Source organism: Stylophora pistillata, chromosome 2 (assembly GCF_964205215.1).
Source record: "Stylophora pistillata chromosome 2, jaStyPist1.2, whole genome shotgun sequence".
Taxonomy (NCBI): Eukaryota; Metazoa; Cnidaria; class Anthozoa; order Scleractinia; family Pocilloporidae; genus Stylophora; species Stylophora pistillata.
Window position 1 is genome coordinate 37242305 of NC_142520.1, and position 59878 is coordinate 37302182.

The 59878-nt window shown below is 37.8% G+C and overlaps 2 protein-coding genes and 1 pseudogene across 5 annotated transcripts; all 3 read left to right on the forward strand.

Annotated features, from left to right (window-relative positions):
* Positions 1-7417: 7417 nt before the first annotated feature.
* Positions 7418-10954, forward strand: LOC148739340 (uncharacterized; annotated as a pseudogene).
* Positions 10955-18752: 7798 nt separating this feature from the next.
* On the forward strand, positions 18753-25784 carry LOC148739341 (uncharacterized). 2 transcript variants are annotated; one of them, XM_088751220.1, is made up of 5 exons: positions 18805-19190; positions 19299-19448; positions 19604-19726; positions 20065-20187; positions 22029-25784. In XM_088751220.1, exons 1-5 carry the CDS (start codon positions 18878-18880, stop codon positions 22397-22399), a joined length of 1080 nt encoding a protein of 359 aa, XP_088607346.1. In that variant the 5' UTR covers positions 18805-18877; the 3' UTR covers positions 22400-25784. The 2 variants fall into 2 exon arrangements, with proteins under 2 accessions (XP_088607345.1, XP_088607346.1); XM_088751219.1 differs by lacking the exon at positions 19604-19726 and having other exon boundaries at positions 18753-19190.
* Positions 25785-40518: 14734 nt separating this feature from the next.
* Positions 40519-57371, forward strand: LOC148739342 (uromodulin-like). Of its 3 annotated transcripts, XM_088751204.1 has the most exons (7): positions 40519-40831; positions 40987-41136; positions 41519-41641; positions 42028-42150; positions 42392-42511; positions 46908-46986; positions 56102-57371. In XM_088751204.1, the coding sequence occupies exons 1-7, from the start codon at positions 40519-40521 to the stop codon at positions 56394-56396; spliced, it is 1203 nt and encodes a 400-aa protein (XP_088607330.1). In that variant the 3' UTR covers positions 56397-57371. The 3 variants fall into 3 exon arrangements, with proteins under 3 accessions (XP_088607330.1, XP_088607331.1, XP_088607329.1); XM_088751205.1 differs by lacking the exon at positions 42028-42150; XM_088751203.1 differs by lacking the exon at positions 46908-46986 and having other exon boundaries at positions 56026-57370.
* Positions 57372-59878: the final 2507 nt, after the last annotated feature.

Sequence of the window (59878 nt, forward strand, 5' to 3'; positions counted from 1 at the left end):
AGTTGGCCCACGAGGGACATCAGGGTATTGTTAAAACAAAATGTAGACTGCGCAGTAAAGTATGGTGGCCCAAGATGGATGCTGATGCAGAGAAGCTGTGCAGGAGTTGCCATGGTTGTCAAGTGGTCAGTGAATATGCTCCCCCAGAACCTATGGCACGAGCTCTTCCTCCCAGTGGCCCTTAGGAAGATTGTGCAGCTGACATTCTTGGTCCCTTACCTTCAGGGGAAAGTTTACTGGTGGTGGTAGACTATTTTAGTAGATATTTTGAAGTGGTTATTTTGAGGTCAACTTCTAGCACAAGACTCATTGAAGCTCTAAAACCAATATTTGCCCGGTTTGGAGTGCCGCATACACTCAAGACTGACAATGGGCCTCAACTGGTATCTGAAGAATTCGAAGCCTTCCTTGCAGAAAATGGGATAGAACACCGCACAACAACTCCCCTGTGGCCGCAGGCCAATGGGGAAGTAGAGCGTCAGAATCGCACATTGATGAAGTCAGTCCAGATAGCTCACATTGAGGGGAAAGATTGGCGTCAAGAGTTACAGACGTTCCTAACCGCATATAGGTCAACTCCTCAGATGACAACTGGGGCAACACCCTTCTACCTGATGTTTGGAAGGGAAATGCGGTCAAAGTTGCCAGACTTGCGCAGGGAGGCACCTATCACTAATGAGGAAGTCCGCGATCGAGACTGGTCAAGGAAGTTATCACAGAAAGAGTATGTTGATGCAAAGAGAATTGCTGTTGCAAGTGAAGTGGAGGTTGGAGATAAAGTACTCCTGAAGAACTCGAAGACTAACAAATTGTCTCCAAACTATGACCCAAATCCTTGCGAAGTAATAGACAGGAAAGGAGGAGAGGTAACAATTAGAAGTACAGCCGGTGCCGAATTTAAAAGAAATGTCTCATTTGTGAAAAAGTATCAAGAGAAACCCTTGGAGGCGAAAGTCGATATTACTCCCGTCCATCGAGAGCAAGAAGGAACAAACCAAACAGAGGTAGCAAAAGGGGAGGATGAACTCCCAAGGCCAGGGCCAACTGGATCATCGATGTCTGTTCAGCAGGCCACTGCCACTATCCGAAGTCCACTTAACCAGATAGTTTGTCCTAGGCCAGCTCGGAATGTCAGACCGCCTAAACGATTTGACGACTACGAACTTTCTAAGGGATAATTGAATGTTATTTGTTGTAGGCTCATTGATATTATGTTAGGAATCCGACTGGACTTTGTTTATGAACAGTAGGCCCGGGCCTGCATTTATATGCAAGACATTGTAAGAGTTGTGTTATTTATGTTTGGGTTTTCGCTCTAAATTAAGGAAAAACAGGGAGGGATGTAGTGTATTGTACCGGAAGTGCGAAAAGGTTGTGTTTGTAGGCATCCCGTGATGCCTAGGGAAAGTTGTTGTTGTGATACTCGTTGGCTGCCATGTGAGTAGTGTGTTGATTAAAATATTCAAATCAAAGGACATCGAGGGTTTTTATCGCTGTATATCCGAATATCACACTGCCTGGCATTTTTAACTCTTGCTGCCTGGCATTTTTAACTCTTGCTGCTTGGCATTTTTAACTCTTGCTGCTTGGCATTTTTAACTCTTGCTGCCTGGCATTTTTAACTCTTGCTGCTTGGCATTTTTAACTCTTGCTGCTTGGCATTTTTAACTCTTGCTGCCTGGCATTTTTAACTCTTGCTGCTTGGCATTTTTAACTCTTGCTGCTTGGCATTTTTAACTCTTGCTGCTTGGCATTTTTAACTCTTGCTGCCTGGCATTTTTAACTCTTGCTGCCTGGCATTTTTAACTCTTGCTGCCTGGCATTTTTAACTCTTACTGCCTGGCATTTTTAACTCTTGCTGCCTGGCATTTTTAACTCTTGCTGCCTGGCATTTTTAACTCTTGCTGCCTGGCATTTTTAACTCTTACTGCCTGGCATTTTTAACTCTTGCTGCTTGGCATTTTTAACTCTTGCTGCTTGGCATTTTTAACTCTTGCTGCTTGGCATTTTTAACTCTTGCTGCCTGGCATTTTTAACTCTTGCTGCTTGGCATTTTTAACTCTTGCTGCTTGGCATTTTTAACTCTTGCTGCTTGGCATTTTTAACTCTTGCTGCTTGGCATTTTTAACTCTTGCTGCTTGGCATTTTTAACTCTTGCTGCTTGGCATTTTTAACTCTTGCTGCTTGGCATTTTTAACTCTTGCTGCCTGGCATTTTTAACTCTTGCTGCTTGGCATTTTTAACTCTAGCTGCTTGGCATTTTTAACTCTTGCTGCTTGGCATTTTTAACTCTTGCTGCCTGGCATTTTTAACTCTTGCTTGCTTGGCACTTTTAACTCTTGCTGCCTGGCATTTTTAACTCTTGCTGCCTGGCACTTTTAACTCTTGCTGCCTGGCATTTTTAACTCTTGCTGCCTGGCATTTTTAACTCTTGCTGCCTGGCATTTTTAACTCTTGCTGCCTGGCATTTTTAACTCTTGCTGCCTGGCATTTTTAACTCTTGCTGCCTGGCATTTTTAACTCTTACTGCCTGGCATTTTTAACTCTTGCTGCTTGGCATTTTTAACTCTTGCTGCTTGGCATTTTTAACTCTTGCTACTTGGCATTTTTAACTCTTAGGTTATTTCGGGCAGTCAGCGCCCCTATCATTGTCTGTACTATTATTATAAATTTTTTTTTTTGTATATTTTGGGGTGAAAAAAACAAAGTTTTTGTTGTTTTTGTTGTCGTTGTTGACCTACTAACTCATTTTTAAAAATAATCTTTATTACATCTCGAACTTAGCGTTTGCATTGCAGCATAATAGAGGTGAGTGGCATTACTATTATACTGCGCGTGCGTGAAATTAAATTCTGGCCCTGTAATAGACGTGAGAGTGGCATTACTATTATACACTGATAACAGGAAACCTCTCAATTTCCAAATTTTTTAACAGAGCCGGAATAAACTAATCACTAAAAACTCTTACCCCTGGCTACCTTACCACTATCACAAAATAAGACGACTCACCAAAACAAACCAATCCACTAAGAGATCTACAATCTACTACCGCAGCAAATACAACAAGCATGCACGAACAGACAAAATAGTACGCCACATCCTACACAAATACCACAACATGCATATCCCCAACTCACCAAAGCATACAGCAACACCACCAAACTGCACACCATGCTACTCACCAAAAAGCTCTTACACTCAAAAATTAGCAAATAATAATAAATTTTAATGGCATTAATTTTTTTTTCTTTTTTTTAGTATTTCAAGTTTTACAGTTTATGGATTCCAACATGATCATTACATTCTTAATAACTTTTCCTTTTACTGACCTTCTAAATCTTCCTACAATTTACTTTTTGACGCAAAATTTTGTCAGTAAAACTTTTGTTTCTTTAATGTAACCTGGGTGTAAGTTCTTGATATAATTTATTTATTTAATCACTTTCACCAGAGTATTGTGAGGGTCGCACAACAGAGCGAGGCTCCAAACTAGGTGCGCCCAATATCCCACCCATCCCACCCCAGGGGAGGACATCCATCACACAGTAATCTCGTGTGTGGGAAATTAACGTCTCCTACCCTAACCCTGCAGGAGACGGCACCTCCATTTATTCGTTCCTATCCGAGAAGACTAGAATATCTAACCATTTCTTGATGTTATAGAAAGGCAGCAAATTCTTCTCAATTATTTTAAGACCCTGAGTGTTGGTCCGGCCGGGGCTCGAACCCTCGACCTCCCGCACAACAGTCCAGCGCTCTATCCATTGAGCTAACCGGGAGGCGGTTAAAGCTAATCGGGAGGCGGTTAAAGTTATTGGATAAAAAGAAAGACAAGTGAACATAATTTTAGTAAACTCGTATAGCCATAGCATTTAGAAAAGGAACGAAAACTGATGACAGCTTAAATCAGCGTCAAAACGCCCATGTGGCGCGCCGTTTTCTATCATTTCGCTGGTTCAAAATCATCATTCTGAAATGTTTGAGGTAGTCGTTTTTGAACAAAGGTTCGATATCCTTCAGGCTTAACAGTTTCTGAGAGGTGATAATCGAGTCTCTGGGATGTTCGTTGATGCAGTGATCCTAAACAATAACTACGTGTTTATTCTTCGTCATTCCTTCGCAGCATAAATGAAGTTTCTTCATCATTAGAGCCAAGAGAAGCTACGGAATACAACGGCAAACTCTAACGTACTTTCTCTGTGCGGCCTGGCCCATACACGTAGTTGGAAAAAAATAACAAGTAGTGATATAACAATCGCTTCAAAGGTTTTGTCAGTCCTCTTTCAGGATGTAGCTTTAAACTGATTGAGGAATGAGAGTGCATAGAAGAGGTAAAGATAATATGTAAAGGGTTATGAATAAAATTCCAACATTACTATCTTTTCTTTCTTGAATGGAACTGAGTAGCAAAAACGAACATAAACAATTAAAGGCAAATTACGACCAAACAATAAAGTATTGACGATATAATCTTAGAAAGTTGCGTAAATGGTACAGAAGTTCATGTAAAGGATTCTCATTTGTACAACGTTAAAAAACAAAATCAAGACCAAAGATTTCCGTAATTCAACTAATTCTGCTTCAAATACAAAATCTCATTTTATCAGTGGATTCACAATGTCTGTTCCACATCATATCTTCTCTCTTAAAGAAATAATTCTAATGAAAATGCACAATAATGCACGTTTCAAGATTTTTTCGGATGCCACACGTTAAACTGTGATTCATGCAGCATCATTTCCCAGGAATAAACTTCACTGTCCGCGATTTGCTCTATGAAGCTGTGAAGTAAGAAGTCAAGAGTTGCCTAAACTCTTCCTTGGCTTTAGAAACTAAACAAGGGTTAAAAGACTGTTAGGCAAAGCTCGTTCGTGTATAAGAACAAAAGTATGTTTATAAAGTTAGAAATTTCAAAAAATTAAACCACCTGCCCTTGGAGATAAAAATCATCACAATTTGAGGTAGACGTTTGGACCATGCTGTGAATTTTTCCTCGATTTATCAATTTCAAGTAACACATTTTTTAAAATAGCTAAGGTATTGTTCAGCTGCTAGCCACCCTTTATCAAAACGTAAATGAAACTTATCAAGGGCAATTTGAAAATTCTAAACTTCTTCTACGGAAGAAAGAGTAACCCGGAAAAAGTGAGAACGATCCTCTATTATTACCAACATATCGTGTTCAAGAGAGAGTGATTAATGCCTTCTAGTACCTGTCATCTTAAAACGAACCGGAAGGGAATTTCAATTTGTTATTCATTCTTTTTAGAATACGCAAAACTCATGTTCATAAACATCTACAGGCGCGAAGCCTGTAAAGCTTCTCATCTTAAACTAATAGGTCAGAGGATATAATCATCTTAATGGCTACCGCTTCTCTAGAAGCTGTAGCCACAAAAACACTTTCTCGTCTCGTGAATTTAATATATAGATTTGGCCAAGGCTAAAAGCGGAGCTCCTAATAAGTAGAAATTCTGCAATAAAATTTATTTACATATATTAAAATTTTTTTAGCCAAAAATTAATTCAGTATGATAGATTAAAGCCACTGACACTTACGAGTAACACGTGCCTGTGAAAAGTCAAAATTTTGGAGAAACCAGGAAAGCAAACACAATGCGCAGTAAATTTTTAAAAATCATCTTTTCCAAAAACCAAGCTCCAGTGAAAGAAGACTAATTAAAGAACTTATTTCTGACGAAAAAAGCGATGGGTGCATATTACGTTTTAACTCAAAAATCAAGATGAAAGATAATAATCGCTAAATATTTTCGCATGTGTGCAAAATGAGCATGTGGATCATATTTCAAAATGAAATATGTGAATTTGTCCGTGAATGAAGAGATCTCAAGTTCCATGGAATCTGTCAATAGGAAGCAAGACTAAAATGGCCAAGAAATATTTCGGAATGACAGATTTATTCAAAACAATTTTTGATTCGCTGTTATAAGCGAAAAACTTACGAATTTCTTACTTGTACAAAGCCCACGCGGTAAAATTCATCATGCTTAGATCCTTGTTTACTTGCCTTCAAGGCCAGAAATTGCGCTGCGTTATATTGAAAATTCTGAGAAAACTTCGATTTGACGCAAAATCTTCGATTAAACAATACTTTTTGGACACATTGTTACTCGAACATAATATTTACCGGGCCATCGTATCGTCAAATTGTTGCTAGGCCCTGCTTGAAGTCCGAAAGTTCGGTTTTCAATTTACGTCTATAATTCGCATCGCCTCAGAGAATCGTAGTGTCATTGACTCGAGAGCTTATTCTGTCACCTTTAAGACCTTGATATCCATTCTTTTCCAGTCAGAGTATTCTACAACATTGTTACTTTACATTCTGAGTTCCACAAGGTCTAACTCGATCGAAACTGAACGAAAAATCCGACCTGAAAATTTTGAGGGTCGACCGCGCAGACACTATATTTTCAAATTTGATCATAAAGTATTTTCGTGATAGCATACATGCCTGAGGGCGCGTACGTACGTAGGTATGCTCGGTCAGTCACGTGACAACCAAACGAATAAAGGTTGACCATATTCCATGGGTATGGGGCTCTGCCCCACGCGCGCGAAGCGCACGTGGGAGCCGCGCTATTAGAGAATCACCTGAAATATTTTATTCGTAATTTTAACAAATTACGAATGACATAAATTGCAAACAATGTTGTGTGTTAATCAGACATGGTTTAAAACAGGACAGCTTAAATTCCATAGCAATATAATTATAAAAAAAATAAAAACATAACTTTTCAGGAAATTTTGGATGGCAAAATTCACTTTTATATTTCAGCGTTATTACTGCCATAAGAATACTGCACTGCCAGTAGCTAGTTGGTGTCAAGCTTGGACCGATGCAACAATACAAATTCCTATATCATTTGATTTGATTCAGCTTTCATTGCCTTTCCTTACATTTGCATGTCCTCATCCTAAACTTGAATTCGTATTGTAGCAAAGAAACCAAGAGTTGTTCAAATATTTTCTCTCGGACATAGGATACAACAGCAAACAAATTAGAATTGAACTGGCGTGACATTGCTCAAGTAAATTGAATTTTTCGTTGCCAACGACGTTCTTTAGTTATCAATTCTTTTAAGCGCTGATAATCTATTTTAAGCGCACGATTGAGTTTCCTTGGTTAAACACTGCATCATTGAAAAGCTTAAGAAATGTCTTTTTTTGGATTGAAACCAACTGTTAGCATCGTTGTCATAGTAATAATACTTGGACAAAAGAGAGCATTGTTGACTCGGCAGCATTTAGGCGCTTTAGAACTTTGCATCGTGATAACATACAAAAATAGTTATACCCTGCCAGGAAAATATTGTTCACCGCAAGCTAAGCTCGGTTTTATTTTTCCTTTCTAAGTAGGCAGGAACACAGCAGCCAATTTCTGATTCAGCACAAGTAAAGAGGCATGTATTGGATATTTTACAACTTAGGATTCCTCCTCCTCGCTTCCACCATGAAGTCTGTCACAGCCAATGATCAATGCAGGACAGAAGTAAACATTCAAGGAATGACTCTCAAGCACTCAGTCTTTAAAAGATGGTCCGTGGCGGCTCCTCACCTCTGCGATGTCAAATGTGGACGGGAGATCACTTGCCAAAGCTATAACTACAATCGAAAATACCAAATGTGTGAACTAAATAACCGCACCAAGGAGGCGAGACCAGAGAATTTCCTCTCAGCACCAGGATGGTTTTACATTCAGCGACTGAACGGCAGAGGTAAGACGTAACAAAGCTGCAATGTACATATACATATCTATGTAATTAGTATTCTTTTGGAAACTTATGACAGGAACTTTTAAACGAAAAGAAATGTCTTTGCCGCAGCTCCTTTGGGTTCTATCCCAGAATTACCAGCGTTGTCTTGTCACGAAGCAAAGGCGAGTGAAGGTAGAAACACCATCAGCGGCAAGTATTGGCTGGATCCAAGTGGCACTGGGAAGGCAGTGTTGATTTACTGCGATATGATTAACATGGGTAGGTCTTACCAGCCACTTTATGGTTAAGTTATCCTTACCGTGATTATTATTGAATGGGATGTTATTTTCTTTATCGTTGGTTGGTATCAGTTCTAGCGCGGACACGTTTTTTCCATTGTTCTAACTTAGCCAGTTTTTCCTGCTAAATTCTAAATGTGAATGAATGTAAAGACTACATCAATGAGTGCGACGTGAGTGTTAACTGTACGAACACGTATGATTCTTACAAATGCATATGTCGGCGGGATATACTGGCAATAGGCACTCATTTTTAGGTAAACTTAATGTCTTTCAGCTAAAATGACCTCAAAAATGTTTTCTTTTTTATTATTTTGACTTAGTTCTTGTTACTCACATCATCATGATGAGTGCAGCAATAGAAAAGTATTGAGCATCAGTGCTTACCAAATAGAGTCGCGAGTAATATTGTGTTATGCGTGTGTTTTTTTAAAGTGCAGTGATAAAAAGATATTTTTGACACTGATTAATACAACATTAGTCTACATACATATAGTGCAATCATCATTGCAATCAACACTATTTTCGTTATTTTATGTCACCATCAGCACTGTTGTTCTAATTGACATCATAATTGTTTGGGTTTTCCTATTAAGATATCGACGAATGTAGCCATGGCAGCCATTTGTGCGATGCAAATGCGAACTGTGCCAACACCGTTGGCTCTTACAACTGCACTTGCAAGGAAGGATACATTGGAGACGGAAGGTCATGCCAAGGTACATTAGAGTAAACTTTAATCAGTGTCAAAATACATTTGACACTGATTAATACAACATTAGTCCATATATATATAGTGCAATCATCATTGAAATTTCACTGTGGTCCAGCTACTTCTCTTCATTCAATTTATCCAGTAAACCTAGATCAATATTCGCCAGCTATTTCGACTCTTTGTGGTCAGAAAACTAATTTTAAAATGTCCGCCATTTTTTGTTTTTTTGTACGTTCAATCCAATTCGTCGCTTGCACGATGAGAGAAAACCTGTCTTACTGGTTTTCTCGAGTACAAATACCGCGTGATATTTGCGCTCGTCTTAGGCGTTATTTGTACTCTACGGATTACAGTTGGATAATAATGGCTACTATTTATCCTGCAGTCACGAGTGCAGTAAAATCCGGAGCCAAATTATTGAAATATGTCTATGTTTAATGATAACCAATCACGTCAACTTCAAGAAATTTCTTTTAGCCTCGATTAGAGCTAAAATCGGGCTAAAGAGAACCTTTCTTGTTCGAGAATCTTGTTACAGTCTTGATTATCGGGTTGTCCTTTATCATATCCAAGAAAACATGTGTGTCAAAAGTTGTGGTAGTTCTCCTCCCCAAAGTTAAAGGGAATCAAACAAAAACGTCACCTACATGCACAACTGTTTCCATTTCCAGTATATCCGGGGTGACAAGTACAAACATGAGATCCGTTGGTGTTCGTGCAGTTAGCGTTTACGTGACAAAAGTGATTTCCTTTGCATTCGTCAATATCTGAGAAACCAGAAATAATTCTGCTCTTGATTATTTTTGTCACCAAAAATAGGCTCAGTGACTCTTTGTAGTGTAACTGCGCTAGATATATTTCAAAAAATAAAATGAAAGGGTTTTCACTTATGCTTAACACGAACGCACGTCTCTGTCGGGGAATATTTGTAATACGAGTTTTAGTTCATAACTAATGTTAATATGACTCATAAGTAATTAATTCAATTTAATGTCCTGATAAATATTAATTGTTACTAAAGTCCGTAGACAAAGTCCGTAGTTGTTTTTAGTTTTTTGTTGTTGTTTTTGTGGTTTTTTTTTCATAAGAACGTATTTCCGATGTCTAGTTTCTTTCCCAAATTTTGGTAATATGATTAAGTGGAGCGCAATTCGATCTGTAATCATACTCTTGGCTTACACATCGGACTCCCGCTTCGAGGTGCTCTGATTTTGTTTTAAAATCATTCGAATCATTCATTACAGACCAAACTGGACTCCACCCAGTCCTATTTCCATTATTAATCTTACTCGTTACTAACGAAAAAGACTCGTGCTTCGCAGCCGTTCGATTTTGTCAATCGCTCGTATGAATGCGGATCGAATTAGACCAAAACGTACTCTGAGATGGAAATTGAACAAGAAGAACCATTGATTCGAGTTTTGATGCTGTTTGAAAGCAAGATGTAATAAAGACTACTTAAAATGAAAATAATGGAAATACAATATTTGCAGAGATTGCGATTACGTCTTACTGTCCCAAGGTACCTTGACGATACTATTACAATTGTCGAGGGACAAAGTCTCACAGCAAACTATTCGTTTGTTGAAATGCAGTCTGCCAAAAAGTCCTTTCTTTTAAATGAGAGGAACGATGGCATGGAAAGTTCAGTCCATAATAATAATGAAAACGACTCACTTCAGCCTTTGTTTTTTTTTTTTTTTTGGGGGGGGGGGGGGGGGGGTCTCAGTAGTCGACCTCAGTGAGACCAGGCTCCAGTAAGGCTTCAATCTCCTTCATCATAAGGATTGCATCTAAGTTACGAACTGAACAATGATGATTTTATTTAATTCAAGTTTATTATTTGACCCTCAGTTGACCCATGTTATTATTACAATAATCTGAGTGATGCCGACAGGAAGAACAGCTACGCAACACCCAATTATCCCGTGCTGTGTGACAATGGACTCGCTCAGGGATGGTATCGCTTTGTGGGAGCTGCAGGAACAAAAATGCCAACAACGCGTGTGCCAGCATTCAGATGTGGTGCAAGCTGGTCAGGCTGGTTGGATGGTGCCCATCCTACAGTGGAAGATGATAAAGTCCAAAGGAAGGTCTGCTTTAGTGATCGCTCTACTGGTTGCAAATACGTAAGCAGAGTTTTTGTCAAAAACTGTGAATCCTTCTTTATCTACCGACTTCATCCCCTATCTAATTGTGACTCGCGCTACTGTGGTGCAGACTGAGTATAAAGCAAATAGCTCCATAAAAATAAAAGTATTATTAGCTGATCTGAGGGTACAGTTACTTTCAGGGAATTAAAGTAGTTTACTTGTTTTTTATAAATCTCAAACCAAATTCCAGAGACATTAATTTTAGATTACATAGTTCAATCCGATTTAAACCGGTCCCAAATGTCTCAAAACCCAATAAGATATGTCAACATATATCGCCCCCATGCAAGATAGATTACATATCTGAACTGTGGGCATTGAGTGGAGATGATCCACAGGTGTCCCAAAACAGCTTATTTATATGATGGACTCGTGATTCTTGCTACATACTTCAGGCACCTTCTAGCGCGGGCACAATCTGAAATGCCATGTTGTTGTTTTAGTCAAATAGAGAAAAGAGAAAGCTTGAATGAGTTAAAGAGTTTGCAACTATTCTAGTTTAAGTGGAAGGAAATTGTAAAATACAATTTTGACCAATAACAAAAATCATTGAGAATTTTCACTGCAATGAGAGTTTTGATGCCAAACTTTACTTGGCTATGTTTATAACAATAATCCTTTAAAACTTACGGGTAGAAAGGCATATAATAGACCATTTCCGAATTACGTTTGGCCTCTTTTTCAAAACGAGGCCTGGTGCTCAACCATAGGTATGAAAATGAGTTTAATTTGCATGTGAATGAAAAGTTTTTACCATACGAAAGGATAAGCATTAGGACTCGCTTTGAAAAAGAGGCTAAAGGCAATTTCGAAATGGGCTATTTACACTGGAGAAGCTGTAAAAAGAACATTTGAAATTATCACTTTGACAAAAGCCAACTGGGCTGGCGTACGAAAAAACCCTTAAAGGCCATTGCTGAATGTCTTAAGGTGGAAATAATTCTATTTTACGATTTATTTCATAAACTTTGCCATCTCGTTTTGGAGACAAGACTTCGAGCAGAAACACCGGTAGGGTAAGCAAAATGTCGAGAAATCGTGAGTGGTCTGTCAAAGGAAAAAATGATATGAGCTGGGTCGTTTGTGGCTGAGCTTTTCGAGTGGTTTAGAATGATGAGCATCGTGCATCTGATACAATTATTTATTATAAATTGAACAGCTCTGAAACAAAACATTGATCTTGTATGGACCGTTTTAACTGGGTCTTTTAAGGTGGACACTAAATTAAATGGAACAGCCATTCAACTAACAGACTGACACAAAACATAAACAGAAGGGAGAGTTTAGGAAAAATCATAAACCCAGAGCTGAGTGCAAAGAAAACAGATCAATCAACTCATACTGTTTTTAATTTTACGTTTTCTTTTCAACAAGAGTAGGCACCTTCGACACTCGACTAAAAAAGACTCTAAAAGTTAATTAAGTAAAATATTGTTTACATTGCAACTGTTTACTTTATGTCGAAATTCATTTCATTTTGTAAGAAAGCACTCGCAGCTAATACTACGGATTGCTTATAATAAATGACTTACTGATTAAAGATAAAATAAATATATACTTGTAAAAAGTATCTATTATAATCTACGAAAGATGATCGTTACAAAAGAGCGTATCCAACAGTGGACCGGGCAGGCGGCGATGATGCTCAAAGTCACCGATTTGGCTCAAACTTGGCTCAAACTTGGCTCAAGTACTAAGTACCATGAGTTAACAAATGTGTGAGAATTACAGGTCAAGATACAGATGTGGAACAGATTGGTCAGGCTGGTTGAGTGATGCTCATCCTATAGTGGAAGATGGTGAAGTTGCCGGGAAGGTCTGCTTTAGTGATCTTTCTACCGGATGCAAATACTCAAACACGATTTCTCTAAAGAACTGTGGATCCTACCTGATCTCCGATCTTAAAATGGCACCTGGTTGTAACTCACGCTACTGTGGTACAGCCTGAATATGAAACTAAGAGTTCCACGACAATTGACTTTTCATTAGTTGACTTGTAGGTGCAGGTACTTTAGGGAAGAACTGTATATATCAAATTAGGCAAAGAGTCCCAAAGGGCCATTGGCTGTATTTCAATACTTTATGACTAGTCTTCGATTCATTTGATGTTCATTTGTCTCACATTTACAAGCAGATACCTGAAACACAGCAAATAGGTCATAACAAAGGCAATTTGTTAACAACGAATTAAGCTATCGAAAAATCGTCGGTGGTCTTTGCAAAGAAAAGTGATATGAGGTGGCTGGGCCTCTTGGGTGGTGCTAATAGAAGCACATCGTATAAATAATCTCATTATTTGACACCTAAGTAATTCAGTGTAAATACATTACCTTACATGGACCAGTTTCAGTTGAGTGTTACTGCGACAAATCCAGAATTAAACATTAAAAAATAAATGTAACATTGAAAATAGAAAATGAAGTAACAAATTGGAATAATATTGTTTGTTTTTTTCATGAGAGCGGAACAAAACATGGGACAAACAATAACTCAGCCTGTTTTTCAACTCCCCAGCAATTCCACGCTAAATACCTCGCTACGTTAACAAATCAGAATGCGAGGTTTTTGTAAAATCCTCTCAATACTTCATGCTTTTGATTTTGATAATAACCCACTTTGAAAGGAGACTAGATTCAGCAACTTGGCTAATCAATCAGCATCTCTGGAATTTCCGTAAAAATGGTTACACTTCCGTTCTAACTTGCGCACTTGTTCAATTAGTAGTGAATGGAAGTTAAGAGCCACTGACTGTCAATATCGAGAATCCGACACTGATCACAGTTGCAAAATTTCGTAATTCATTTATTTTTTCTGAAGGACCCTTTTAATGAACCTTTTTCGAAGATTATTTCAAAAAGTTCCGTCGCGCTTTTTTTTTCGAAAATTCGAAAAGATCGGAGAAGAAAAGGTTTATTAAAAGAGATCTTAGCAAAGAATAAAATGAATTACGAAATTTTCCAACTGTCAGTGGATTCTCGGAATTCTCGGTCAGTGGCTCTTAATTAGTTCTGTTCTCCAAAAAGCCCAGCTCAGATCTCTCCAAAACAAAAATACAATTAATATTTTGAAAAGGCATTTCGCAGTAATCGTGAATAATTTTTTAGCGAAAGTAGTATGTTATGGAAATTAGCGATGGACCTCCTGTGCTTGTTATCATTTTTAATACAATTTTTTTTTCTTTTCCGTCTTTGAATACTTCGTCAAAGACAAGCAAATTACGACAAAAGATTGACATTAATCGTTGGAAACCAGGTCAACGCGACCTTACTTGAAGCCTTTAATAATCTCATAAAATAATGCAACACAATTAACTAATCGCCAAACATAAAAATTTGTATTTTCTCAAAATTAACCAGCGCGCTAAAGAGAATAATCGAAAGCTACCGGAAACAGATGAAATAACATTTGATAATATCTCGAACTGTGAACAGGACCCTGAGGGCGACGCAAAATGAGTTTTCTTGAAACTTCGAGTCTCTTGACTGAGGCAAAAGTCATGTCCAAAACGGTTTTATCGAATTTACTTCACAATTTTCATATTGAACGTTTTGCCGAATTTGCATTGTTTTTAACGGTAGAACTGACAAAACAACAATATGATTGCTGGTGCATGAGAACTAAAGTTTGTCGGGGAGGTTGAAAGATATTAAACGCCGAAACGTCTCTTCTTACTTTAGTAAAGAATAGAACAGATTCGAGGCACTTCTAGTATTACATAGATAGGTAAAAACAAAGGATATAATATCCCGACGTTTCGGCACAATTGACCCGCCGAAACGTCGTGTTATTATATCGTTCGCTTTTACCTGTCTATGTATTACTAAATCTTTGTTAATACGACTTCTAGTATTGTAGTTATGTTTTTTATTGACTTGAGTGAAAAACGTATCAAACACAGATGGTAGACGTCTATTGAGAAATTTATACATAAAGGCTGCAGTATTAAGACAAGGTCAGGCAGTTTGACAATATTTAAGCGCTTAGGAGCGACTTTCTGTAAATACCACGGATAGGTGTGCAAGATCGAAAATCAAATTCTCCCAAACTCTCCCATATTAAAGCCCTTACAAAACTATTTTAGAAGATACGAGATTCAGTTTCTTGTGATTGATATTTTCCGAAAAAATAATTTTTTTTGAATTTTCACCTCCGACAGGCTCTTTTAGAGCATCAGGAGTACGATCTTTAACACTGAACATGTTTTTAATTTTAAAAGAAGTGAAAACTAGTTTGATATTTAGGTCCGATTTACAAAAGCGCTTAGTGAGTTGTCTGAGTTTGAGGTTCGCTATTTTAGAATAATAGCCGACAAAAGGGAGTTTAAAGTAACGTGTATCATTGTCATCCATGTTCCGGCTATACAAGTATTTAAGTTCTCTCGCTCCACTTTTACCTAACAAGTATTCGGTCACAGATTCATTCTCTTTTGTTGAAGAGCTCAGGAGTTTCGATCTTAACAATAAGTTTCTCATTTCCTTTGATGTTGAAAGTCTTTTTACCAATTTCTGTTGATCTTATTTTCAAGCATAACCCTAAATTCTCGATAAAAAAATGCGACCTTAAGAAACTGTTTTCATTCGCTACAGCTGAGACTCATTTTGTTTTTAATGGTAAATTTTATGATCAAGGTGATGGGGTAGCGATGGGTTCTCCAATAGCACCCATCCTAGCTAATCTTTTTCTTGGTTTCCACAAGGAAACATGGCTAAATAATTTTAACCATTCGACTCGCCTTCTATTTTATAGGCGTTATGTTAACCACACCTTCTGTGTCTTCCACAATGAACAGATGCTATGTCATTTTTTTGTTGCATTAATTCACGGCACCCCAACAAAAAATTCTCTTTAATTCGAAAAAGAGAATGATGATAAACTCTCTTTTCTTGATATATTTATCGACAACTCTTCGAATGATTGTGTTTTTACAGTTTTTCATAATAAAACCTACACTGGTCTCCTAACAAATTTCTTTAGTTTTATTCCATCATGCTACAAAATTGGCCTTATCCGAACTCTTATTGACCGTATCTACAAAATCAACAACACCTCTTCCGGCCTTTAAAACGATCTTAAGAAACTTTCCGACACTTTAAATCGTAATTCTTTTCCTTTGCATATTATTGAAAGAACTTTCAAGCGGTATCTTGACGGGTCCTCCTCTCAAAATAGTCATCAACAGTATCTCAAACTCTTCCTAAAGGATAGAAAATGATACAACGTTCCTCGAGGATAAATAGACTTTACCGCAGCCAAAGAGCATCTTTCTTTCTTAGTTTTATCTTTAATAATCTATTTTCAGTAAACGAGTTTCCTTGGTTATCCAGCGGACTATGAAAAGATTTCAGGAATAACTTATTTAAAATCCTCTAAAAGCCAATTTAGACCATCTAGTTGAAATGTACGTCATTTGAATAATTTGGAATCGTGATACCAAATAAGTAGTGTTTCATTTTAAAGGAACCCAAACAAGATCAAGGAAATTTTTGTGTATTTAACAACTATTCACCAAAGTGGAGGTGGTTAGTGGTGGATATTTACCGAGCCGCCAAGCGGCGAGGTAAATATCCACCGCTAACCACCGACACTGAGGTGAATAGTTGTTTTAGTATATACTAAAACAGTGAGATAATATACACCACCCTCAAATCACTCAAATTAACGAATTTGAGTGATTTCTTCGCTTGTCACGGGACGCCATTTTTTCCCGAGTTGCTCGGAGGTAAACAGCAAAGGATATTCGGAGTTTGACTAGCCAATCAGAGCGCGCCTTCAACGCTATCCACTGTTTTAGTATATACTGATAACTATTATTTGACTTTGAAGCCAACTGGTACCGTACCCATAAGAACGAGACTGCGATAAAAAGATAAAACAAATCGTCATTAACTCGGTAGCAGCTAGTTGCTTAAAATTTAATGAATTTTTGACGACAAAGCAGTTTTTAAAAAGACCACATAGATTTAATACTCTCTTTCTGAGTGATACGTTATTAAAAATAAAATGAGGCCTCCAAGATAAGATATCTTACACCATTAACATCAAAAAGATTTACATCGGTGAAACAGGCAGAAGACTGGGTGACCGATTCCGAGAACACCTTCGCGACGTGGAGAGGAATGACAAGGACACATCGAAACCAGTCGCTAGACATTTTAATTTACCTAATCATTCTAAGCAACATATGGCAATCTGCGGTCTTTCCTTACACTTAGGTAGCACGGAAAGTCGCAAAACTCTTGAACAAAGGCTCATCTTTCAAACCGGCAGTCTAAATCCCACAGGTATCAACGAACGCTTTTCATTCCACTAATTTATTCTTGTTTTTCTCGTTGCCATGTTCCCACCAATAACGTAGCGCCATTTTTTGCCTTTAAAAGCACACACAACCCAAAATTCCTCTATTCGCTCCGACAAGGGGCTAACGCTCGAAACGACAACTTTTATAACCGTAAGGTGGCCAATTTACCATTTCAACTTTATTGATATATTCAGATAAAAGAAATAACTCTAATTAAAATGCACAAAAATGCACGTTTCAAGAATTTTCGGACGTTAAACTGTGATTCATGCAGCATCATTTCCCTGGAATAAACTTCACTGTCCGCGATTTGCTCTATGAAGCTGTGAAGTAAGAAGTTAAGAGTTGTCTAAACTCTTCCTTGGTTTTAGAAACTAATCAAGGGTTAAAAGACTGTTAGGCAAAGCTCGTTCGTGTATGAGAACAAAATTATGTTGGTAAAGTGAGAAATTAAAAAAAAATTAAACCACCTGCCCTTGGAGATAAAAATCATCACAATTTGAGGTAGACGTTTGGACCATGCTGTGAATTTTTCTTCGATTTATCAATTTCAAATAACACATTTTTTCAAAATAGCTAGGTATTGTTCAGCTGCAAGTCACCCTTTATCAAAACAAAAACTTCTCAAGGGCAATTTGAACATTTTAAACTTCTTCTACGGAAGAACTGAGTAACCCGGAAAAAGTGCGACGATCCTCTATTATTACCAACGTATAGAGTTCAAGGGAAAGTGAATAATGCCTTCTAGTACCTGTCATCTTAAAAGAGAACCGGTGGGGAATTTCAATTTGTTATTCATTCTGTTCAGAATGCGCAAAAATCATGTTAATAAACACCTACCGGCGCGAAGAGTGTAAAGTTTCTCATCTTAAACTAATAGGTCAGAGGATGTAATCATCTTAATGGCTACCACTTTTCTAGAAGCTGTAGCCACAAAAACACTTTCTCGTCTCGTGAATTTATTAGAGAATCAATCACTTGTGGCGATGAAGCCGTTGGTAGAAATACGAAATATTTTAACGAATTACGAATGAAATAAATTGCAAACAATTCTGTGCGTAAATCTGACATGTTTTAAAACAGGATGGCATAAATTCAATAACGCAATAATTAATAATTGAAAAAAACGTTTAAGGAGATTTCGAATGGCGAATTTTACTTTCATATTTACATCTGTCTTTTAGTTTCATGCAACTAAGTCTTTATATTATTTTTGCATGTTGGAGACTTGCTTGCATTCAAAAAAACCAAGAGAAGTTCAATTATTTTCTCGAGGAAATAGAATACAACAGCGAACAAATTAGAATTGAACTGTCGTGACATTGCTCGAGGCTAAATTGAATTTTTCGTTTCCATTAACGTTCTTTGGTTATTCTTTTAACCATTGATAATCTATTTTAAGCGCACGGTTGAGCTTCCTTGGTTAAACACTGCATCATTGAAAGGCCTAAGAAATATCTTTTTTTAGATTGAAACCAACTGTTAGTATCGTTGTCATAGTAACAATATTTGATAAAAGAGAGCATTGTTGACTCGGCAGCAGTTAGGCGCTTTAGAACTTTGTATCGCGATAAGACACGTAGTTATACACTGCCAGGAAAATATTATTGACAGCAAACTAAGCTCGGTTTTCTTTTTCCTTTCTAAGTAGGCAGGAACACATTAGCCAATTTCTGATTCAGCACAAGCAAAGAGGCATGTATTGGATATTTTACAATTTAGGATTCCTACTCCTCGCTTCTACCATGAAGTCTGTCACAGCCAATGATCAATGCAGGACAGATGTAAACATAGAAGGTATGGCTCTTAAGCGCTCTGTCTTTAAAAGATGGTCAGTGGCGGCTCCTCACCTCTGCGATGTCAAATGTGGACAGGAGATCACGTGCCAAAGCTATAACTACAATCGAAAATACCAAATATGTGAGCTAAATAACCGCACCAAGGAGGCGGGACCAGAGAATTTCCTCTCAGCACCTGGATGGTTTTACATTGGGCGATTGAACGGCAGAGGTAAGACGTAACAAAGCTGCAATGTACCTCCACGTATCTATGTAATTAGTATTCTTTTGGAAAATTATGACAGGAACTTTTAAGCGAAAAGAAATGTCTTTGCCGCAGCTCCCTTGGGTTCTATCCCAGAATTACCAGCGTTGTCTTGTCACGAAGCAAAGGCGAGTGAAGGTAGAAACACCATCAGCGGCAAGTATTGGCTGGATCCAAGTGGCACTGGGAAGGCAGTGTTGATTTACTGCGATATGATTAACATGGGTAGGTCTTACCAGCCTCTTTATGGTTAAGTTTTCCTTACCATGATTATTATTGAATGGGATGTTATTTTCTTCATCGTGGGTTGGTATCAGTTCTAGCGCGGACACGTTTTTTCCATTGTTCTAACCTAGCCAGTTTTTCCTGCTAAATTCTAAATATGAATGAATGTAAAGACTACATCAATGAGTGCGACGTTAATGTTAACTGTACGAACATGTATGATTCTTACAAATGCATATGTCGAGCGGGATATACTGGCAATGGGCACTCATGTTTAGGTAAACGTAATGTCCTTCAGCTAAAATGACCTTAAAAATGTTTTCTTTTTTATTATTTTGACTTAGTTCTTGTTACTCACATCATGATGATGAGTGCATCAATAGAAAAGTATTACGCACTAGTGCGTACCTAATAGACTCGCGAGTAATAATTTGTTATGCGTGAATTTTTTTTAAGTGCAGTGGTAAAAACATATTTTGAAACTGATTAATACAACATTAGTCTACATACATATAGTGCAACCATCATTGCCATCAAAACTATTTTCGTTATTTTTTGTCACCATCAGCACTGTTGTTCTAATTGACATCATAATTGTTTGGGTTTTCCTATTAAGATATCGACGAATGTAGTGATGGCAGCCATTTGTGCGATGTAAATGCGAACTGTGCCAACACCGTTGGCTCTTACAACTGCACTTGCAAGGAAGGATACATTGGAGACGGAAGGTCATGCCAAGGTACATTAGAGTAAACTTAGAGTTGTATTAATCAGTGTCAAAATACCTTTGACACTGATTATTACAACATTAGTCAATATATATATATATAGTGCAATCATCATTGAAATTTCATTGTCGTCCAGCTACTTCTCTTCATTCAATTTATCCAGTAAACCTAGATCAATATTCGCCACCTATTTCGACTCTGTCGTCAGAAAAATAATTTTAAAATGTCCGCCATGTTTTGTTTTTTTGTACGTTCAATCCAATTCGTCGCTTGCACGATGAGAGAAAACCTGTCTTACTTGTTTTCTCGAGTACAAATACCGCGTGATATTTGCGCTCGTCTTAGGCGTTATTTGTACTCTACGGATTACAGTTGGATAATAATGGCTACTATTTTTCCTGCAATCACGAGTGCAATAAAATCCGGAGCCAAATTATTGAAATATGTCTATGTTTAATGATAACCAATCACGTCAACTTCGAGAAATTTCTTTTAGCCTCGATTACTGCTAAAATCGGGCTAAAGAGAACCTTTCTTGTTCGAGAATTTTGTTACAGTCTTGATTATCGGGTTGTCCTTTATCATATCCAAGAAAACGTGTGTCAAAAGTTGTAGTAGTTCTCCTCCCCAACGTTAAAGGGAATCAAACAAAAACGTCACCTACATATACAACTGTTTCCATTTCCAGTATATCCGGGGTGACAAGTACAAACATGAGATCCGTTGGTGTTCGTGCAGTTAGCGTTTACGTGACAAAAGTGATTTCCTTTGCATTCGTCAATATCTGAGAAACCAGAAATAATTCTGCTCTTGATTATTTTTGTCACCAAAAATAGGCTCAGTGACTCTTTGTAGTGTAACTGCCCTAGATATATTTCAAAAAATTAAAAGAAAGGGTTTTCACTTATGCTTAACACGAACACACGTCTCTGTCGGGGAATATTTCGGAGTTTTAGTTCATAAATAATGTTAATATGACTCATAAGTAATTAATTCAAATTAATGTCCTAATAAATATTAATTGTTACCAAAGTCCGTAGACAAAGTCCGTAGTTGTTTTTAGTTTTTTGTTGTTGTTTTTGTGGTTTTTTTTTTCATAAGAACTTATATCCGATGTCTAGTTTCTTTCCCAAATTTTGGTAATATGATTAAGTGGAGCGCAATTCGATCTGTAATCATACTCTTGGCTTAGACATCGGACTCCCGCCTCAAGGTGCTCTGATTTTGTTTTAAAATCATTCGAATCATTCATTACAGACCAAATTGGACTCCACCCAGTCCTATTTCCATTATTAATCTTACTCGTTACTGACGAAAAAGACTCGTGCTTCGCAGCCGTTCGACTTTGTCAATCGCTCGTATGATTGCGGATTGAATTAGACCAAAACATACTCTGAGATGGAAATTGAACAAGAAGAACCATTGATTCGAGTTTTGATGCTGTTTGAAGGCAAGATGTAATAAAGACTACTTAAAATGAAAATAATGGAAAAACAATATTTGCAGAGATTGCTATTACGTCTTACTGTCCCAAGTTACCTTGACGATACTATTGTAATTGTCGAGGGACAAAGTCTCACAGCAAACTATTCGTTTGTTGAAATGCAGTCTGCCAAAAAGTCCTTTTTTTTAAATGACAGGAACGATGCCATGGAAAGTTCAGTCCATAATAATAATGAAAACGACTCACTTAAGCCTTTTTTTTTTGGGGGGGGGGGGGGTCTCAGTAGTCGACCATATTGAGACCTGGCTCCAGCAAGGCTTCAATCTCCTTCATCATAAGGATTGCATCTAAGTTACGAACTGAACAATGGTGATTTTATTTAATTCAAGTTTATTATTTGACCCTCAGTTGACCCATGTTATTATTACAATAATCTGAGTGATGCCAACAGGAAGAACAGCTACCCAACACCCAATTATCCCGTGCTGTGTGACAATGGACTCCCTCAGGGATGGTATCGCTTTGTGGGAGCTGCAGGAACGAATATGCCAACAACGCGTGTGCCAGCATTCAGATGTGGTACAAACTGGTCAGGCTGGTTGGATGGTGCCCATCCTACAGTGGAAGATGATAAAGTCCAAAGGAAGGTCTGCTTTAGTGATCGCTCTACTGGTTGCAGATACGTGAGCAGAATTTTTGTCAAAAACTGTGAATCCTTCTTTATCTACCAACTTCATCCCCTATATAATTGTGACTCGCGCTACTGTGGTGCAGACTGAGTATAAAGCAAAGAGCTCCATAAAAACAAAAGTATTATTAGCTGATCTGAAGGTACAGTTACTTTCAGGGAATTAAAGTAGTTTACTTGTTTTTTATAAATCTCGAACCAAATTCCAGAGACATTAATTTTAGATTACATAGTTCAATCCGATTTAAACCGGTCCCAAATGTCTCCAAACCCAATAAGATATGTCAACATATATCGCCCCCATGCAAGATAGATTACATATCTGAACTGTGGGCATTGAGTGGAGATGATCCACAGGTGTCCCAAAACAGCTTATTTATATGATGGACTCGTGATTCTTGCTACATACTTCAGGCACCTTCTAGCGCGGGCACAATCTGAAATGCCATGTTGTTGTAGTCAAATAGTGAAAAGAGAAAGCTTGAATGAGTTAAATAGTTTGCAACTATTCTAGTTTAAGTTTGAGGAAGTTGTAAAATACAATTTTGACCAATAACAAAAATCATTGAGAATTTTCACTGCAATGAGAGTTTTAATGCCAACATTTACTTGGCTATGTTTATAACAATAATCCCTTAAAACTTACGGGTAGAAAGGCATATAATAGGCCATTTCCGAATTACGTTTGGCCTCTTTTTCAAAACGAGGCCTGGTGCTCAACCATACGTATGAAAATGAGTTTAATTTGCATGTGAATGAAAAGTTTTTACCATACGAAAGGATGAGCACCAGGACTCGCTTTGAAAAAGAGGCTTAAGGCAATTTGGAAATAGGCTATTTACAGTGGAGAAGCTGTAAAAAGAACATTTGAAATTATCACTTTGACAAAAGCCAACTGGGCCGTCGCACGAAAAAACCCTTAAAGGCCATTGCTGAATGTCTTAAGGTGGAAATAATTTTATTTTACGATTTATTTCATAAACTTTGCCGTCTCGTTTTGGAGACAAGACTTCGGGCAGAAACACCCGTGAGGTAAGCAAAATGTCGAGAAATCGTGAATGGTCTGTCAAAGGAAAAATTGATATGAGCTGGGTCGTTTGTGGCTGAGCTTTTCGAGTGGTTTGGAATGATGAGCATCGTGCATCTGATACAATTATTTATTATTAATTGAACAGCTCTGAAACAAAACATTGATCTTGTATGGACCGTTTTAACTGGGTCTTTTAAGGTGGACCCTAAATTAAATGGAACAGCCATTCAACTAACACACTGACACAAAACATAAACAGCAGGGAGAGTTTAGGCAAATGCATAAACCCAGAGCTGAGCGCAAAGAAAACATCAATCAACTCATAGTGTTTTTATTTTTACGGTTTTTTTTTCAACAAGAGTAGGCACCTGCGATACTCAACTCAAAAAGACTAAAAGTTAATTAAGTAAAATATTGTTTACATTGTAACTGTTTACTTTTATGTCGAAATTCATTTCATTTTGTAAGAAAGCACTCGCAGCTAATACTACAGATTGCCTATAATAAATGACTTACTGATTAAAGATAAAATAAATATATACTTGTAGAAAAGTATCTATTATAATCTACGAAAGATGATTGTTATAAAAGAGCGTGTCCACCAGTGGACCGGGCAGGCGGCGATGATGCTCAAAGACGCAAATTACGACAAAAGATGGACATTAATCGTTGGAAACTAGGTCAACGCGACATAACTTAAAGCCTTTAATAATCTCATAAAATAATGCAACACTATTAACTAATCACCAAACATAAAAATTTGTATTTTCTCAAAATTAACCAGCGCGCTAAAGAGAATAATCGAAAGCTACCGGAAACAGATGAAATAACATTTGATAATATCTCGAACTGTGAACAGGACCCTGAGGGCGACGCAAAATGAGTTTTCTTGAAACTTCGAGTCGCTTGTCTAAGGCAAACGTCATGTCCCAAACGGTTTTATCGAATTTATTTCACAATTTTCACATTGAACGTTTTGCTGAATTTGCATTGTTTTTAACGGTAGAACTGACAAAACAACAATATGGTTGCTGATGCATGAGAACTTAAGTTTGTCGGAGAGGTTTAAAAATATTAGAAGTTAGACCATCTGCACATGGTCTAAAATAATACTAAAATGAAATACTCTTTAGGACCAAGAGGACCACACCATTCTTACGCTATTACGTCATTTCAAATAGTACTTTATTCAAAATTGCTGCTTTCATTCACATGCCACATTTTGTGCGAACTTAGACGATTTTGAAAATTTTAAGCGACCCTTAAAAAAATAAGGAAAAAAAAAATTAATGGGTGTCTCTTTTAGGATAAACCTGATGCTCATTAATAGCTTTTAGTATCTGGATAACGGAGAATCTTTATTTGTACTCGCATTCATAGTTGATCTAAGCAAGAAAGTTACAAAATTGAAAGAAATTATTAGAAATAAAATTGGAGTACTAGCAGCCTGGAATAACCATAGGGGCTAGTGGTGCCAGGCAGCTAGTTAACATCAGCATTAGACAAAATTAAAATACAGGTCAGCAAGAAGATTGAAGCACAATTGCACACACACACACACACACACACACACAAGAAAAAAGAAAAACGGAATTTATAAGATATGAAGGAAGTCTAAAATAGTCAGAGTTAGTTACGAATACTAAACATTAATGAAAGAAGAGCACAATGTCTACGGCAACTAGTAACAGCTATATAATTATAAACTGCAAAATAAAGAAGTACTTAAAAAAGTTACAGAAATTACCAGGAGAATAGATTACAGTAAATTGGAAAACAATACACTGCTAATACATGAGTTGCTAATAAGTATATAAAAAAAGTTGAAATGGTAAATTGGCCACCGTTACGATTACAAAAGCTGACGTTTCGAGCGTTAGCCCTTCATCGGAGCGAAAGACGAAGGGCTAACGCTCGAAACGTCAGCTTTTGTAATCGTTACGGTGGCCAGTTTACAATTTCAACTTTGTTGATATATCCAAATTAATAAGTATATAATACATGAGTTGCTAATAAGTATATAAGTTGCTAATAAATACATAAGTAGCTAATAATCTTTGACTAGATCGCATTTTACTGACTCCTTGAAGTTTGAGATTGATAAAGTTTTCAAATTTTGACTTATTGAGTTCCATGCTTTGGGGCCCTTAAACCTTAAATTAAATATTCCATTATTTGTTCTTACTTTAGTAAAGAATAGAACAAATTCGAGGCACTTCTAGTATTGTGGTTATGTTTTTTATTGACTTGAGTGCAGCACAAACTGCGACAGCTAAGTGTTTCCATGCTACATTCAATTTGCGAACATTTTGACATTGAGGTGATGAACATCAAGGGACGACGCAAAGCTCCTCCGTTGTCCCTATTTGGAGAACGTCTGGTAGCATGCACTTGTAGTAGCAGTTAAGGTCTATACGAACTAATTAAATGAACATACCAACATCAACATTCTTTGATTTTACGTTTGGAAGCAAAAAACTCTTAATTGACCTAAAAATACGGCTTAATGAGGGAAATCAGGCCTTCGACTTTTATCAACTTTGTATATTCTTACTTAAATAAAGAACAATACTCCTCATGCCAAAATTGTACCTGCCAGGATCCCATATGCCTACAAAATCCTTCAGATCCCAGGCTGTCTGGTTTTTAACTATAAATATTTTTCATTTCATCACGGGGGCTTAAGATTTTCTTCCCGGGAAATAAGCACCTAATGGGAGGGAGGTTTGGGATTTGGTGTGGATGGAAGGATTCTCATTTTTTTTCCCTTTAATTTCCAACTGGAGATCGGCTCCTGTCCCAAGATTGATTTTGCTATTGTTGTTGTTTTTTTTTTTTCTAAAAGCCTACACAGCCCTTTTTAACGATCATGGGATTTACTAGACAATGTTTTTGTCTGCTTTGGATCCAAGCCCGAGCCCAAGCCCAAGCCCAAACCTCCCCACCCCTACCCCCTTACTTGGGTCTTATCAAAGAGGATGTCACGCAGTCTAGTTTAGCTGAGGAATTTTAGTCTTTTTTGAACAACATATGTATATGAGGTGAGTAAATATTTGTTCCATTCTTCCATCATTGCATTTACGATTCTTTCAGACAAAATCAGAACATTTTGATGAATACTTTTTATATTAAGATAACTGGTACAAACCATGCTTCAGAAGTAGACAAATGCACTGGTACGAGAAGTTGTAAAGAGGTTTACACCTCAATTTCCTACAATAAAAATGCTTTTCCTTTCAGATAATTGCCACTACGAAGTCAAAATTGTTTGTTTAGTTTTTAATGGAAGAAAAGTATCGAATTCTCGAAATATTTAAACTGTATTCGTCATTGCAAGCGCAAGTTCAAAAGCTGTAAATTTCACGCAAGTACCGTTGATGTTTTCAGTTCTCAAAACTTGCCGTTTGAATTGCCCGAAAATTTTATTTCATAAATTGAAAGAAAGAGGATTTCTCTTTCTCTGGAATAGCATTTGCATAACGAAAGCGATGTACCAGGAAGGGTTTTTTGCCGTTGAACAATGGCAAAATTGATAGTCGCGATGAAACTGTTTTAGAGGGTGATTTTGAAAAAAAATTAAAAATTCAGACTGAGATCTTTTGAAATTACAACAACGTTTTCATACATAGGAAGGGTCATTTAATCATTTTATATAGCAATAGTCATGGTATTTGATTCTGTTTCTATTCACCACGCCAGGATGCGAAGCACATTTTTCGGAGGTTTAAGGGCCTCTCGGAGGTGAAAATTCAAAAAATTATTTTTTCAGAAAATATCAATCACAAGAAACTGAATCTTGTTTTTTATAAAATAGTTTCATAAGGGCTTTACTCCAAAGCTCTTGAAAGACATGTTGCGTCATGCTACCTAAAATACCTGCGCGACAATAACCTTGCAACTGCAAAGACGGATTTACTGGGGATGGACACTCATGGTCAGGTGAAAAGGCAACTTGCAGTCATCTCGATTTGCACTATTCAATTCTTTTGGCACAAATCTATGAAGATTTCGAAAAACCTGCAGCCTTCTTAACTTAGCTTTTAATCATCCTTGTTGTTATTGTGTCCAAAAAGTTACCTTGACATTAATATTGCCTAAAGATATCGATAAGTCCAGAAATGGAAGCCATGTCTGTGATCATTTGAAAGCCAACTTTACCAACGCTAGGGCTCTCATAACTGCACCAGACTGGTCACTTAAATAACAATACGCTTTCATTTTTGGGCAAGTTTTGATGTCTCTAGTGATCAGTAAAAGGTGGGTCCACTATACTTTTTACGTGGTGTTGTTGAGTGATTTTTTTTCGCGTAAATCTGGATTTGAATTTTCTATTTCTTCGTGAATCGTGATTAAAGATGTTAAGATCTTTTCATGTCCACCTGATGGGAAGTTTTTATTTAATTATGACTCGTGAATTAAGAGCTGAATTAAACGTGATTCGTGAACCATTGTGTTTTACACCATATATAATCCGGCAATTTGGTTTTTAAAATGTACGTATTGTTCTCAAACTGTTGTGGGTAGGTGCTGACAGGAGATGGACTTCATGTCGATCGATAAAAGTCGCGAAACGGACCACTACTGGTTCTTGACCAACTATAAAGAGACATTACATCATCTTTTGTCGCGTAAGACTGATCAAGACAATGAAAGTAAAATAGTAATTCAACGTAATTCTCTCGAATTTCGCGTGAACGTGAAATAGCTTTGGATATTATTTGTGAAGCGTGTAAAGGCCAAATATTTTTACGTGACTGAGATTTACAAGGGGCATAGGGGACCCTTTGTAAGATTGGCATGTTTTGCGGTTTCGTCCTACATTGTGTTTGTCTTTAGACCTGACACTCACAACAAATTTTACCGTTCTCTTTCCTTGTTCCTCCTCTTTTCGTTTATGTGCCTAGGCATCATGGGTGTGTGCCTTTTTCATTGTGACATCACCTTTGCTAGAGCTCAAACAGTTAAGTCGTTACTAATTATGTACTGGATTTAATTTTGAGACAATACATCGGCCATCAGTTGCATGGCCAAAATGTATCCCGGCACAAACTTTACTGATTTTTATTTGCTAAAGCACTCTTTCGAAAAAAGCTCGACTGTTTAACTAGAAATCAGCTAATATATGGAAATAGTATAATTTCATACTTGTGTACATAACATTACTTTACGAGTTAACTTATTTATCAGATTATCATTTCTTAATTTGGTTAGCATCAGTTCTACAGCATGGATATCTTTCTTATCCATTTTTATCTTAGCCATAGCTTACATTCTAAATTCTAGATATAGATGAATGGTGACTACGCATACGACGCAAATGCAAACTATACCAATAAACACGGTTCTTACAAATGCCCATCTAAAATAGGATACACTGTCAATGAATATTCATGCTCATAATAACTTAATTTGCGTCATCCAAGATGACCCAAGATGTGTTTTTCCTTGTCTGCTTTAGCTCACTTTTATGTGAGCTCATTTTCAAACTTTACCTCATCAAGTTACCATTTGTGCATCACTGTGCCCTAAGATATCGACGTATGCAGCAATGGGGGCCATTTGTGTGATGTAAATGCAAACTGCGCAAACACAAACGGATCGCACGACTGTACTTCTCACCTCGGATAGACTGGAAATGGACTCAGTTGTGCAGGTACATGACGTTTAACTTCAGTTCACTACAACTTTAGGGAGAAGACCTATCACAGCCTTTGACACGTGTTTTAATAGCATTCTTATATGACATAGAGATAAATGAATGCCTCGATAATCAAAACTGAAACAAAATTCTCGGACGTGAATGGCCCTAACCAGTCGAATCATGTTGCTTATGTCTGGAACTACAAAACTGCACGACTCTACCACTGGCCAGTTTAATGACAAATATCAAAAAAGGGTAGAAAACCTAATGTATTCATTTTATTAAACATACCATGAGAAAGTTTTTTTTTTTATTGTTCGTAATATATCCAGTGCAGTTACACGTCTCATGTTCTTGAGATTTGAACCCAGTTTTGGTGGAAAAATGATAGAGTGCAAAATTTCTATATTTTTTTCTCAGATATTTACGAATGTAAAACAAATTACTCTTTTCACGTGAATGCTGCCTGCACGAACATCAACGGATCATACATTTGTATAGCAGATATCGGAGTTGAGACGGCTAAACAGCGGTCTCTCAATGAAATTGCATGGAAGCGAGGCATTTGGGTCACGCGATTCAAGATGGCCGAAGAGAATGACTCCAAGTCTACAACAACAAGCGATATTTCGAAGACTTTTTCTCCTTCAACAACCATTGTCAAGGTAAGAAATTTTAGTCAGAGCATCAGAAATCAAGAGAAGATTGTATGTTGATGATGAACAAAGAGAAAAAATAAAACAAGCAACAAAATCTCACAGTGAAAGTCAAGAGTGGTTTTACCACAGAAAAGTTAGAATAACAGCCTCAAAGTGATGCAAGCGGGCTTTATTAAAGCCCACAACAAGTCCAACGAAAGCAATTGCTGAGATATTAGGAATTGACAAGAACTTTCAGAGTTAAAAAATTACTCAGGGACTCAAAGATGAAGATATTATCCTTAAAATGTACCAGAGTAACATTGGATGTAAAGTAGACAAGGCTGGCCTCAGTATCTCCAAGACCCATGCATTTCTTGGAGCCTCATCTGATGGGGAGGTTGATGGTGGTCTAATCGAGATGAAGAGGGTCTTCCCTAACCAAGGTCAATCATTAAAGAGTGCAGTTTTGTCAAGGAACATTTGCAAGAAAACTGCCTATGGACTTGAGATAAACACAAGTCACAAATATTATTATCAAATGCAACTACAGATGTTTTGTACGGACACTTTTTGGACAGTCAGTAATTTCAGACACAATTGAGTTAATAATAATCAATGTAAAGAGAAGTAATCATTTTTTAATGGGTGTTATTCCCAGATTAGAGCATTTTATGATTCTCACATTTCATTAGAACTTGCTTATCCAAGGGTTAAATTTGGACTTACTAGAACTAGTAAACACATCAGTCTAGAAAGACAAAGTTGATGTCCAAGAGATATATTCAGATACGATAGAATACTAATTCATAATAATAGAATAGATATTTTATATTTATTGGAGGATTTTGGGTTCTCAAGATGTACAGTACTGAAAGACCATAGTTATACGTACACATTACCTTAAATTGTAAAAATTGTTTTCTTGCAATTTCTAGTTTGTAACATTATTTAGTGAAGAAATGTGCAGTTGATAGTTCTTCATAATTTCATTTTCTGTTAATGTAAACAAAGGATTTAAATATATTGGTGTTTATTAGCAATTTTTTATAATACATAGTATTGTTTTGTAACACCGTGAAAGAAAAACTCAATCAAAACTAGAAAATCATTGGTTTATAACCTATTAGAGCACAAACACTAAAAGTGTGCAGCATAAATTCCACTGTTTCATCAACACTGCTTGGTAGTAAATAGCAAAAAGTGTTGCACATTTAGTATTTGTACTCTGCTATTATATTTTTTAGATTTCCTATTTCTTTCCCAAACAAATAAGAATCACATTATTATTCACCCTGTAATACTTCAGAAAACTTATCCATCTACAAGAGGAGGAAGAAAATTTATTAAAATGCAACATACAAAAAATATCATGTCTATGATCCCATTCTTGCACATACTAATATGAATAAAGTCAAGTATATGATAATTCTTAATTCTTTCTATTGTTCTCCCTACGTGTATACGTATGTAAGCCCAGTAAACCAGCTTGTAAGCCCTTTATATGCTGGTTTATCGCTTCGATTTGTGCACCCAAAGGCCACACAATGTCTGACCATCGTTCTTGATTCTTTTGAAGCTTGAAAAAATAGGGAGTAGCCGCTCAATGTCTAGAATACGGCTTCAGAGCTCAGATTCGCTGTGAAACTCTTCGGCCATCTTGAATCACTTGGCCCAAATGCCTCGCCTCCATGCAATTTCATTGAGAGACCGCTGCTTAGTAGGATCAACTCCATTATCAGCTATTTGTAAGCCCGATTTTATCAGAGATGGACGCAATTGGTCAGGTACTTGATTTGGCTTTTTCTTGTAGCCTCTGACATAAGAAAGAAAAAAGTAATGAGATCATAGGTTAGTCCGAAGTGTTTAGCCGGCATGTCATATACAATGCAAAACGATAATATAATAATGGGGACAATCATTTTGATGAAACACATATTTGAATTAATTTTAAAAATTAAAATTACCGAGAAAAGAAGAATAGCCAAGTTATTAAGGAAAAAGAAAATTGGCATTTGAAGACTGACTAAGTAGGTGTAAATTGCTTGATATCGGAAGGAAGGTTGTAATTGGTTGATTACATCACAGTAATCTCGTGAGTAGGTTCTTTAACGTCTCCTGCCTAACCAAATTAACTAATTAATAGATGCAGGAGACGGGACCTACGGTTTATTCGTCCTTATCCGAGAAGACTAGAATGTCTATCTATTTCTTATTAAAGAAAGGTAGCGCATTCTCCTCAGTTAATTTAAGACCTCGAGTGTTGGTTCGGCCGGGGCTCGAACCATCGACCTCGACCTCCCGCACAACAGTCCAGCGCTCTAACCAATTGAGCTAACCGGGAGGCGGATGAACACTAATTTAAGGATGAACACTCAGGTAGAATACTCAGGAAGAAACTTCCGTGTCATAACGAGGTACAATATATGATTCTTATTCGCTTAAAGTGCCTATGAAGTAAAACTTTTTTTTTCCCTGTTTGTTTGCTTATGTCTTGATGAACACAGCTGAGCGATTTTGACCGACCAAAAGAACTTTCTTGTATTATTTTTTGAACCTCAAAGTTTGGATTTTGCAATCTGAAATGGGTCCATTTTGCGCGCGGTCAAATCTCATCTTACAAAGGAAGTGACGTAGTTGGTAGTTCTGAAGACAACAAACAAAAGCTTAAACAAAGCGCCAGAACCACCAACTACGTCGTCATAGCCAAACTCGTTCCCCGTTGCCGGAGACACCGATAACGTCTAATTTAGGGACTTCGAGCCACCAAAAAGCCGATTTAAATTTCTTTTCTTGAAATTTCTTTTGTCATTCCTTAATAAGGACATAATAAGCTACAAAATTATGCAAAAAATTTTTTTACTTCATAGGCACTTTAAAAACACAGGAGATTTTTTAAAAAACTGTGACCAGCTCTTGATTTTACACTATTCAAACAAAATGCCATCCGTAGGGTTAGTTTTGATTCGTTCGGATTTACACCGATTATCTCGCAGGCAACTATTTGTTTATTGTAATACAATCTCCCAGAAGGTGTTTTTTTTTTTTGTTAAATGACGGGAAAGGAGTGGAAAGTTCAGTCATAGTTATAGTTCAGTCCATAACAACATTTCTTGCATCTAACTTGTGATCGCTGAATCATGATTGAATTTACTTTCAGTTTATTATTTTAAAATCGCAGTTGACCCATGTTATCATTACAACAATCTAAGTGATGCCAGTAGAAAGAGCAGCTCATTAACACTCGATTTTCATGAGCTGTGTGACAAGAAACTCCTCCACAGATGGTATCGTTTAGTGGGAGCTGCAGGAACAATAATGGCAACAACGCGTGTGCCAGCATACAGATGTGGTACAGAGTGATCAGGTTAGTTTGATGGTACTCATCCTTTAGTAGATATTGGTGAAGTTCGCAGGACGGTCTCCTTTAGTGGTCGCACAACTGGTTGTAAATATTCCACAACGATTTCGGTGAAAAACTGTGGAACTTTCTTTATATACAAACTTCCTAGCCCACCTAGTTATAACACGCGCTACGGTGGTACCGACTGAATATAGAGAAATAATTTGGATATATCAACAAAGTTGAAATGGTAAATTGGCCACCGTAATGATTACAAAAGCTGACGTTTCGAGCGTTAGCCCTTCGTCGGAGCGAAAGACTTTGTTGATATATCGAAATTATTTCGTTACTCCCACCGACGCAGCCCCAAACAGTTTCTTTCGAAACTATCAGCCTTTATTCATGAATATAGAGAAGACTGACTCTAAGAAAAAATGTTTTATCAATTTATCTGTAGGTGGAAATCTAATCTTATGGATTCAAACTAGTCCGTTCCCCCTATCATAGTTTTAATCACTGTTGATACATGTTAATGCCTATAGAAAATGAAATACTAAATTGATTACAACTCTTTTTGACTACATTAACGGACCAGTTTTCAGCTAAGTATCCCAACGCGAACGTCAAAGTAAATGGCAAGGCTACTCGACGAAACAGAAATAACTAAGGGAAATAACGACAACAGCCAAAATAACAAGAAGTTAAAGTTCGAGCAAAATGTCTGAAACCATAACGCAGCACTGTGAAAAAAGAGCATAGTAAGAAACTTTGGACAACATGGCTGCCAACACGGCCGCAAGCATGCGCAACTAACACAACAAGAGATTGAAAATGGCGGAAAACCATAAAGGAAATATGGGAGAAATTCTTCACTTTCCTGTTTTTTGTAATTTTAACTCAAATGGCCACTTTCCCCAGCTTAAAAATTAAAGAAGCAGTTATCAAATTATATTTTGATCGAACAAGAAATGAAGATAATTTCATTCTAGCCACTGCATTTTGTGATTAAAATAACTCTGGAAAAGCACAATAGAGGCCCTTACTAACCTCTTAAAACAGCGCCTACCTTCATGTTTTCTAAGCGTGAGGTGAGAAAGTTCTTGTCCCGAAAAGTTTCCCCAGCTTCCCATTCAAAACATTTAATATTTATCTTGCAAAACAAACTTTTTTTTCTCAAAAAAAACAAACAAAACAAAACATTGGCTAAGGCACTGCCTTTTTACGAAGAAAACCAGGTTCGTTTCTAAGTAAAATCAATGAAGAATTGGAGGCATTACTGATGGAAAAATGCTCAGAGAAGGTTTGTTTTCTTTCTGTTTGGCCACTCTTTTGCGGCAATTTTTGTTCTACCTGGTTACAACTGCATTCCCTGTTAAAATAGGGGGACCGCTGAATACAGAAACCGGTTGAATTTCGAAAGTAGCGGGAAAAAAACTGCGGGAAATATTTTTGTTCAAAACAATTATTTATGCCATGTCTGATATACCGCCAGTTGAATCTTTTAAACCGTGGAAAATGAACGTTATGGACGTCTCACTGCTATATACTAAAGACAGAGAAGCAAGAAAAATAGCCTTGACCATTTTCTTGGTCTATTGCACCATCAAAGACAGAGTAAAATCGTTAGGTTTACCTTTCTTCTTATCCTCCGCTGACTCAGTACTCTTTCCACTTCATAAAATGACCACTTTCTTGCTGATGTTCGATCATTTAAATAATCTGAAGTGCTCACGTTATTCAAATCCTTTTAAAAACCCTTGCATTGCTCACTCTTTTCTTCGCCCTGGCCGCCATTTTAATTGAGATTGATTATGCAACCGCGGTAAATGCTGCTTGCTGTCCCAGATTTCTAGCTATGCGATTAATCGAGACTGGTTTCAACTTTGAAACTAGCTAGTCGAGCAGTCAATGGCATACGCTGTTTTGTAACAAGATCGCACAGTGAAGCACAAAAGATGAATCAGTTTTGACACTCTATTGAAAACTTCTCTGCTGGTAAAGTCAATCTTTGTTTTAACTGTCACAATATCTTTAAAATTTTACTTCTTTCGCGATTAATTTGCCAGAAAGTTTCCATAAGTAATGTTGATAATTAGATTGTCTTTTATGGCAAAATAAATAAATGATTAAATAAAAACTTATAAAATAACTTCTCTTGAACTCTCGGTCTTCGTTAGTACTTGAAGGTTAGTACTGACATGTAATCAATCAGGAGAGATAGGAAGGAAGAGAATTCCAGTGAAAGACTGGCGTTATCTTTGGGAGCCATGAATAGTAATGGCAACCTCTTGCAATATTTCAAAATTAAACAGTTCACCCAACAGTTCTGTTCTTCATAATACTGCATTATTGCCGTGTACGGGGAGAAAAGGCGTGTTATCAGTACAAAGGTCAAAAGAGTATGCAAAACATGAATTACACTTTTTCCTCGGTCTAATTTGCGAAAAAAACTATGAAAATAAAATTTTTCTGAGTAATGCAGATTATAGAATTCATAAACCAATATGACATTATGGTTAACTCGTGAACTTACTATGCAGAATATCAAAAGAATATAAAATGATAGTTCTAGTCGTCTTTCCTTTAAAAATATGCATACTCTCCCCAGACTCCTAAGGCCTTGCTAACGTAACGAAATCTATTTTCCTGACGCCCCCTCCCCCCCCCCCCCGTCGCCTAATTATTTTAACAATTATTATTCTTTTGCTTCCTTTTCGTCCAAGAATAAAATATGACTAAACACAGCAACCTATGAGTAATATTAATTAGCTGTTTGGTGCATGATGCATGGTGCCAAATGCAAAGTATAACATACAAGGTGCTTTGGAAAGTACAACATGGAAGCTTTAACAAAATACTTTTTTTTTCCTAATTACTGCGTTTCAAAGCGTCACTAAAGCACATTTAACCAAACGATTTTCATTGAATCATTAACGCGTGTAAGTTCAAAAACAGCTCAACGCAACTGATTACTTGCTAAAACGTAGATTTATCTGTTTCTTCGACATTTCCTAGCGTGAGAGAAGATACCAGGGCGCTCAGCCAACGGGTTAATGATAACTATCTGCTAACACCTCGAATTCCAAAAACCTACTCTTAGCGCTATGCTAAACGATTTCACGAGGTATCTAACGAGTCTCCTGGCCGATACATAACTCATTGTCCCACAGCCTTTTTCGAAATAACTGGAGAATTTCTTTAATCGATTTCATACAGCTCTCAGCCCTCGAAGCAAAACAAGATTATCAACCGTTCATAAGCACTTAAGTTTCTCTGAAATTTTCAAATTTCATAAATTGAACCACCCACACATAGAAATAAATACAATTACAACTTAAACATGAAGAGTCTTTAGGACTACAAGTTAGGACCACACGACTCTTCCCCGAAGTATTCATTTCAAATGGCATTCTGTTCAAACTGCTCTGCTTTTGTTGAGCAAACCTCATAGAAGTAACAAAACTCCGGTGTAGTGAAAGTCCAGAGGTAATGAAAGTGAAAATAGCAAAATAACAAACTTGGACCATGCTGTAAATTATTTCTCGATTTATTTATTTCAAACAGTACGTTGTTAAAAATCGCTTTGAAGTTGGTGAGAACATGAACTATTTTAAGGTAATTTGAGCGTCTCTCACACAAACAAGAAGGGTAACCCTGAAAAAGGTGAAAACAAGCCTTTATTTCATTTGAATAAAGGCCGATAGTTTCTAAAGAAACTGTTTGGGGCTGCGTCGGCGGGGGTAACGAAATAATTTGAATATATCAACAAAGTTGAAATGGTAAATTGGCCACCGTTACGGTTATAAAAGCTGACGTTTCGAGCGTTAGCCATTCGTCGCTCCGACGAAGGGCTAACGCTCGAAACGTCAGCTTTTATAATCATAACGGTGGCCAACTTACCATTTCAACTTTATTTTGAACAAATGGTAAACACCACAGCGTACAATATTGAGTTATGGATGCACGCGGGAGATTGCTAAGCACGAAAGAAGCGTAAGAGTCGCTGGAGGCGATAGCAGAGAGCTACTCTAGCTTCTTGAGTGCTTAGCAAACCTCCCAAGTGCATCCATAACTCAATAGTGTACGCTGTGGTGTTTACCATTTGTTTTATAACATAATATTGATACATTGTAGCTAAAGAGTTCCCTTTTATTTAACAAATCTTACGCGACCAGAAAAAACAAGCGCGCGCGGAAAAAGTCTTTGCATTTGCTCACGTCAGCAGCGTACACCCAAGGGCAAATGGGGGACACTAAGTTGACCAATTAGAGCGCGCGCTTTACTTTGGTTATGTTATAAAATTTATTTGTTTTGAGTTCAAATAAAAGTTACAAATGGCTTCTAGTATCTGTCATGTCTGTCATGTCTGTCATCATGAAATGAAGCAGGTAGGGGAGGGGTTTATTCGTTGTTTATTCTTTTAAGAATAAACAAAAACACGTCGATAAACACCAGCTCAGATAATATCTTCGTAAAAGCACACATCTCCCTTATGATTATGCGAAAATTATCTTTGGTGATAAAGCCTACGGATAAACCGCGAAAATTTTTAATAGATTAGAAATGACATGACTTACACAATACTGTTGAGTTTTAATCTAACGATATTTAAAAGAAGACGGTATAAATCATTTAAAGCTCAATTATGCAATGATTAATAATATTTCAACACGTTTCAAGACATTTTAGGTGGTAAAATAAACTCTCATATTTGCAGCGTCATTAAAACAAACCAAAAAACAAAAACCTTCGCTTTCGGTAACTAGTTAGTGTCAAGCTTAAGCCAACATCTATGTACAGCGTTTAGTTATAAACTGCGTATATCTTGTTTTCTTGTAGGCATTTCCATCGCAGTTATCTGGATCTGCTTGTCCTTAGCTTGAAATTACACTCGTATTTTAAGTTCACTCTGCTGACAAGTTCCACGCAACAGCTGTGTCTTTGTTTATATTGGACTAAATTGAATATTTACTCGAAGATATCCACAAGGACGGAGGAGGTTTTCAGACTAAAATTACACAACGGTGGACAAACAAAATGAAAGAAGTAATGTTCTTCAAGGCTAAATGGATTTTTCCGTTTCCAAAGACGTTCTTTCTCTATAAGTTTTGTCATTAATTAATTATATGATCTAATACATGGTTTAGTTTCCTTAGGTAAACTCTTTATTATGGAAAAGCATAATGAATGTCGCATCGAAAGAAGTTTAAAAGCTAATTTTGACCGATTAGATAAATTTTTTTATGAAATTTTTTTACGAATTCAATTTTTTTTATCTTTATCATAATTAAACATTTCATGGTTGCCATTGTCCAGCGATATTTCAAAGGCAATTATTATATTACTTTGGCGCTCCTTTAGTTGAATTTTTTCGCTGGCTTTTATCCTATCAGCTTACCTCCCCGAACGAGGCGCCCAAAGAGGAAGAAAAAAAGAAAATATCTTTTGAGTAAACTTGATTTTTTTGGCATAAAGCCAACTGTTAGTATCCTAGCCGTAGGAAAACTCTGCGATAAAAGACAGCATTTGTAATACCTTCTCGTACCCGTCGTTATGTCGGTCATCTTAAAATGAAGTGGCGGGGTTTTCTATTCATTGTTGCTCAATGTATTACGAACCCGCAAAATGCATGGGTGAAGCTAGTAATATTTCTCCTCATACTCTAAGGGCTCGGGTGATATAATCATAAATTAAGACACATTTTTATCGAACAAGAAAAAGAAAACCACCCGTGGTGACGAAGTTGTCGAGAAAACCGCGAGATGACAAAATTTGGGAAATGATTTGCGCGTTTCTTCGATGGTGTTTAAAAAGGGACGGTTTAAATTCGTAATGATTACAACACTTTTGAAAAAAAAAGATGACAAAATAAGCTTTCAATTTGCAGCGTCACTATATTTACATAAAATGCTTCAATATCGCTGTCTACTTAGTGTCAAGCTTAGATATATGTATGGTTACAAAATTTCTATATTTTGCACATTTGTTGCATTTTCATTGCATTTTTCTAGAATTGCGTGTCCTGGTCCTGAACTCGTAGCGTCATCTCTGCCTTCTAGTTTCGTGCAATTAAGTCTTGATGTAGTTTCCTTGTTTACTTTGAAAAGTGAATGTCATTAAAATTCATCAATAGTATTTCAGAGTCTTCCTCAAGGATAGAGGACTTTTCAGACTAAAGTGATACAACGTTCACTTGAATGATTTGGAATCGAAACTAAAAATAAGTAGTGTTTCATTCAATATACATATGTATTTTTGTTATCTATTCGATATCATTTTGTCTTAGAAAGAAACAGGTCATCGGGGGACATTTTTCAGCGACATTGCGATGGAAAAGATCCTGTCACTTTAAGTCTTTTCCGCGTTTTTTTTTTTTTTTGTTTTTTCGGAATTTTTTCTTGGTGTTTTTCCCTCAGTTTACCTCCCACAACAAAGAGCCAAAAAAAGGTCAAGGCAGTCCTTTTTTTGCGTTAACTATTATTTTGGCTTGAATCCAACTGTTGATACCCATGGCAACAGTAATCTGATGCAAAGATAAAACAGAGTATCATTCACTCGATAGCTGAGGCGGTTAAGAACTTTTCATCTTGAGAGGTAAGAGTGGACCATAATTGATTTACTACCAGGAAAAATTTCTATTCTGTAAGAATATACATTTACCTGCATCTCCTCAAACTCTCCTTTACATAGAATAAATTTTCTCAATTCTCGATCCAGTGTTCAGTGAAGTGCTGACGACAAGACTGCTTTTAAATAGACCACATAACCAGTTTTGATACTGATTAAGTTTTCTTATTACTGTGGGTATACTATCTACATTTGTAAACCTCTGCAGGATTGTTTTTCTACGTGATAATTAATGAAAAAGTTCCGGTGCGACTTCTATTTTTCGTTTACCTCATAAACAGCCGAACCATACAGCTGCCGTCGCTAATGTGTCGAGCTGGTCAAAAATTTTTAATTTGTTGCAATCAGACGAGGAATTCCTTGGGGTTATAAATTAGCTTTTTGAAAAATTGAGAGAAGAATATTTTTTAAGGTCGAACCTCGTGTTTTTGGATAGTTTTTGCCTTTTTGGTCACTGAACTGTTTATTTAAAGAAGAAGAAACACTTGCAGATCTTTGCTTAAAAAAAACGTGGATAAAAAGCATCTAAATTTGACTTAGCAAATTTGGTAAAGCCATCTTCTCCTTTACCTTTCTTTCTTTTCTTTAGTAACGCTAGATGAGCATATTAAAATTATCATTCCACAAAAGCTAAAACACTTTGCAAAACCAAGATACTCTAGTGCAACATAAAAGTCTGCTAAACGTTCCTCTCTTAAGCTTTACGTAGACCGTGTACTCACAATATCAACTATGGTGCGGTTTCGTGATTTTTCAGGCAACACATTGATCTTTATGTATTTTGGCTATGATGTATTCATCTGATACGCAACCATACAAAAATTGAAACTCGATTTTTCCTTTCAAAGTAGAGTGTCATTAGGCAAGAATATGACATCTACCAACAGGTGTCTAATTTTAGTTTTTGCATACTCTGTTCAAGCAAAGAAGCATGTATTGGATATTTCGCCGATTAAGAATCCTCCTCTTCGCCTCTATCATAAAATATGTCACAGCTAATGATCAATGCAGGACAGAAGTAAACATACAAGGAATGGCTCTCAAGCGCTCTGTCTTCAAAAGATGGTCAGTGGCGGCTCCTCACTTCTGCGATGTCAAATGTGGACAGGAGATCACGTGCCAAAGCTATAACTACAATCGAAAATACCAAATGTGTGAACTAAATAACCGCACTATGGAGGCAAGACCAGATAATCTCCTCACAGCACCTGGATGGTTTTACATCCAGCGCTTGAACGGCAGAGGTAAGACGTAACAAATCTACAATGTTTGTATCTATATAATTCGTATTCGTTTTGGAAACTTATGGCAGCTCTTCTTAACCTGCATGTTTCTACAGTAATTTACTTGTAAGAAATTGCAATTTAAAAACAAACATAAAAATATGTCTTTGTTCCAGCTCCCTTAGGTTCTATCCCAGAATTACCAGCGTTGTCTTGTCACGAAACAAAGGCGAGTGAAGGTAAAAATACCATCAGCGGCAAGTATTGGCTGGATCCAACTGGCACTGGGAAGGCACTGTTGATTTACTGCGATATGGTAAACATGGGTAGGTCTTGCCAGTCTCTTAATGAGTTATCAAACAACAAATATATATGAAATACATATATATGAACTGCGGTTATGAAACGTATATGTGCACGATCCTTCGCAATAAAGCACTGTTTAAGCAATAGTGAAAATCAGACCTGAAAAAAAAAAAAAGAGGTCAGTGGTTCGAATCCCGTACAGGCCTGAATTTTTTTCAGGTCTGATTTTCACTATTGCTTAAATAGTGCTTTACTGCGAAGGATCGTGCACATATACGTTAATGAGTTATCCTTGCAATAATAATTATTAAAGCTATTTTCCCTATCGTTGGTTAGCATCAGTTCTAGCGTGTCAACACCATTTCTCTGATGGTCTAACTTAGCTTTCCTGCTAAATTCTAGATATGAATGAATGTAAAGATTACATCAATGACTGCGACGTGAATGCAAACTGTACCAACATTTATGGTTCTTACAAATGTACATGTCGACCGGGATACACAGGCAATGGATATACGTGTTCAGGTACACTTAATGTCCATAACCTAAAATGACCTAAAGTAAGTTTTTGTTCTATTATTTTGACTCAGTTCTCGTTAATCACATCATTTCGATGAGTGCAGTAATAGAATAGTATTGAGCATCAGTGTTTACCAAATTGACCCGTTAGTAGCATTGTGTTATGTTTTTTTTTTTTGTTTTTTTTTTAGTGCAGCTGGGAAAAAAAAGATACGTTTGACATTAATGCAGCTTAACCCAAATAGTTTCATCATTATTGCCATCATGAGGAAATCCTCATTATTAATCAATATCATCATTATTGCCATCAACATCATCCTTACCGTTATTGATATCGTCATAAGCACTGTTGTTCTAATTGACATCTTCATTGTATGGGTTTTTCTATTAAGATATTGACGAATGCAACAATGGCAGCCATTTGTGCGATGGCAATGCGAACTGCGCTAACACTAAGGGCTCTCACAACTGTACCTGCAAGGAAGGATACATCGGAAACGGGCGGTCATGCCAAGGTACATTAGAGTGAATTAAGAGTCAAGCAAATTGTTGCCTGCGTAATTTGGGACCATGGTAGGTTCTTCTTTCCATTGCAGTAAACTCATCTGGATCACTTGTTTTTACAGATATCGATGATGTATCTGTTTTATAAAAACACAAGATGATGTAATATATCTAGTGCAGTTACACGACCATGATATTTTTAGTGGCAGTAACGATAAAGTGCAATATTGATACATAACAATTGTTTCTCAGATATTGACGAATGCAAAGGAAATCACTCATGTCACGTGAATGCTACTTGCACCAACACCAACGGATCGTACATGTGCACCTGTAAGCCCCGATATATTGGAAATGGAAGCAATTGTACAGGTACTTCATTCCTTTCTTTTGTATTATTTACCATCTGGAAGAAAAAGGTTTCAAAGACTTAAAGAGGTCGGTAGGCTTGGAGTTTATTTCCTGGGTATTTTTTCCAGAAGGCTTTAATTGCTCTGCGTCATTCCTTGGTCGCTTCGTTTCTAGTTCTTCTCTTTATTTCCCAGTTTTCTAGAGTTCTGTCCTTAGCGAACTGTTCATCACCAGAAATCAGGGACGTTTCGATCCCGTCACGAAATTTCAGCGGTGTATCGTATTACAAAAAATTCAATATGGTGGCGGTAGAAGTGAAGTGAACACGTAACTTTCTATTCTCGGAACCCCCGTCCCCCCTCCAGAGAAAGGCCTGGTACCTTACTACCCCAGAAAGCCAAAGGAGTCATCAAAACAAGGAAAATGGCGGCCAAATTGTGCAGTGACAGGGACTTGTATCTTTCGTGTTCTTCCTTCCTAAAATTGGATTATTTAAAAATAGCGTATTGGGCTTTTGAGCTCTGTGAAAATACGAAGAGTCTTCCGGCTCGATGAAAATTTGTGGCCAGACATATTCGACCGTTTACGAGCGATTTAGTTGAGCAAACTTCTGCAGAATGCATATCGAACTACGCAGTTGCGAGTCTTCACAAGGTTGCTTCCAAGACAAAAGAATTGTAACACCTAGTCGAACCAGATTTTAAGAGTTTGTATGGGAAAATGGAGTCAAAATTATGAGAAGTTACTCGTATATCCTGGGAAAAGGTAGGCTTGAATTTGAGTATTTCTTTTTCGTAGCGATGGACGCCTTAATCGATGCAAGCTGCATTTCCAACTACGCAGCGAGAAAATATCCCATTCTTAGACAGCTATTTTGAAAAAACAACCTTCTCCCATACATTTTCTTAAACTGTTTCCGCGCCATTTTGCTTGTAACACGAGAACCGCCTCCGCCATATTGTCCGATATTTCTGGCAATGTTGGCAGCCTTTCTTTTGGCTATAATCGCATCTTTCCACTTCTTGGTCTTTTTAGGGACGTCTTCGGTGCGTACCCTTTTCCGTTTGATCGAGACATGCTCATCAATGATTTAACTGAGCAGCCCTGGCCAATAGTGGTACTTGTCATCGATGGAATCAAAACTCTCCATCACTTGCCAGGGTGCACTCTCTAAGTCCCCCTTGAGACTTTCTTCATTTAATTCAACATTCACTGTTAGCTAAACGAGATGCAATCAACAATGATCTCACTTTGGAGCCACCTACTGAAATTTCAACGTCATTCTGTGATTTCGTTGAGGTAACAGAAAAGCACATTGTGAAGTACGCCGCCAAATCTTCTAATAAATCTTGCTGTTTAGATCCTATCTCATCTATCGTCTTTATAGGATGCGTTAAAGTGCTACTTCCAGTTATTACGAAGATTGTTAACATGTCACTCGATACAGCTACTGTACCTAAATCCCTCAAGATTGCTACTGTCTCTCCTCCCCTAAAGAAGCCCGATGCTGATCACAACCAGTTTGCTAATTTTTAGACCAGTATCAAATCTAAGCCTTGTCTCTAAAATCATTGAAAAGTCTGTGGCGGTTAAACTTACCGATTACATAACGAAGCACCACTTGGGTGAGATGTTCCAATCTGCTTATAAAGTTTTCCATTCTACAGAAACCGCCTTAGTTAAAGTGCAGAATGATATCCTACGCGCTGTTGATACAAACAATTCTATTGTTTTGCTACTATTAGACTTATCTGCGGCCTTCGATACGGTAGACCATTCTATACTGTTGTCAAGGCTAGAGAAAATATTTGGTGTAAAAAGGAAAAATAATCCAGTGGTTTAAGTCTTATCCCATGGACCGTGAACAGTTTGTACAAATTGAAAACTGTAAGTCATCGTTACGCAAATTGGTACATAGCGTTCCACAAGGTTCTGTTTTGGGCCTATTCTTGTATGTACTATATACTTCTCCAATAGCCGATATTATTAAGAGCTATGGTCTACAATATCATTTATGCGCTGATGACACGAAAATTTATGTGTCTTTCTTGTCAAGTTCGCAAGATGAACTATCAACAGTTAAATTTAGAGTAGAGTTGTGTGTAAAACACATTGATTCATGGTGATGAAAAGATTAGCCCAGCTCAGTCTACAAGAAATTAAGGAGTGCTTTTCGATCAACATCTAACAATGGATGAGCAAGTTAAAAAAGTCCGTCAAACTTCGTACTATCACCTAAGGAACATAAGCAAGATACGAAAATATCTCAGTCCGGAAACTGCTGAAATTGTGATTCATGCTTACATTACATCTAAATTGGATAATTGCAATTCCCTTCTCTTTGGACTACCTGACTATATGATTAACAAGCTACAATCTATACAGTACGCTGCTGCGCGAGCTATTACTTTGACAAAGAAATGGGAACATATTACACCTGCATTAAAGAAACTTCATTGGCTACCTGTTAAGTATCGCATTATCTTCAAAATACTTCTACTTGTCTATAAAGGTCTACATGGCTTAGCTCCAACTTATATTGCTGAACTGTTGCATCAAAGGAATTATGGCTCTCGTGTACTGCGTTCCTCATCACAAATGCTCCTGATGGTTCCAAGAACATTTCGAAAGAACTATGGTGACCGTGCCTTCTCCATTGCGGGTCCCAAGCTTTGGAACGATTTACCATATTCCTTGAAAACATCTGAATCTGTTGCAATTTTCAAGAAGAACCTTAAAACATACTTGTTCAAAGACGCTTTCTAATTTACAATTTTTTATAATTTAATTGCTATGTTAATTATTCTATAATTTTGTAAAGCACTACGGAGGACTAGCCGAGCTTAGCCCTATATAAATGCTTTTTTATTATTATTATTATTGTAACTCTGTATAGTTTCCCGTGGATACTATTCTGTTTAAGAGGTGTTTAATCCTCATGTCTATAATTCCATAAATCAGCGTGTGATCACTGAGTCCAGGGTTGAGGATGCCACTTGAAACAAAAGTTTCAGGCTTGTTTGTGAGTAGGACGTCAATGAGTGTCTGAGTAGTTGGAGTAACTCTTGTAGGTTTATCAATGAGACATGTAAGGTCGTAAACATCTTCCAAATCCATTAACATTTTTCTCTCTCTTTTGTCCGGCCTCTGTCTATCAAGGTTTAGATCTCCTGTTATGATAACATGCTTTCTTGATGTTGACACCCGCATAAGTAGATCATAAAGCTCGTTTTCTAGCTTAACAAAGTACTCCTCTCTGGCGGGTTTGGGAGGTCTATAGATCCCTAAAATTAAGATATCCTTGCCAGTTATGTCCACCTCCACTGCCAAACACTCAGTGAATTTTAATTTTTTGGGCAGTTTGACTTTCTTCCAAGTTAGGTCAAGCGATATAGATATATATGCCATGACGCCATGACGCCTCCTTTGGTGCGATCTTTCCGATAAAGTCGGTATCCATCATCAATGACAAATTGCTTGCCAGGATAGGTGTTATCAATTTTTTTCTCGGTGAGAAATAGGAGTTGTGCTCTTAGTAGACCATTTTTCTCTTTCAGCTCATCAATTTTGTTTTGAAGGCTAATGATATTCAAATGAGCAACCAAAGCATTGCTCGAGTCTTTCTTTCTTTAAAGGAGTAAATTTGGTTCGGAACAATATAAATTAATCAGATCTAAACAATGGACATTTTCAGAGTTCGAATATTAATCCGCCGTACCTTGAAATACTGGATCAAAATTTAAGGTCTTATGAAATGGTAGTCTTGTTGTCCCTGCCTAGTTGTTAATTGTATTCCCTTCTTGGTAGACCGCCGCACTTTAGATGATATCGGCTTCTACAACTGTCACAAGTTACTGCTCCGTGGTTTTTAGCAATAGTCCGTGAGCATACAGGGCATTTATCCTTAAAAGTATTACCAGCATAGTTAGGGCCGGGATTTGTACTAACATCGTCAGAGATGCGAGTCCTTTGCCTTTGATAAGAGGCATCAGAAATCGAGTAGTACCTTGCTCTTAAAGGTAGATACTTCCTCCTACGTGGAGATACTTGTTGTTGTTGCAGACGATCAGCTTTAGAGAGCTTGCCGGTTTGCAGTAGAACAATGTTTCTCGCTAGTGAAACTGACGAGGTAACATCAGAACTCGTTTGGTAATAAAATTTGATAGCTGTTAAAATATATATGACAGCCAGAATAAGAACGTGTCCGAGCTTGGCCGCCATCATGAATGACATCATAGTTCTTCAGGAAAACATAACAGGAAACATAACTCTTCTTGATGCCATCACCTTATTTTAGTTCCTTGTTGTATGGTCTTTGCTCAACGCGAATACTTCTTCACATTTTGCTTAAAGCAAAGTTGTTTGTTTTTTGTAAAGAACAAGCATCATCTGATTGTTGTTCATTTTAACTTTGTAGTCGACCTATGTTACAACTATCAAAACCTAAGTGATGCAAATAGGAAAAGTAGCTACATAATACCGGAAAAGGGTCCTCTGTTGTGTGACAGCCAACTCGGAAAGAGGCTATTAAGGAATCTATTTTCTCTTGAACATATTGTCGATGCCTGAAGGCTAATTAACATGAAAATAAAAGAATAACAATGTTTGCAACGGTAAAAAATCATGATACACCTGTTTTGATAAGTATGGTTCTTGTAAGTAATGGTAATAGGACAGAGTGGAGTCCAATTCGGTCTGTAATCATACGAGTGATCACAAAATCGGACGACCGCGCAACAGGAGTCCGATTTGTTTACAGCAAGTGTCATCACAGACAGTAAGTGTGAATAAAGTTCCTTCCTTCCTACCGAGTTGAACAACACAAAGCCTTAAATTATTACCCATTAATTTTAAAAATTACAATTTCCGAGAAAAGAAGAACAGCCAAGTTAGGAAAGACTGAAAAAGCAGGCGTAAATTGTTTAAGGCCCAAACGAAGGTTATGATTGGCTGATTTAAATAACGAATTTGAATGCAATTGGCTCATTGAACTGTCCGATTACAAACTGTCCGATAGCAAACTGTATGATAACAAGCTGTTTGATAACAAACTGTCCGATAACAAACTGTCCGATAACAAACTGTCCGATAACAAACTGTCCGATAACAAACTGTCCGATAACAAACTGTCCGATAGCAAACTGTCCGATAGCAAACTGTCCGATAACAAACTGTCCGATAACAAACTGTCCGATTCCAACTTGGCAAGTGAATTAGTAGAAAGTAGGAGTATTTTAACCAGTTACAACGAAGAATTTGCAGTTTTTTTTTTTTATAATGAATGGATTTTGTGGGGATGGACACTCGGGTAGAAAGCTAAGTTAGAAAATTCCAAGTCATATCAAGGTGCAATATTTGTTTTCCTATTCGCATAAAACAAGGGAGATTTTTGAAAGAAGAGTCATCATGGGGGCGAGTGCCACGAGTTTACCGCGCTCCCGCTACGTTTGTTTTTTACTTCTTCGATATGTTTTTCTCTTCGAATATTCGCCTCAAAAGCAGCCACTTCCAACTCGACACATGGATAGCTGGTTTCTCTATGTGGCTAGAGATCTAAGCCAGCCTAAAATAAGTCACTTGCAATTTTCAAAGAGATCGAGCTCCTGCAAGACATCGAAACCATCGCTGACAAACAGAGAGCTCGCCGTTACTGGTTGTCGCTTAGCGCGTTCAGCCTCCTTTGCACTATTGCTTATCTCTCTTGCTGGAGACGTCTCAATAAATCCTGGTCCCGTTGCACCGCCAAGTCTGTCTATGAGAGACTTTACGCGGTTCAGAGGACTCAAGGTCACCCATCTGAATATAAGAAGTATTTATCCTAAAGTGGACTCCTTGAAACTTTGGCTACTCAATCAGCCCTTCGATGTTTCTACAGTGTCGGAGACATGGCTCAAACCATCGATTGCAGATAACGAAATTCAGATTCCTGGTTATTTTTGCGTGAGATCTGACCGACTTCACAAAACAGACGGTGGTACTAAGGCCTATGTTCGAGATGGTATTCCTTATCGAATTAGACCGGATCTTGGCGCTTCTTTACCTGAATCTTGTGCCATCGAAATCTTTCGACCTAAATGCAAGAAACTGATTATCTGGACAATCTACCGAGCACCTGATTTGAATCTGGAAACTTTTTTTCAAGATTTAAATACATCTATGTCTTCTGTGGCTAAGAAGACCGAGCTTGTTTTGTTCGGGGATTTCAACATAAATTTTCTACGCTCTGAGATGAATAATGATAAAGCCAAAAAGCGTAAGCTTCTTTAGGTGACAAATATTTATCACCTAGACCAACTAATTTGTACACCAACAAGAATAACGGAAAGATCATCAACATTGATTGTCTTATTGTTTACTAATACGTCTCATCATGTTATTGACCGAGGCGTTATTCCATCACCTCTAAGCGACCGTTGTTTGATCTCCTGTGTTCTGTATCAAATCAGGTGCTCCCAAGGCTCCAGGGAGAACCATGAACCATTGAATATCGGTAATACAAGCATTATTCAAAGCAGGAATTTCTGGATGACACGAGAAATATTGACTGGAACCAAGTACTAAACAAGGATGACATTGACTCCGCGGTCGATGGTTCACGGAACAAACTTTTTACTCACGTTGCCGATAGTCATGCTCCGATAAGAAAATCAAGAATTAAAAGAGTCCGTTCTCCTTGGATGAATGCAAGGCTACCGGAAGCTATGCACAAACGAGATCATTACCATAGTAAAGCCCTGAAATCAAAATCTGCCAATTATTGGTTACGGTATGAGGAACTTAGGAATTACGTAAATAAGGAGATAAGGAGAGGTAAATCGGAATACTGTTCTAAGCTTATTACCGAAAACAAATCTAATCCAAGCGCGTTATGGAAAATTCTTAACGAAATAACATCTCGCAAAGAAAGAACTCCCATCTCCTGCGTTTGAGCCGACGGTGTTCAATACTATAGCAATAAATCTATAGCCAAGATTCTCAATGACCATTTTTCAACAATTGGAACTAAACTAGTGCAGAAGCTCAAGTCTTACAGGTCCTACATCTTCTCGACACCTACGGTAAACTAAAGTCTACCCTATGAATTTACTTTCGAGCCAATTACGGAAGAATTCGTTATTCGTCAGCTACAACAGCTCACAACCAATAAAGCTATCGCTCTCCATAACATCAGTGCGTGTCTGCTGAAAGATTCAGCCACAGTTATCGTCAGTGCCAGCCAAACTAAATTATTCAATCTTTCCCTTGAAACTCGCATCTTCCCTTCCCTTTGAAAATTTGGAAAAGTTACAGCATTATTCAAGAAAGGAGATCGCTGCGATGCTAACAAGTACAGGTCCATTACTGTACTGCCAACGATAAGTAAAATCCTAGAAAAAGCCCTGCGCATCCAACTGTATGCTTATCTTAAGAATAATGAGATCATTATGTTGCACAACTATTGTAATTAGCACCTAAACACTTGCACCTCGTTATTCACACCCACCAACCACAATAAATGTAATTACCATATCTGCACCTTCACCCGTATATATCTTTGGACAACCTCATTAAAGTGCAGTTTTGAACACGATAAGTAACGGTCAACATGGTCAACATGAATCTCTCCGCGTAAAACTGATTGGGAAGGGCCACAGGCATCAAGATGCAGCGCAATCAAAAGTCACTCTACGAGAAGTCGTTGAAATAGCCAAAAGCCACGAGGCAATCACATTTGCAAACCAGTTAATGAAAAATTCCTGAGGCAACCAGCAGGTGCAGGTAAACTTCACAAAGAAGACAAAACCCGAATACCGCAACTCCGACACCTTAACAGCGGCCTACCGATTGGCTGTCCAAAATGCTGGTTAAGGAAAAGCCTAATGGCAAACTTCGCATCTGCATCGATCCGAGCCAAACCATTAACAAGGCAATCAAAAGGCCCAAATACACCATACCCACCATCGAAGAGAGGCTACCGCTTCTGACAAACGCCAAGGTATTCACCGTCGCTGATGTTTCTGAGGCGTTTCATACTATTGAACTGGATGAAGACTCTTCCCTTCTAACAACTTTCCGGGGGCCAAATGGTCGCTATTGTTACAATCGGATGCCCCTTGGTATTGCCTCAGGACCAGAAGAATATCAGCGGCGACAACATGAATTTCTGGACGGATTGAATGGGGTAATCAACATCGCAGATGACATCTGTGTTTATGGCTGTGGCAACACTAAGGAAGAAGCCGACATAGATCATGACCGAAATCTTATGCATCTACTTGAGAAGTGCAATGAACACGATCTTCGACTCTCCGCTAAAAAAAAATCAATTTAAGTCTAGCTCTGTTTCATTTATGGGGCACCGACTTACCAAAAATGGAGTACAGCCGGATCCGAGCAAAGTAGCTGGGATCACAGGAATGCCAAACCCAGCAGATAAGGCCGCATTGCAACGTTTCCTAGGAATGTGCCCGTACTTGTCCAAGTTCTGCCCAAACCTGTCCCAAACAGTCCTTCCATTGAGGGACCTAACTAGGGATAACACTGAATTCCTTTGGTCGGAAGTCCATGAGGCGGCATTCAACTCAGCCAAGACTCTCATAGCCTCCACAACAGTATTGCACTATTATGACGTCAGCCTTCCTGTGAATCTTCAAGTAGAAGCATCTGACAGTGCCATAGGCGGGGTCTTACTTCAGGAGGGCCATCCTATCTGCTTCACTTCACACACCCTCAGCGCTACAGAAAAGAATTATGCGCATATCGAGAAAGAGTGCTTGGCAATTGTGTCCTGTATGGAGAAATGGCACCATTAGCTTTATGGAAAGCGAGACATAACGGTCCACTCTGATCATCAGCCTCTGAAGACAATTTTCAAAAAACCTCTGAGCAGAGCTCCACGCAGGCTTCAGAGAATGATGCTGAGACTTCAGAACTATCAATTCACTGTACAGCACAAGATAGGGAAAGAGCTCTTCGTGGCCGACACTCTGTCTCGTGCACCTCTCAATGGTGGAACCCAGTCCCCCTCCAAAATGACGCAAGACTACGATGTGTTTCGTGTGAATCTCACACAAATCGATCTGTCACCAAACCTTGTCAAACCCGGTACAATGAACCAGATCAGAAAGGAAATTGAGAGAGGCCCATCACTGATGACACTGAACAACATGGTGCTTGGTGGCTGGCCCCGCCAAAAGATTGAAGTACCAGAGGAAATCAGAGCATACTGGGACCTCAGAGACGAGATTTCAGTATATGATGGAGTGCTTTTCAAATCTCATCAAGTCATTGTTCCTGCATCACTCAGACCCGAGCTCTTACAGAAGATACACAAAGCACACCAAGGCGCCGACAGTGGTATACGAAGAGCCCGGAAATCCGTTTACTGGCCGGGAATGCAAGCAGCAATCAAGCAGACATGCTCCTCGTGCGGTGTGTGTTCTCAATACTTAAGTGAACGGCCCCAGGAACCCATGCGGTCACATGCCATACCGTCTCGGCCATGGGAAAGAGTGAGTGCAGATCTGTTTGAACTAAATGGCAGTAACTACCTCGTGCTTGTGGACCACTTCAGTGACTATATTGAACTTGAGCCTTTAAAAAACACATCAGCCGTTGCAGTCATAGGAGCCTTGAAGCGAAACTTCGCACGTCACGGCATTCCCGACGAATGCGTAACAGATAACGATCCGCAGTTTGTCACCCACGAATACGCACGCTTTACACGTGAATACGGATTCACCAGCACTAGATCATCTCCCTACCACAGTCGAGGAAACGGCAAATCTGCAGTCAAGATTGCGAAAAATATTCTGAAAAGATCCCACTTTGAGGACCCATATCTGGCTATTCTGGCCTATCGAGACACGCCACAACAGGGATACCAGTTCTCACCAACACAGCGACTCATGTCTTGGAAACTTCGAGACATCATCCCAACAGCAGCAAGCCAGCTACTCCCACAAGCCGCATCAGGTCAGGTTGTAATGAGAAACATCGGAGAAAGGAGAGCCCGATCAAAAGCTCATTACGAAACCATTTGCCCCAGGAGAAAAGGTATTTCTCAAGGCGCGACCAACAAACAAGTCTCAGCCATGGATCTACGGTGATCGAACAACCCACATCGAGATCCTGCGTGATCAAGACGGCAATGGGACCTATTCGACGAAACCATGCCCAATTCCGAGAGGCTAGAACGGAGCCAACTGAAAGACACACCACCGGGATGGACCAGCTTGAAATCGCATCCACACACTCAGAACAGGAGCAGGAACGACCACCAGCTGACCTTGAGCAAATGGAGCAATAGAGCAGAATACCTCGAGGAGAAGGCGGACTTCGCCGTCCACACATGGAATCAGAAAGCACGCAAACTAGTGCAGATGAGTGCGGACTTCGCCGTTCACAAAGGACCCGCAAACGGCCGTCAAGGTTCAAAGACTATGTCATGTAGGCTCACAAGCGAGACAAACTGAACTATAATTGATTAGTACACTTATTCATTTATTTATCAGTCCTCTTTCCAAGAGAGAGAGGGTGTTGCGCAACTATTGTAATTAGCACCTAAACACTTGCACCTCGTTATTCACACCCACCCACAGGCAGCCCAAGCTCACTACTAGAAAAGCGGACGTGACTCTTACCGTGTTGCGTAACGTTTCATATTTATAAAGGTTTGTATGGGATGTTATCGGTTTGCCTTAAAAGAGAGAAAAAAATGTCTTGTTTTGAAATAAAATGGGCTTACCTTATTGCCTTGTTGTTTTCTTTGTTGATTCCGAGCGTCTCAGGCCATTTTGAAGCGTTTTCGGCGAGTTAGCGCTATGTTGGTGTTCAACTGCTAAAAGAAAGACAAGACCGGAAACCTATTTTAGAAGCGTCCGTCGCCCGAAGCGAATAATTCCGCCAAAAAATTACCACCAGTCTCGATTCCTCCAGAAAATCAAAGCAGAGATGTTGCAGTTCCATTTGTCCAAAAACAATAAATTAGTAAACACATTTCCATTCGATGTTGATTGGTCGATCAAAACGATGCGGTCGTGACAAAACCTCTCGAGGGGACCAGGGGAGCTAACGGGTTTGTTTTTGGACTGCAGGCCGCTGGCTACCCTCGCCGGGCTTATTTTTGTTACCCAACATACTGTGCGATCGCCGAACGGGCCGCGAACGTTTCAAGCAGCCGAATTCGAGATTGGAAAGCCGATCGATCTGGAGATAAAAGTATCGCTAGTGAAAGATCTGTAGGAGGAATTGTGAATCGAGTGAATGGAAAATGGAACTGCAACATCTCTGCTTTGATTTTCTGGAGGAATCGAGACTGGTGGTAATTTTTTGGCGGAATTATTCGCTTCGGGCGACGGACGCTTCTAAAATAGGTTTCCGGTCTTGTCTTTCTTTTAGCAGTTGAACACCAACATAGCGCTAACTCGCCGAAAACGCTTCAAAATGGCCTGAGACGCTCGGAATCAACAAAGAAAACAACAAGGCAATAAGGTAAGCCCATTTTATTTCAAAACAAGACATTTTTTTCTCTCTTTTAAGGCAAACCGATAACATCCCATACAAACCTTTATAAATATGAAACGTTACGCAACACGGTAAGAGTCACGTCCGCTTTTCTAGTAGTGAGCTTGGGCTGCCTGTGACCCACCAACCACAATACATGTAATTACCATATCTGCACCTGCACTCGTATATATCTGTGGACAACCTCATTAAAGTGAAGTTTTGAACACGATAAGTAACGGTCAACAATTACATCCAAACAATTTGGTTTCAGACCGAATTTATCAACCGGGACAGCTTTGGCTCATTTCATAGACAATATTCTTCAGAATATGGACGCTAGTTCCTTTGTAGGTGCTGTTTTTTAGACCTATCTAAGGCCTTTGATATAGGGGATCATCGCATGCTACTACGAAAGCTGATGAACATCGGTCTTCCAGTTCCACCACCCAGTGGTTTAGATCGTATCTCACAAGCAGGTAACAAATCACATCGGTTGGAGATGCTCACTCTGCAGCGACCGAAATGCCTGTCGGGGTACCCCAAGGCAGTATATTGGGATCTTTACTGTTTTTCATTTACGTGAATGAACTTCTGGATTGTCCTCTGGAAAGTGATTTTATTCTTTACGCGGACGATACTGTAATCTATTACTCATCTAAAAACGTCAGTGATCTTGAACATCACTTCAATGCTGATTTACGAACAGTGTCTGAGTGGTTCTCTAGAAATCTCCTTACTCTAAATATATCCAAATGCAATTTTGTTATCTTTGGAATTCCTCAGAAACTGAATCGCATTCAAGATATTTTGATTAAAGAAGAGGACACTTGTATTGAGAGAACACAATCAGTCAAGTACCTCGGCGCGACATTTAATTAATCTATGTCATGGGCAAATCATGTCGATGCTATCAGCATGAAGATTAATCAAAGGATTGGCCTAATCATGAGAATCAAGAATATATTGCCCCTACAAACTAAAGTTACCTTGTATAATACCCTAATCCTCCCTCTTTTTGATTACGGAGATGTTAAATGGGGGGACAAGAATAATGACACTATAATGTAAGAATTACAGATCCTACAGAATAAAGCTGCTAAAGTTCTTCTGGGACACCCACCCCGAAGCTCGTCAACCGAAGCACTGAGGAGTTTAGATCTCAAGTCGCTCTCCGCAAGAAGGTTTTTTCGTTGCTGCATTTAAATCCAGAAATGTCTGATTGGGGAAACTGATTTTAACTTTAATTTTATCAAGAATCAAGCTGTCCATTCATATGACACAAGACATACCAATGATCTTCGTTTGCCTTCCTCGAACTAACTGGGGTAAAGAAACATTTATCTATGAAGCTGCGAAAGACTGGAACAGCCTTCCAACCGATCTGAAAGGAACACAACTCTTATCTAGTTTTAAATCCAAGCTCAGTAAAAGCTTTTTTAAAAGATTTTGATTAATTTTAAACTTTGATATTTCAATTAGTTGTCGATTTTAAGATTTTGGCTCGTTTCAAATTTAGTTATAAGCTCATTTTATTTATTTTTTATCATGATTATTATTATCATGATTATTGTTATTAAATTTTATCAATTAAGTTAATTAGTTAAATTAATTTAATTAATTAGTTAATGATGGCCCCACTGAAAACCGCTATGGTGATTTGGGCTCCCTCGTTAAATATTTTTATTATTATTATTAACATTATTATTATTAGTATTATTATTATTAGTATAAATGTGATCAGCCTAACTTAGACTAAGTCTTGCTCTTGATTTCACACCATTCACAACAAATGCTGTCCGTAGGATAATGCTATTTTCATTCGGATTTAAAACAAAATCAGCTCACAGCGAATTACTTGTTTATTAAAAGCAATCTGCCAAAAGCGTATTTTTCAAGTAACTATGAAAATGACTAAGTCCAGCCTTTGGTGGGTCTCAGTAGTCAAGAAAAGGCTTCAGCGAAGCTTTAAACTCCTTAACCATAAGAAATTCTTGCATCTAAGTTATAATCGCAACAATGACGATTAAATTTATCATTTAAATTCGCAGTTGACCCATGTTATCATTACAAAATTCTGAGTGATGCCAATAGGAAGGATAGCTACGTAACACCCAAATATCCCAGACTGTGTGACAACGGTCTCCCTGAGGGATGGTATCGTTTTATGGGAGCTGCAGGAACAAAAATGCCAACAACGCGTGTGCCAGTATCCAGATGTGGTACATACAATTCAGGCTGGTTGGATGATGCTCATCCTACGGTAGAAGATGGTCAAGTTTCCAGGACGGTGTGCTTTAGTGATCCTCGTACCAGATGCAAATACTCAAACATGATTTTTGTAAAGAACTGTGGATCTTACCTTATCTACGAACTTAAATTGACACCTAGTTGTAACGCACGCTACTGTGGTACAGACTGAATATGAAGCTAACAAGTCCACGAAAACTGCCTTTTCATAATCGATTTGTAGGTGCAGGTACTTAAGGAAAGAGCTGCATATACAAAATTATGCAAAGAATCCCAAAAGGCCTTTGCGTGTATTTCAATATTCTATAGCTATTCTTCGATTCATTTAGTGTTCATTTTTCTTGCGTTTAAAGCAGATAACAGAAAACACAGCAAATAAAGCATAACACAGGCGAATTTATTAACAAAGAATCAAATATCGAAGAATCGTTCGTGGTCTTTGCGAAGAAAATTTAATGAGCTGAGCCATTTGTAGCTGAGCTTTTTAAGAGGTGTGAATGGAAAAACATTGTATATAATCTTATCATTTAACGACAAATGTGCAATTCATGGTAAATAAATTACCTTACTTGGACCAGTTTCAGGTAAGTATTATTACGAAAATTCTAGAAGTAGACATGGAAAAATAGATGTAGCATTGAAAATAGAAAATAAAATAACAAATAAGAAAAAACAACGTAAAATAAAGAACAGAAAAAAATATATATTAGCATTCAACTGAGAACTATCATACGGTTAAAGTAATCGCTGTTTAAACTGTAACAATGAACTTAATGTTGAACATCTTGATTAATTTGCAAGAACGTTACCCCAACTAATGCTAGAGATCAGTTGTCAATTTTTACTTATTGAATAATACAATAAAAACGTAAAAGGTGTTTAGGAGTTTGTACTTACAATGTACAAGCTAAGACACGTGAGGGAGGGGAGTGGGGAATGGGACATTTCAAATAGAAAGCATGATGAGGAGGATTATTACACTGTTATCTGTGGGAGCTGGGTATAATGATTTATACATTTTTCAAAATTGACTGTTATGATAAAAAGCTCTGAAGACATCTTTTGCTTGACGGCTAATTTCGCAAGATTATAGTTATTCTTCGATGGATGAAGCTGTCGGAACAGTGGCCAGAAAAGGCCTGGTAATTATAAATCCATCCCTTGATATGAGCTGGAAATCTGCCCATAGTCTGATTTCAATATTTATCTTCTGACTATGGTGACGAATTTGAGCGCTAATTACCCTGGAAAAAAGACTGCACTAAGATCTAGAGCAAACTTGCTTACAAAGATTGTGGCAAAACTCAAAGAAACTGTTCATATGTGGAAAAACACTGAATCTTTCTTTTTTTTTTTGTCCACAACTTAAATTGATTTTAAAACTTAAATTCGAATACAAATCGGTACCATACCCTTTTTAAATACTTTCCTACAAATTACAAGAACAACAAGCAAGTAAGGATGCCGTTTCCGTAAAATTGTGGCTTCAAAATCCTGAGAGATGACATAGCCGGGATGTTACTGGCCCTGGATGCTCTACCCTAACCTTCCCTTTCCCCTTTTCTCACTTCGCATCTCAAAGGGATCCATTAAATATATGCAAATATATATCTTATTAGACGTTGTGTTGGGTAGTATCGCTGAGTATTTTTACGAGGTTTGCCGTATTTTGACGAGCCCTAGGGCGAGTCAAAATACAAATAACGAGTAAAAATACTCAGCGATACTACACGAAAAAACGTCTAATAAGTTATTTATTATCCAACACGCCAAATTGTTATTTCAGTTAGGGCGAATTTCGCGAATATTTATTTACGGAGAGTGCGTGATAGAAGTATGCGAAGCGGAACGGAATTGGCGTGTTGTAGTGTTGCTCTTTCTATTTTCTTCAATAAATGAAGAAATTTCTCGGTCGTAAAGCTGTTTTTCTTCGCTCGATTCATCTAATAAACTTGTATCTATATTGGCCAGCCATTCTAACTCTTCGTCGACGGAAATATGATTCAAATTGTCCACCATTTGTTTTTTCGTAACTACAATCCAATTCTTTGCTTGCTCGACGCGAGAAAAACCTGTTTAACCGGCACTCTAGAGTACAAATACCGCGTGATATTTGTACTCGTCTATGGCGTTATTTGTACTCTACGAAGTGTCATTAGATAATAAGTAGTGATATTTTTCCCATTAGGCCATTTCCGAATTACCCTTGGCCTCTTTTATAAGACGAGGCCCTAGCCCTCCTCTCAAACATTGAGAAAATGAATTTAATTTGCATTTGAATGGAAACGTACGTACTATCATATAAAGAGATACGCACCGAGACTCGCTTTGAAAAAGGGGCTATAGGCAATTCGGAAAGGGACTGTTATTATTGATAACAGGTAGAATAGATTATTGCAACAGTCTACTATATGGCCTCCCGAATTGACATATCATGAAACTCTAACGGATACAGAATGCCGCAGCTCGGTTGGTCACTGGATCACCAAAATACTGCCATGTTACACCATTACTTTTCCATCTTCATTGGCTCCCAATTAGTTACCGTATAAAGTTTAAAATTCTCCTTTTGACATTTAACTGTTTATATGGTCTAGCCCCTAACTACTTGACTGATTCAATTAGCATCAAAAAGCGATCCAGGTGCTCTCTTAGGTCAAACGAGTTTTTATTACTCGAATTATCAAGCACCAGGACACGTCCAACCCTTGGTGATCGTGCCTTCCAATCAGCTATACCTCATCTTTGGAATGCATTACCTTCGACAATTCGTAACATAAGACAATCGGACACTTTCAAGACTGCTATCAAAACTCATTTTTTTTAATGTAGCTTTCAAATAGATTTTTATTTTTACTCATGTTTCTTATTCACTTAGCTAGGCTATTGTTCTCTTTGAGTGCATAGACTCGTAGGTTCCAATAGGTTCTTATATCTTAGTTACTTTTGCCATAATTTTATCTTATGATATTGTGAAGCGCGACTGAATATATTCATATAGAAGTCTGCGCTATAGAAATGTAAATTATTATTATTAATTATTATTGATTCTTCTGGATAGACATAGGTAGTGCCAACAACTACTTTTAACCATGAACTTACTTTCAAAGGACAATGGTCCAAGAAAAGCTACAAGATAGCTGTTACCCATGACTATGAAGAAAAAAATATAACTAAACGAAAGAGTATACGAGTAATAATTAGTCCTTTGATAGGTGTAAGATGCATGGGGCAAAATCTAAACTATAACCTAAGTGGTACAGTATATCTGCATTTCCTTGATTCGGTTATTTTTCTTCTTACTGCTTTCCAAAGTGTCACTGAGTCACATTTAAAAAAGCGAATTTAATTAAAACAACTGCTCGAACTCCTAAAGGGACTTTTAGCGCTATGATAAACGATTTCACGAGCTATCTAACGAGTCTCCTGGCCAAGACAAAACGCACTGTCCCACAGCTTTTTTGGACATAACTGACGATTTTCTTCAATTGATTTCGTGTGGGTCAAACTCCTAGGAGCAAAACAAGATTGTAAAGCCTTGCAAAAGCAGGTAATTTTCCCTGAAAGTTTCAAATTTCATAAATGAAACCACCCGCACATAGACATAAATACAATAACAACTCAAACAAGAGTCTTTAAGACTCAAGTTAGGAC

Bases quoted from the DNA above. Each gene is read 5' to 3' on its own strand.
- LOC148739341 (XM_088751220.1), top strand. From the start codon at position 18,878: ATGTATTGGATATTTTACAATTTAGGATTCCTACTCCTCGCTTCTACC. The intron at 19,727-20,064 runs GTAAACGTAATG...TTTCCTATTAAG, and splicing joins CAATGGGCACTCATGTTTAG to ATATCGACGAATGTAGTGAT. The intron at 20,188-22,028 runs GTACATTAGAGT...TTTGACCCTCAG, and splicing joins AGACGGAAGGTCATGCCAAG to TTGACCCATGTTATTATTAC.
- LOC148739342 (XM_088751204.1), top strand. From the start codon at position 40,519: ATGTATTGGATATTTCGCCGATTAAGAATCCTCCTCTTCGCCTCTATC. The intron at 41,642-42,027 runs GTACACTTAATG...TTTTCTATTAAG, and splicing joins CAATGGATATACGTGTTCAG to ATATTGACGAATGCAACAAT. The intron at 46,987-56,101 runs GTTGTGTGACAG...CAAATATCCCAG, and splicing joins ATACCGGAAAAGGGTCCTCT to ACTGTGTGACAACGGTCTCC.